This window comes from Camelus ferus, chromosome 5 (genome assembly GCF_009834535.1).
Source record: "Camelus ferus isolate YT-003-E chromosome 5, BCGSAC_Cfer_1.0, whole genome shotgun sequence".
Lineage (NCBI taxonomy): Eukaryota > Metazoa > Chordata > Mammalia > Artiodactyla > Camelidae > Camelus > Camelus ferus.
In genome coordinates, this window is record NC_045700.1 from 56,461,825 (window position 1) to 56,533,913 (window position 72,089).

The following is a 72,089-nucleotide window of genomic DNA, read 5'->3' on the forward strand; positions in this document are numbered from 1 at the left end:
GAAAAGTATAAAAATTCTCTGAAAGATAATCTCTTTCCACAGAAGTACAATATAGGTTAATTTGAAACCTATACATATAAATGGCAAGATTTCTATTATGTTTCAGTAGAGAGAACATAGAAAAAAGAAAAAAAGGAAAAAAATTGCAGAAGACTTTGACAAAAATGAGTTACCTTAAAATAAAAACCTGTAATTTTAACCAGTCTTATTGTGACATTTTGATTTCAAGGAAAAATTTTTTTTCAGCCACAGGAACCCACGGTACATATCAGAATGATAAAAAGCTTGGCTTTAGTGTTCTCAGCATGCCAAGAAAATTGGAAGCATGTCAAAGTTCTGAACATTGGAGAATATCCAATGAGGGAATAAAGCGAATTTTTCCCCAATTGTTTAAAAAAAAATAAAAGGGATTTCTTTATATCCTTGCAATTCAAAATGTTCTGTTTCTGAAATGCTGGTATGAGTCCATAATCTCATGAAGCAGTCAAAACTATAAATTATTACCTGTGAAAATACTGTTTTAAATGGCAATTTGGGTATGTAATGGGGTATTAATATGTGCTATGTAGGAATACTGCTTAACTGCAGACATTATGTTATATATAGACACCTTTATGACTAACGCACCAAGGGGAAAATTCTGGCAGAGTAACGTGTGTTCAAATTCCCTGCTTATAACTCCATTGAAACCTTAGGTTGAATTGTATAAATCATAGTTAATATACCAATATCTAACTTTTTTTTTACTGGCTCTCCTGGTTTACAGAAAATAGCTATAGAATCAGCTCACTTTTCTACCTGCAATATATCTACATTGTGGAATTTCCAGTGATCATTAATTTTTTATTCTAGTGTCTTGAATCATGTTACAGCACAATAATTTAAAGCCATCTAATACAGGAAAATTATTTCAAATCAAAAGGACACCAGATTGAATATTGGAAAGTAAACAAAAAGGGTAAGAAACTAAAATACTGTTTGGATAAGCAAAACTAAGAATTTAACATCTACAGATGTAATTATACCACAATATGGCTCTATAATATATTCCAGAAATGGCATAAATACACGGAATGTCACATGGTCCCCTAAAAACTCCAGTTTCAGATGGTGGACCAGGGTGACCAACTTACACACAGTGAAATGGGAGTGAGACCCATTTGGATTTTTTTCTCTATTAAATTATGCATTTTTACATGTGATGAAGCTTCCTGTTTCATTACAGTTTCATGGCACTGAGAATGACAATTGTATTCAGAAAAGTTATCATATGTTCATGCCTTTTAAATTGTGAAAAATCACACATAGTTCTGTGGCCTGTTTCCAGTGTCAACTCACCAGAGACATTATTCCATCATATACTTTGATGAGTCATTTCATTTTATTCAGTGTTTTGGGATTTTATCAACTGACCCAAATGACAATAATTTAAAATGTTTCCTTGGATATAATAAGGAGTAAAATGTTTATTAAAAAGGGGGGGGGGTCTCAGTTATATTCCCCAAATTTTATTTTACTCTTAAATCTCAAAAACACTATGTAGTCATAAGGAATTAGTTTATAGTATTAAAAAAAAAACTATACACCTCAACTACAGCCATCTATCCTCTATATTTATTACTAGTATTTTAGACATGCAAGTGCCACCTACTGAGTTAACTGTAAAACAACTAGGAGTTCACAGTGAAAGAGCCTTTCTTTGTTGTACTAATATAACCCAATTGTTACCACATTCTACCTCCACAATAAAACTGTTAATCTTTAATATATGTTTATGTTAACTGCATTCATACATGCTTAATTTTTCATACTTTATGTTCCCTACACAAACTGTTTCATAAAATGGGTTGGGAAAAATTTGTTCACACACCACATTTCAGTGACATCAATAAGTAAGCCATTTAGTTGATTACAAACCGTTAATAACAATTTTCTGCTCTGGTTCAAAAGCCTAAATACCAAGAATGTTGCTATATATGGTTAAGAAAGTTTCTGAGAAAACGATTCATATGGACTTACTTGAAAAATAAAACCAAATAAACATTTAATCCCTTACTTTGTACACTTTTGCAACCAACATTTTTAAAAAAAAATTTTTTGTGGCAAGCCAATAATAGAAGATCTCAATTCTCCATCTTCAAAGACCATTGTATGGTGCCATATTCCCCACAGACAGCATACGAGGGTCAGGTAACCAAGGGGTGGAAGTGTCCTAGCTTACCATACCAAAATATGTACTTGGGGCAACCATGCTTTCCATTCTTGATGATGTTGGTCTAGAGTTCCTAGTTCTCAAAGGGATTGTTTATATCACAGGAAACAAGATTCTCATTAAGTGTTGGCTGTGGATAGGTTACTTCAGGCTCCCTGTGCCAAAAGAACAGCAAGCAAGGAAAGAAGTCACCACACTGGCTGGTGAATTAACTTTGATTATCAAGAGGAGATGGGGATGCTATTATATACTGGAGGCAGAAAAGAATACGTTTGTCTCCCTGGAATCCACTGGGGTGTTTCTTAGTACGCTCATTCTGCCTATGCGGGGCAGCAAAACGACAAATGCAGCAGCCCCAGCCTGAAAAGGCCATGATAAACAAGCGCTTGGACCCCTCTGACGTGAAGGTCTGGCTCATCTCATCTTATAAGTCACCTAGACTAGAGGCGATCCTGGCTGAGGGTTAGGGAATTTAGAAGGAGTCACAGAGGAGGGAGATAAGGAGCATCAGCTGTATCATCAAGACAAACTGCAGTTGTTTGGAGCTGAGTCCTTTCCACCAACCCACTTCTTGTAAGCTTCCCCTAAATCCTAGAGAAGGTATTTGTAGAAGAGCTAACTTACTACATGGTGCAAGTGGATCTGAGTGGCACAGAACAGACTGTACTGGATGCTGTGGGGCCCCACGAAAATTGCCCTTCAGGCCTGAGGCATCTTCCCTCAGTACTGCCTGCTGACATCTCACATCTGATTCCCTCTCCAGAAATTGTCCTCAACCACAAATAGCTTCCTCCTCATCATTCTTTCTATATCCACAGATTTGTCCTGCAGGGTACTGAGATCTGGTTTCCTTCCACTGATCCAGGACAACTATGAAAAACATCCAGTTCCAAAGTTCTCCATGTAACTGGCTTCCCATGTAAATTTTTTTTTTTTGCATCAAAGTTTAACATCTTTCCCACCCAGTTCTGCTTCTCTTTCACACACCTATTATTCCCAAGAACAACTCCTAAGATACCTCCTGCATAAAACTTTTTGCCTCAGGGTCTTAGACTGGAATAACTAAATCTAAGGCAATAGTAAAATTGCATGATTATGATGGATATTTTTGAGTGTGTTATTAAAACATGACAAGCAATTGTGGCTGGAAAGAGTAGGAAAATACTAAATAACAATAGGCTTTTTAGAAAAATGAAGTTAAGGATATTTTCTTTCTTCACAACAAAAAATGAAAGCTGCAAAAATATCAAGAATCTGAACAATAATAAAAATATTTATGGAATTCAATAGACACTCTTCAGCCTGTCTAATCAGAAGGAAATGATGAAATTGGAAAATATCTATTTTGTGACTCATAATGAAAAAATAAGGATGTAAGCAATGACCATCAGCACAAAAAGATACAGCCAGACATATGTGCTCCCTGCTGTACATAAACAACATCAGAAGTATTTTACTAAAAGATAAATATATGAACCTGAATTGCACTAGGTCTAATTACAAAACCTATAAGAATTCATTACATGACACTACAGGATAAGAACCAACAGGTTCAAACAACAGGAACCATGGGACAAAAAAAAAACTGTCTAATAAATAGAGAAAGGTGGGCAGAAAGAAAGGGAGTGATGTGTGTAAAATCATGGGGATTTGAACATTGATATTAAAGAATTATGGTGGTAACTATAATTTATATTTACTAATATTATAATTAGTTCAGATTAAGTTTGTGTATTTTTTAGAAATACACGCTGAAATATTTACACGTGAAACTATAGGATTTAACTCAAAGGAAAACCAATGAGGTATAGAGAATGGGTTGGCATTTGGATGAAAGAAGATTGGCCATATGATTATTAAAACTGGGTGAAAGGTAAATAGAGGTTCATTTCACTATTCATTCCACTTCATTATATATTTGAATTTTTCCACGTTTCAAAGTGAAAAAGAATGAACCCATAAAAAATTGAAATAACAAGCCACTCACATGGAGAAAACAGCTGCCATTCTTAACTGACAAGGTATTTAATAATCGGACATTTCATTGACCATATTGCTATTGTTTACTGGGGTCTTTTCTTTAAATGCAGCTTCTAACTGTCTATAGTTTACATGGAATAAAATTGATTCCCAAACAATTATATTATACCCAGCATTTTTCTAAATGCTCTTATTCTCTTGGATATTCCAAACAACATATTTTTATACTCCTGACATAACAGAAGTATATCTATTATTTTGCATTAAGAGTAATTGTGGTTTTTGGATTGGGCCACATGTATATTTTATGATAATAAATAAGTATCTATTTATTCCAATTTCACAAGATGTTGTCAAATATATTGTTAGCACCTATGGAGATGATTTATGATTTCTTAACACTGGGTCATCTGTTCATTACTGTATAAATTTCACTTGTTCAAAGTTTTTTATTCTCTCATGTGCTGCTATTTTTTTTTCTTTTTTGTAGCAACATTCAAAAATTTGGCTTGGTTTCTGGTTTTCTTATTTGGTTTTATCTTTCACACTTTGGTATTCTTCCAAAGAATTTGGAATTTGGAATTGTTTCTTTTTTATATTCTTCCTTTCATGTTGTTGTTGTTTGTTTTTAAATGATTCTTTTAAAATGCCTTCAGTTGCTGTTATTTCAAAATGGCTTTTCTCCTTTTTTCCCTCATTTTTATATGCAAAGTGTTCTGCTTGGATTTTGTATCTCTTTTGGCATGTGCATTTTATATTTTCCTAAAATTCATTCATTCCAACCAGGTTTTTAAATTAATTTACATAACTTTGAGTAAAATGAGCTTGTTATTTATTAAGATAAGCATTTAAGGGTACAAGTTTTCACTCAAGCATTACTTTAACTGTTTGTCAGGTATTTGAATATGAAATACTTATGTTGTTCATTTATTTTAAGTCTTTTGCAATAACATCTTTGATTTCTTCTGTGACCCAAAAGGTTTTTAGAGGTATCTGGGGCCTTTTTAATATATATTTTGTTTCACATTGGTAGAAGTGTTTTCTAGGCAAACTCTATAGGAACAAGAAAAAAGTGAGACTCATAGAGGATGTCACACTTGAGCTGAGACCATAATGATATGTAGACATTTTCCAATGAGAGTAAGGGTCTCCCAAGAAGAGAAAACATAAAAAAGGAATAAAACCCTGGTACTTAGAGGAGTTATTTGTAGATCAAGAACATTATCTCAAATGTAGCATGAGGAGCACTCTATGTATTACACTGTAGAGTTAAACAAAAAGACATAGATGATAGAGGTCCTTATATGCCATGCTATGCAATTTCTACTTTATTCTAAAGAACAATAGGGATGTTAGTCATGGAAGTAACATCATCAAGTTTAAATATTATAATCAATCCAAGGCACACAGAAGAATGGAATGGAGAAGTAAAGACTGGAGATTACTTTAGAGATTTCGGCATTATTCAAGCAAGAAATAAAAAGAACCTAAAATAAGATGGTAGCAATGGCAACATTATCTTTACCAATTTTCTTGGATGTGGTCCCTGTTATGAACTGAATATTTGGGTCACGGCCTCCAAATTCATACGTTGAAGCCCTACCCCCAGTGTAGCTATACTTGAAAATGGGGCCTCTAAGGAAGTAACTAAGGTTAAAGCAGGATGGGGCTATGATCTGAAAGGATTAGTGTCCTTATAAGAAGAGACACCAGAGAGCTCACCTGCTCTCCACAAGAACACAGAAGAGGTCATATGAACCCACTGTGAGATCACGGCTGTGCCTCAAGCCAAGAGAAGAAGCGTCAGCATGAAACCTACCTGCTGACACCTTAATCTGGGGCTTTCCAGCCTCCAGAACTGTGAGAAATAAAATTCTGTTGTTTAAGTCAGCCAGGCTGTGGTAATTTGTAACGGCAGCCCAAGCAGACCTATTCATTCCCTTACTGGATACTGAGATGTGATGGGAAGAAAAGAAAAAAGAGTATTTTCTTGGTAGAATGATTGAACAACAAATGCATTAAAGAAATTTTTAAACATCCAGTTAGAAAATAAACAAGTACTACAAATGTAATGTACAACTTGATAAATGTAATTAATACTGCTGTATGTTATACATGAAAGTTAAGAGTAAATCCTGAGTTCTCATCACAAGAAAAAAAAATTTATTTCTTTAGTTTTGTATCCATATGAGATGATGTATGTTAACTAAACTTATTGTGATAATCATTTCATGATGTTTGTAAATCAAATCATTATGCTGTATACCTTAAACTTAGATGGAGCTATATGTCAATTATATCTCAATAAAACTAGAATAAATAAATAAATACATATTTGACTGCTCTTGAAAGTGTTTCATGTCAATATGAAATACATCTTCATGGAATACATGTATCCATATTATTAAATTGTTTAGAATAAATATTTAGATAATTGATTATATTTATATAATTTGAGTAAAATAGCAACAGGACACATATAATTAATTTCAAAATTCCAGTTTTAACAGTTATAATCTTTTCAAAGTACTTCATTTTATCTCTGAGGTCTGAGACCTCATTTAGTTGATAATGCCTTCATGAAGTCTCTGAACATCATGAGCCTGTGTAACTTCATATTCTAATGCCTCGAATGGAGCTGCTATTGCTTTGAACATGAAAGGACTAAGGTGAGTGGATTCCTCTCTATTCCTACTCTACATATTCCTACCAAATAAATAATAGAAAATAAAATATAATCATAAGTCAAATCCATTTTTACAGGTATTGCAATGTGTGTACCAAAATATACTATGTTAAATTAGTGGTATGAATCATCCAACTACAGGGAAAGATGGTCATTCCCACACCCATTAGAAGGAATCTTTCACAGACATGTTATACAAGACCTTCACAATCATCACACTCACCCCAACACACAGTCCCAATAGGCAATGCCTGTTCTTCCGTACTAACTAACTAACATTATATCAACTAAAGGATGAGGTGAAGGCCCCTACAGTCATATAGACAGACACACAGACACACACAGCCCTCTGGCCAGGTTAGAATTTATCAGTAGAAAGTTTATGTTTTAGATTGTTAAAGAGAGCCTGGAAAGATGTCACACACTTTCAGTCTCATCAGTTCATTAGTTTAAACCCAACAGAAATGGTACCTGAAGTTGGAATTTCAGGAATGAGACTATATTGAAAGATAATTTTGGAATACACCAAAAACAGATTTTCTGATTTAGAAATGCTGCTTTTTGCCAATTCTTTAGGCATTACACATTGTGTTTGTCAGTCTCAGCACCTCGGAGAACCTCTGTACCACAGATAAAATTGCTTTAATGTCACATAAAGCATTGGTGTGGTGTGTCGCAGATTGTACAGTCTTGACAATAGGGAGTCAGTGTGTATACTCAGAGAAATGAGGGACAGATAATGACAGTGTGAAATCAATAATATATATATACACATATATAAAAAATATTACTCAACCATAAAAATTAATGTCATTTGCAGCAACATGGATGAACCTTATCATATTAAGTGAAGTAAGTCAGACAGAGTAAGATAAATATCATATGATGTCATTATATGTGGAATATAAAAAAAAATACAAATTTTATTTACAAACAAGAAATAGACTCACGGACTTAGAAAACAAACTGTGATTACCAGGGTGGAAAGGAGGAGGGAGGGATCGATTAGGAGTTTGGGATTCATAGATACACATTAGTATATATAAAATAGATAAACAGCAAGGACCTACTGTGTATAGCACAGGAAGCTATATTCAATTTCTTGTAATGAACTGTAATGGAAAAATTCTGAAAAAAAATGTATGTATGTATATGTATAACTGAATCACTTTGCTGTACACCTGAAACTAACACTGTAAATCAACTGTACTTCAATAAAAAATAAGAATTTGAAAAAATAATAACAGAAGGGAGCACTGGAAATAGACATAGTGAAATCTAAATCATTACTGTAAATTTGACTACCAAACTGAAAGTAGAAATGTCCATTTAGTTTTCATAGAGGTTTTATAATGTGAAGGTAGTTTGCTAATAATGTGGATCTGTAAATTCAGATTATGTGAACATCTGAAAGATGTAAAGAGGCAGGAACACAGAGGAGATCGTAAATAAGTAATTGTTTTGCCTCAGAAAAAAATTTAAAATAGAAGCTTCTGGTGAGAGTGATATTTTCCATTGCCTTCATTTGTTATCAGTATACTATTGACTCTCCAAATACGTGTCTCTGCTGAGAAAAGTCCCTCGAGTTCTAGACCCACACGCTCCCAGGCCAGATGGGCAGCTCCATTCAGATGGTCCACTCGCACCTCCATCCCAGTGTGTTTAAAACTGAACTCTTCTCCCCAACTTGAACCTGTTCTGTGGTCTTTAATAAGATGTTAGCATCATGATCCAGTTTCCCAGGCCAGAAACCTGAGCCTCCACTTTAAAGTGATCATATAATCTCGGTTTTTGCTAGCATCCCCTTTCACTCTCAAGAGTATATTCATTTGGACAGTAAATAATAGGATTACCCTGATCGTCTTTGTCTCTTTTATTGCTCTTTCAACTTGTATCTGAACAAACACCAGGTCTTTTCCGTCTGTTTCTTATATGAATCTCAATTTTGTCCACCTTTCTTTTTCAATGCCACTACCCTACTTCAGGGGACTACTATCTCTCCCCTGGTGGTAAAAAATTAAATAGAATATTTGAAGCATCTTGTAAATCAAGGACTATATTTAACCTGTTTAATTTTGTATTCTCAATCCAGTGGGGCACCTGTTGTGAACTTATAAACATTTGTTGTTTAAATGAATTATCCAGTGATACTGGAACAGCCACACCTTTATAGTGGACCTTGTAGATTTGTCCATCCAACTCCCTCACCCCTTCCTTGATGGGAGCAGCAATGATTGTAGAATATAGCCTGTGCTAAGATCTGCAACCTGACTCAAACTCAGCAGGTGAACCTTACCCAGAGTAACAGAATCAGAACCAAGGATTCAAGAATCAATCCAGCTACTTTCTCGAAAGGAGAAAATATAAACTTAGCTGAGAAACAGCGGACGCTTGCCTGTAGGGGTAGAGATGAATAAAGCTGACTGCAAAAACAAAAAGGGATCAGAAAGCAGGCTACAAGAGAAGCCCCTGGTGGGGCACCTTTCCATGCTCCCAGGCTCTGGCTCTAGTCCATTTTGGGGCCAAGCCACATCCCTGCTTGGTTCTGGAGCAATTTCTGTATTCTTAAAATAAGTTTCCCTTTTATAAGATAGCTCAAGAGGAGTTTTATTTATAACCTAAAAAATCTTAATTAATTCAGTCTCACTATCATCTGTGAAGATTTTTCAAAATAAAAATGACAGGGCCCACCCCAGGAGATTCAGTCCCAGCTTGAGACTCAGTGGGAAAGGACAGGGATGCTGGCCTCTCTCACGGTATTTTTAACAGCTTCACAGATCATTCTGATGCTCAGTCAGGGTTGAAAACCACTAAACTCTACTATGTGTTGTAGGGAAATATAAAAGAAAAGGAGGACAGTAACCCAATACTCCAGGGATTTTAGATTTCATTAATTATATTGGACATGCATATGTAAAGAAGACTTAAGCACCCTTTCAAAGGAATGTATCAGATGTTTGAACTATGTTTAGAAGCACTGAACCAACAGGAGGGACATGGGACACTGGCATTACAGCAAACTGTTTCTTTAAAAAAAATGCATTTATCTCAATCTCAAAGACACCTTTCAGCGCTATATATTCAAAAATTTTAATTAACCTCTTAATAGGATAAAATGATGGTCATTTAGGTAAAAATAACATAATTTGAGTTTTAAAAAAAGCTCAAAATGCTCAAACCATGCAAATAAATTGTAAATTAGGATTAGCCTCTTCAAATGTTAACACCATAAAGCTGAAATTTTCATTTGATTTATTGCCAGATGAATCCATTCTATGTAAATTCTGTATATCTGCCCTGGGCTATTCTTCTCTGAATTACATGCTATTCATCATCCTGACATTACTAAAACAGCATAAACTTCTATTGATAAAGATAATGCATTTTAAATGTCATTGTTGATATTCTGTTTATATTTCCATGTACATTGGAAGAGGGTCTTGAAAATTAGTAATATGTAAATAACATATTAATGAACAATTTGACCCCAGAGAAAAAAAATGTCTAATCATTTATCTCCATTAAAATAACTTGTTTATCCCTCATAACAACTCTTTTTATGTAAGGGACTATACACAGAGAGATTATAAGGCTAGAACCATACAAGTCGATCAACTCGTAGGCCGCTCCTTTCCACTTACTTAAGCATTCACCTATGTTTTCTACAGTATAAAGCCTGCATATTCTTTCTGGTTGGTAAGAAAAGGAGACATTCTTGCTTTCCCTTAATTTCACTTTATAAACTGAATTTCATCAGCAATTGTTATCCTTTTGAGCCTATGATTTTTGAAGTATTACGATCACTCAAAAAATTTTCCCTTTCAGAAAGATGTTATCACTGTTTGTAAATTTCAATAAATCTATAAAACCTGAATGTACAATTAATTTCTTAATATTGTTTTGGACCCAGAAGGTAGACGTGAATCTTCTAAATGAAGATTTCACTTTCTAGGGTCTAGTTCTGAACCTTACAGGCACAAAGATGAGATGATCATTTGCTGAATGCTTTTTTTTGTTTATCAGTCAGATGCATTAATATTTTTCTGAACTGTCTATCCAATTTTTGTCCATTTTTCTGTTGTATTACTCAGCATTTTATTATTGATCTGTAATAATTCTGTATCATAAATCTTTATCATATGCATTGCCAATATTTTTCCCATTCTTTTTTTGTTTTTCTTTGATTTGGCATTTGCTTCTTAGTTACCAAAAGTTTTAAATATTTGTGTAATTCAAACTGTCGTTTCTTTTTTGTCTTTATTGACTTATCCGGTCTGACCACTATTCAGAATATTTATTATAGGTAATATAGAAGTAAATATTATCAAGAAAATAAACATGGCTAAAGGCGGCTGTATCAATAGAGATCTGGTCTGTCATCTTTCTTGGTTCTTGGCATGATGTATGTAGTTGAGCACTCCTTCTTTCTTAAAATTTTTTCTTTGTTGTCCATGATACTAACATTTCCTGGTTATCATCTTTCCCCTTTTGCCCCTCTTTCTATCTTCTTCACAGGGCCATCCCACTTCACCCAAACAATAAATATTCCAATTCCTTCAGATTTGGTGCTAGGATGTCTTCTGACATCATTTTGCACACTCCTCTTTGGAAACCTCATTGAAACTGATGAGTTTAACTGCCAAATATGGCCCATTGATTACACACATCTTTATAGCTCCAACCTGAATCACTCATCTGAATCCCACGTATATTCAACTGTCTAGTTGACATACCTACTTATAAACCTCAAAGTACCTGAAACTCAGATGTACAAAACTGAGATCTTTATTTTTCTCTCTTCCTCCCCAGTGTAATTCTCTTCCAATATTTAACTATCAACATGGACATGAAATTCAGAAATTTAGGAGCCTCTCTGACATCACATTTTCCTTTATTTCTATACCCCATGTACTGTGAAATGGAGATACAATTATCCCTCTTGGATTCACATGTTACTGTCTATGTTTGTGAGCTTCCATTAGCTCTCAGCTGGATCACTACAATAGCTGAAGTCAGAAGTCAGTAAACTTTTTCTGAAAAAGGCCATATAATAAATATTTTAGGCTTTTGGAGCTTTGTGGCCTCTCTTTGCAACTAAACTCTGAGGTTACAGTGACAATAACAGCCATAGACGGTACATAAATGAACAAGCATGGCTATGTTCCAATACAACTTTATTATGGATGCTTGAATTTGAATTATATATAATTTCCATGTGACATAAACGTTATTCTTCTTTTGATTTTCTTTCAAATATTTAAAAATACAAAAAAAAATTTTAACTCATGGGCTGCAAAAAAAGCAAGTGGCAAGCTGGATCCCCGGTTTGCTAGTCCCTTGTCTAGGTGGTCCTCCAACTTCTACTGCATCCCTTTTACATTTATTTTTAACACTGGAGGCAAAGGGGTCTTGTGGAATTCAGATCTGATTATATCAAACTCCCACTCTATGACTTTCCTCTGAGTTTAAGAAAAACGTGAAACTTTCTGACATTGTTTCAAGGCTCTGTGGGATCCAATGTCTACCTTTCTCTATTCTCATTTTATAATATCTTGATGGACATTTCATCTCAGACACAGTGCATTTCTCTCACCAAGAATTTTTGACCAGTACTTCTTATCGGTATAAGTCAGAGAATCTGATTATTAATTCTGATGTCCTGCCTCACATATATGGCATGATTACCAAGTATAATTTAGAATACTTTAGTTAGAAAAAGTTCTCTTATAAATTGTTTATGGAAAGTGAATTACACATCTTTGTTTCCTTGAATTAAAATTTATAAACAAAATATGTATTTTCTGGTTGTCAGCTCCTATGTGATAATTGTGTGGTATCAATTAGAATCTTCAAGATGGTTTCTAACTCTATTTCATGTATTTCAAAAAACCATGCTAAACATGTAGGAAACATAACTGAATACTTTCAGACCTTGTAGTGGAATTTACATAAATTTACTCATTATGTGTAACATAACAAAAATGCTTATTACTCTGATTTAAATGTTTCTTTCTACATGAACAATCTGTACTGAATGCCATTTTTCTAATCAGTTTACTTAAATGACTTTTGACAGGCTATTAAATAATGTCCATAAGCCAGTAAATCAGAAATATGAAATTGTTATTACATCTGACACTTGACTCTGTTTGGGGCACCCTGCACAATTTAATCAAAAGAAACTCACCTTGTTTCTGTACCTATGCTGACTTTCCACAGTGCCAATTAAATGAGTTATCTATGCTAAATCTTATTAATATAATCAGGACATGAAATGGTAAAGATATTAGTGGATGCATAAATATGAATTTCTACAGTCTGAGTAATAGTAATAATGACTCTCAACTCCTCCTATTAAGAATCATAATCCATTGTTCAAAACATAATCCATTGTTCAATTACAAAAACTGAACCAAGTCTGAATGTTACGAATTCTGATTTCTTACAATGGCCATCCCAACAGACTAAAAAAAGACTATGAGAGTAGGACAATTTAAGATTGAGTTAACTAATATGATTTAAAGGTAGAATTTAGGGCTAAAATAACTAATTAACTGGCTTCAGGCAAGTCCTTAATTTATCTTAGTCTGAAATATGCCACATGGAAAATGGGCTACTTGTAACAACCTCATCATATACATTAGATAATTCTGTGTGTGTGTGTGTGTGTGTGTGTGTGTGTGTGTGTGTAAACATTGTCATACACTTCTAAGGTATTACCATGCTCAGGGTGCATTTGCCTGAAAGATCAGTCAACCTTTTATTGTTGGATAATTCTAAAATATAATGGCACATTGGATACAAGCTGAACAATATCATGTTCAAATTAGGTTTATTCCAATCCTATTTTAAACTGCAACTCAAAGAAAGTTCCCTGTACCCCACACTCATTATCTACCCTGCTCGTTTTATTCCACAGCATTTATCACAGTCTAGCATACAACAGTATATATATATGTATATATAATTTTCCTCTCCTTCTACTATATTCTAAGTTCTGTGACTGAGGAGTGCAAAATAATTTTCCTGTATTGTGCAGAGTCGAGAACAATGTTTGTCACATAGCAACACTTAGAAACTATTCGCTAAGTAAATGAATTAATGAACTACACTTTGACCTTTTCATGCCTTCATTTTCCTACATAGTCCAGGAGAGTCACTTTAAGTCCAAAAATAACCTCCCATTCCAATCCTATACATCCCCATTGATGCAAAAGACATTCCCCTTAGGCCAGTTTACTTCTCTGCACTTCCTCATTTATTCCATATCTAATTTGAGTAGTGTTAATGATTTGGTTATTATAATCATTTCAATCAGCTTTCCAAGAAAGCAAATAGGTGTTTCATCTAATCCTGTGGGAGTGTTTTTGTGAATCAGTGATTGATTTTTTTTCTTGGAACTTTGTTATACCAGGGAAATAGGTTGCCACAGTGTCTGCTGAATTTAACAAGCACAGATCATCCAACAAAAATAATTTACATTAATCTAAATTATGGGATAAAGTGACACGCTGTGTTAATTATGACCACTCTTATTCTAAATTATTAATTCTTAATTACATAATGATTTTATCATTTATTTTTCTTCTCTCATTCTTGGAAACATAAGTATTTTGGTTACTTTGAAATGACCATTTAAGATATGGCTGTTTTAGAAAATTTGAGGTAATAAAAATTGGTATAGAAGAGTCCTTGGAACAAAAATTTTAGGTCGTAATTCACTTTTGTGGGAGGCATTCAGTGATAATGATAACATTAGCATGAGATTCATTCGAGGATTGTCTAAGTCTCTAGGTGTACAACAGATTGACCACTGGACATGATACTTTTGGACTGGTAATAAATGCAAAAGATCAGCCATAACATACCCTAAACCACAAGTCAGTGCCAAGGCTTCAAAATAACTCAGAAGATGGCAAAATTCTCAAACTTCCAAAGATCTTAGTTATCCATGAAAGTAAGCCCAAAAGTGCCCTTATAAAAAGAAATATATGTACCCTCAGAATCTCTCCCCAGGCAGGTAAAAATATTTTTTAAATGAAGAATAATATTTTAACTTTAAAAGACAAGTAATTTAAAAAGAACAATTACCAAATAATAACAATTTAAGCATTTAGTCTATTCTTGTACTAGAAATTCATTCAGGTTACAAAACAATAAAACTTTAAATAAATACCTCAGAATTTGACTCAGTATTATTTATTTAAAAGTTATTGGATTAATAAGTAGAGATGACTATTATAACAACAGAAAAATACATTTTAGATTATATTTGCTTATATCTCTCATAAATTTTTCAGTGTAAATGTATCTATTATGATGGTTTGGGCAGCAAGTAGCCAGAATTCTAACTCAAATTACTAACAACGAGTAAGATGGTAAAATGTAATACCCCTCATAACAAAATATCCAACATCCGCAATTCAAATTTCATTAACTTAACATATCAAGTATTCATGTCTTATCATCCCCTCAGACATTTTCAGAGTGTTTTCTCTGCTAGTTTCCTTTATGGACACAGAATGGCTTCCACAGGCTCAAATGTCCCATGCAGAGAGAACGTGTAGAAAATATGACAGATGCCAATCCTATGTTTCTTACTATAAGTTAGGAAGTGATTCTTAGAAGCCACTCTACACATACCACTCCACATCTTACTGTCCAGAGAAAAGTCACATGCCTATTCAAAAGAGCATCATTGGCAAAGGGATTGGGGTTATAATGACTGGTTACATGAAGCAGAGGACCCTGAGAGAGAGAGAGCATTAGCTGAACAAAATGAGGATTCTATGTGAAAGGAGTGGGGGCTGAGGGGAACCCACTAAACGTTATGTGACCATTCAACAATGTCTCCTACACTGGCTATTTAATTTCATTTATCTATTAAGTAAATGTTTACTGAATGTCTGCCCTGGTGCAGGCACTGTGTATTAGACATCAGAAATAAAACCAAAAACAGGAAAAGCGAGATCTCTTCCCTCACAGCATCTGCTTGTTAATGAAAAAGAAAATTTCAGTATGAGAATTGAATATAGTGAATATTATTAAAGAAAAATATGTGGATATAAACCGTATTTTAAAGAGGTATAGGCTGATGGACAGAATGCAAGTGGTGAGAACCAGGCAGAAATCTGCACGGACAAGTAAATTCACTGAGATAGTAAAACATGTTTGAAGACCAGTTCTGTGGAAGAAATGTGGGGATATCTAGGGTCCTATTTGGGCCATGTAGCTCTGACGTAGACATGAGACATCAAAGTGAAAATCCTGGATACCTGACCCTGGAGATCTAAGGAGAACCCCAATTGAAAGATTACATATTCCACAGAATTACCTCATGTTCTCTGGATAGTCCATACTTTCACATAATTAAAAATAGAGTTTATGGTGGGAATGCAAAATGGTATAGCAATCTTGAAAGACAGTTTGGCAGTTTCTAAGAAAACTAAACATACTCTTACCATAGAGTTTGGCAACTGCACTCTTTAGTATTTATCCAAAGGAGCTGAAAACTTATACCCACACAAACATTACGTGTGAATGTTTATAGAAGCTTTATTCTTAATTGCTAAAACTTGGAAACATCCAAGATGTACTTCAATAGGTAAGTGAATAAACAAACTGTGGTATATCCAGACAGTAGAATATTATTCAGCATGAAAAAAAAATGAGCAATTTAGCTGTGAAAAGCCAGGAGGAACCATACTTGCATGTTACTAAGTGAAAGAAGCCAATACAAAAAGCCATATATTATATGATTCCAACTATAGGACATTCAGGAAAAGGTAAAACTATGGAGACAATAAAAAGATCAGTGGTTGCCAGGGCTTTACTGGTGAAGCACAGAGGATGTGAGCACAGTAAAACTATCCTGTATGACACTAAAATAGTATATACATGTCACCATACATTTGCCAAAACCCATAGTATATATGACACCAAGAGTAAACCCTAACGTAAATCATAGACCGTCTGATAATGAAGTGTGATGTAGCTTCACTGACTGAAACAAATTCAGCAATCTGTCATGGCTTGATGGACAGTAGGGGAGGGTGTGTATGCGTGCGGGCAGAGGCTAAATGGGAACTGTGCACTTTCCGTTTAATTTTTTTGTGAACCTAAAATTATTCTGAAGAAAAAAATTAAATCAAGTTGCAGAAACATATTTTTTAAAATAGACTTTACAGGTAGAGATTTAATAATTTCAGATTGTGAAGAGGAAGTTCTTTCATCTTAATACTTTGCTGAAGTAAACAAAAACCATCACTGAGGATTGATTACAGAAAGTGAGAATATGAAAAACAGGTTTAAAAAATTATTTTCCAAATTGAGTTATCAGTAGATGAATTCCCTTTTTTAAAAATTACAGGCACAAGTTCATCAACCCCGTCTCCAGCAGATTTGATCTTTCTTTTTCTCTTGTTTCCTAAGAGCCTTGAGGTCTTTATATAAATTGCTTTTGCAAAATTTAGAAAGCTAATTACTTTTTTATTGACATTCAATGAGCCTGCTATTGAAATCTGCACGCTTTTTGAAGAGAATGTGCCCTTTTCCTTGCAATGATGCTTAACACTTGTTAATTATTTCACTATATCAGATTTCTTTTATAACATAAAGAGACAATTCCATGAACAATGATATATGCTTGTACCAAATAACTCAAGATTAAAAAATTAAATAAGAAAAATGACTAAGATCTTAATTCCAGGAAGCTAAATACAAGTGATATATTCAGTTAGCAAGGTATTTATCTGACACCTTGATGGTCAGGGCACTATACTAGATGTCTTCTGAAGATATAGGATGATGAAAAGATAGAAGCAGTATGAAGACAATACATATAAAGAAGAAGCAATATTTAGAAATTTACTAACATTAGCTGTTCTTTGGACACTTAGAATCAGAAAAAAAGGGGGAAGGGAAGGCTCTATATTTTTCACCACAATTTCTGACAACACGGTAACAAGAATTTATTTTTGTCAGCAAATCTGTACTAAATAGAACCAAAAGGGGAAGGGGAACAATTACAAGATAATTATAAAGAACAGAATGAGTAATTATTTATATAATTTTGGTAGATAGAGGTTTGTGTATTTAGATTACTATTTGTAATCCCATGGTGAAAACTATTTGGATGTAAATATATACATCAAAGTTAGTCATTAAATCCATGGCAAATGCTCCATGGTAGTTGTGATTTTTTATTACCTGGAACTAGAGAAAACTGATAATATTCATAACCAACATGTGAAGCTGATTTGAAATTTCTGTGAAAATTGGTATTGAATAAACTGTAGCCATGCATCAAAATCATAAACTAACCTTTAATCAAATCTGAGACTTAAGCCAGCTTAATTTTCTTTATAGTATTAAAACACTCTCTAGACTTTTGTAAGATTTCTCAGAGAAAATGTTTTATTGCTATATATTTCATCATATCTCATCAAATTATTTTGCCTGCGGTGCTAGTTGTCATTTTTCTTTGACATATCCTTTCCCATCATTCTTGCTAAGAGAATTTGTTTCTCCTCAAGAGCTCAGCAGAAAAACAATTTTTTTCAAATTTTTATTCTAATGTATGAAAATACTTCTTTGTTATAGTTATAATTCTCGGTTTTGCACTTAAAAAGTTATATATCTGAATATTTAAGTACACATCTATACAACATTTTAAAATCTTTGACATTTAGTTGAAAACAACCCGTGAAACATTTATACAAATGAAATTCTTCAACTAATACACAAATACCAATGTAAATTTGTAAATATTCAATTAAATTCAGATATAGAATTATCTCTACCTAATAACAGAGTAATATGAAGTTATTTTCATGAGGTTTATTATTTGATTCTGAAGAAATAAACTTTTGCCACAACATATAATATAGTTATAATGGAATATAAAATATATTACATATACCCAAACACCATAACCATGTATAATCACTTCAAAACAAAAAAAGCTTTAGGTAGGAGGACTGAAAAGGAATTTAATTATGGTGATTTACTATAATATTTATTTATTACTGTATACTCATAGTTTTATAACGGTATGACTAGGATTAATTATGCTAATCACAACTTTGAGCATTAAGATGTTTAATACTATCAATTTATTAATATTGTTTTAAATATAAATACATATAAAGGAACAGAAAAATGTTCTGTAAACCTCTGAAATGAATACTGTACATCATTATAAAGTAAACTGAATGTCTTTCTAACTTTTGTACGGCTTTTCTTATTGCTCTAGAATATGTCCCTGTATAGCTACTTAGGAAATGTAAAACCACATCTTCAACCAATACTGTGATATTTTCTCCTGTCTTTTCCTACTGTCATTCACAATTTATTTTTGCCATTAAATATTTTATGTTTAAGAGATTCACCTCAGCAATTCTGCAGAAGACCTGAGTAGACATTCCTCCAAAGAAGACACACAGATGGTCAGCAGACACATGAAAAGAAGCTCATCCTCGCTAATCATCAGCAGTGATACAACCCCCTACACATACACACACACATACACAATGGAATACTATTCAACCATAAAAGTAATAAAATCCTAAATTTGCAACAATATGGATGGACCTGAAGTATATTATGCTTACTGAAATAAATCAGAGAAAGACAAATACTCTGTCACTACTTACATGTGAAATCTAAAAAATTTTAAAAAATGAATAAATATAAGATATCAGAGACAAACTCACATAATTGGAGAACAAACTAGTGGTTACCAGTGGGGATGGTGGAGGTGAGGGGCAAGATAGGGGTAGGAAATTAAAAGGTACAAACTAGTAGGTATAAAATAAATAACTCAAGGATATAATTTACAGCCCAGGGGATATGGCCAATAATTTACAATAACTTATATGGAGTATAAACTTTAAAAATTTTGAATCACTATGTTGTATACCTAAAATGAATATAATATTGCAAATCAAACAAATACCTTAATAAAAAAGAAAAGAAAACAATCCCATTTTCAGTTGCATCAAAAAGAATAAAATACCTTGGAATAAATCTAACCAAGGAGGTAAAAGACCCGTACTCTGAAAACTATGAGACATTGATAAAATAATGTGAAAACAAGACAAATAAGTGGAAAAATACACTGTGCTCATGGATTGGAAGAACTGATAGTGTTAAAAATGTCCATACTACCTAGAGCAATCTACAGACTCAATGTAATCCTTATTAAAATACCAATGACATTTTTTCACAGAATGAGAACAAACAATCCTAAAATTTGTATGGAAACACAGAGGAGCCTGAATAGCCAATGCAATGTTGACAAAGAAGAACAAAGCTGGAGGCATCACTCTTCCTGATTTCAAACTATATTACAAACCTATAGTAATCAAAACACTACAGTATTGGCACAAAAACAGACATATAGATCAATGCAACAGAATAGAGAGCCCAGAAATAAACCCATGTATATATGGTCAATTAATAAATAAACCCATGTATATATGGTCAATTAATCTATAACAAAGGATGTAATAATATAAAATGGGAAAAGAAGTTTCTGCAATAAATGATTTTGGGAAAACTGGACAGATACACGCAAAAGAATTAAACTGGACCAGTGCCATATATACAAAAATAAACTCAAAATGTATTAAAGACTTAAATGTAAGACCTGTAACCATAAAACTCCTAGAAGAGAACACAGGTAGCAAACTTTTAACATCGGCCTTAGCAATATCTTTCTGGATCTGTCTCAGGCAAGGAAAAAAGAAAAAAAAAAAGCAAAAATAAACAAATGGGACTGCATCAAACTAAAAACCTGTTGCACAGTGAAGGAAACCATCAACAAAACAAAAAGGCACACGACTCCTGTGACTAGATGCCTAGGGTGTCACCGGTCTCATAGCTAACTTCAGTCTCCATGCCATTTGGAGTTGCATTGATCTGGGTTCTAATACAAGTTAAGCCACTTATTTATTATGACCTTGGGCAAGTACCTTAACTTTTATGAGTTTAAATGTCTTACGTCAAAAAACATGGAAATATCATTACATATCTCACAGGTGAGGCTTTTTTGGTGAGATTTAATTAAGATGATGCACATAAATCAGACAGCTTAGTCCTGAAACATGAAATGTGTTAGTAAATATCACTAATTATTTATTCTGACACTGATATCACGTGCCCCGCCCCAATAAAATTTCCTCCAGTGATTTCTTACCTCCTCCAAAACAGTTTTATATATTAGGTACAATACTGTTTTTTGTTTGTTTTTTGCATTCCAGATACTACGTAGTATCTAATTCTAAGCATATTAAACTTCAGCTGAGACTGAGCAGAGTGTTCAATTCCTTAAAAGCCAATCATTTGGTGGTATGTTATTTCCAGCCCCATTTAGGAAGAAAAACCTATGCAATTGAGCATAATATTATAGATATACTTTTGTGGCTTCCAGCAAGGTCTCAAAGTTGTCAATCACAGTCCAGTAGATCAGCAAGATGGCTCTCCAGAGACATTACACAAGGCAAATCTTTTAATATTTTATCAGCTGTTGCTGATAGGAGGCACTTCAGCTTAGTGAGTCTTTTTATTACTTCCTTTCATTTATTCTTGAGAAGCTTTTATCTCTGTTTATTGATTGCTACTTTTTAAACTTTTATTTAACACCGGTAAGCAGAGAGATATGATTAATAAATCTGATTAAATTTTTCAGTGGAAAATTACTTTAAATGTGCTTTCACAAATCTAATTCAGTAATCTTCTCAGAGGTATTTTTGTATGTATTTGTATTCACTCCTTTGTTGGTTCTCTGAAGACTGATACTCAAGTGAGGGAAATAAAGCAGAATTGTAACCAAAAAAACGGTTCACGTAACTCTTGGAAAACTCGTTTCAGGTTATTTCAGAAGAGCAATGCACAAGAGGCCACATGCCAAGGATCAATCAAAAACCTCAAAAAGAAAGAAAATAACAGCTACAAATATATATACAGAGAATATTTACTCACAAAAATGACTGAAATTTGCACGTGCTTCTTCCTCCAAGTATGAAACCCCAAATAACATCCAATTGTCACAAGAGAAATTTGCTAAGTAGGCGGAAAAAAATTATTCAAAAGCCTCTTTTAGCTTACAGAAACTTGCTGATTTCAATCTTTCCCATTTTTAGCAGCTGCAAAAGTGAACAAAGTGAGAAACAGCAGAGCTAACAAAAGTCCATTAGACTCAACATATACCCTCATGAAACTTATTATGAAGATGTCACTGCTGAGGACGGCAGAGGACGGCAGGGCATCTTTCAAAAGACTGCTGGGTTAGCAAGCTTTACCACAGTGCTCTCCCAAGCCCCATTAATCTTACGCTGGCCAGTTGTGTTTCTTAGACTAGGTGGGGGTGGGGCTGATAGATCTGCTTTTTGTTGTTATTACTGTTTGTTTGCTTTAATAAAACTAACCAGGCAATTCTGCCAAATACAGGAAATTGGGGAATTTTGGACTGATCCTGACCGCAAGGATGATTGCTCACCAACCCTAGAAGAAAGGAAGAGAAAATACGGTAAAGATCAGCTCTGCTTTAAGCCTTCAGTAAGAATTCTTACAAAGCTGGTTTTTCCACATCTCTCAAGGTGAGGGTAGTGATACGAAAAGGCCAAGGCGAGTCTAGGAGAAAGGAGTCCAAAGAGGCCCCTTGTTTCCAGGCTCCCCTGCATTCAGCTGGGGCAAAAAGAAACATCAAGCTGATAAATGTTTTAATCAAGCGAGCTAGTATAAAATAATTCATTTTCTAGAAATGTTTCTGTACTTAACACTCCTTGGAAACTTTCTGAATCGGAAGCTATCTAGTTGAGTCAGGGACTAAGGGTTCTAGCTGAACCTTCCTCACATCAGGACATGTACAAAATGGTGGAGTGTGACTGGAAATGTATACAGAGATTAGATTAGTCTACAACACTGGTTCTCAACCTGTCAACCTTGGCTGCACCTTAAAAGCACTGGGGAAATTTCAAAAAAACACTATGATGTCCGGGCTACATCCCTGGCCATTAGATCAGAATCCTGGGGGTAGGGGGCAGGCTCAGACAGTAGCTTTTCATAAGCTCCCCCAGGTGAATAAAATGAGCCACCAAAGATGAGAACAATTGCTTGAATATACATGCTTGCCTTCTAGCAATATTGATCTATATTTTGTCCTTGGGAGGTTATAAATACATGCATACAAATGCACATTAATTCCTTAGTGTTGTCAGCTACTTATGACTGTGCAGCTAAAAATGATTTGCATACAACACATACACATGCTATACACACACATACACGTGCTCATTGGCCCATTTACATTTAGTCCACTAGGAAACTTGGGTGGGCTTAGATTTATTAAACTTTCTGAATAGACATAAACTAAATCTCTTCCATTTATATTTTTTCAGGTTACCTTAGTCTCTTTTAAGCAAATGATAAGTCTTTAGCACTTCATTCACCACCAAACCCTTCCCCCAAGATGACACCTAGGGATATATGTAAGGAGATGTTTATAGGTCTTCTGGACTATTGAGAGAGAAAAAAAACTCACTTCTGGGAGTTCTTTTCTGGGTATCTCAGAATTATCTAACGGCGGTTGCTGAATAGCTTTCATTCCGGGCTCTCTGACCTTACTTTGTGCTTCTTATGCGGCAGTAGATGGTTTTACCTGATTCTACTGGGTGCTTTTGTCCCTTGCTGAAATCTAGAGTGTGGGCCACAAAGTCAAGACCTTACATATCTACCAGAAGTTCTCCATCTTCTGGCTCTTGAGTTACTCTTAAATTTTTTCATGATTAGTGAAATCTCAGCTGCATCCTATGAACCATCTCTGATTCAGTGAGATCCCGATGAGGAGGAGTCAGTAAATGAAGATTTGGAGAAATTATGTACTAGACAGCAAAACCAAACACCTGGGTGGGAAAAACTTGGCCTGATGAAAAACAAGAAGGCAACATAGATCTTAGTAAGTCAGAGGGGAAACTGGCAAAGGATGGCATGGCAGAGATAAACTGGAGTCAGACCACAGAGGGAGCACTGTAGACAAGGACAAGAGATTGCATTTCACCGTAAGTGCAATGGAAAAAAGAGGATTTCTGTTGAGAGACAAGAAGGTCTGATTTAATATTGAAAAGAGAGCCCTACTTTCTTTAGAGGAATAAACTATAGATTACAGGAGAACAATTATAGATTATAGAAGTAGGGACAAATAGTTAGGGGGCTATTACAATAGGCCACATGAGATATAAGTGAGGCCTGGGCTATGGTGGCAGCAATGGAGATCGATGGAAATCAACAGATAAGGAAAATGTTTAAAGAAAACATTAGTTGAATTTGCTAATATACTGCATGTGTATGGGTCAAGAAAATAGATAAATCAAGAACTATGCCTGTACTCTGGCTTACACAACAATAGTGGTGTCGTTTATTGGAGGAAGAAAAGTAGGACAAGAAGAATCAAGAGTTCTCATTTGTCCATCTTATATTTGAATGAATGAATAAGATCCAAGCATTGTCAAGTAGGTAGTTATATGTATCAGCTTTGAACTCAGCAGACACGGACTTGGCAGTTATTGATACAGAGAAGACACTTAAAACCAGGAGACTGATTGACATCATGAAGGTAGCAAGGAATAAGCTCTAGGGAACTTGAACATTTAGAGAGCAGGTGGGAAAAGAAAAAACATGTAAATAAAACAAAGATAGAAGAAATCCAGGAAGAGGGATGTGTGTGTGATATCAGAGGAAAACAGGTAATAACAAGGGCCAGGGGAGCCACTCGGGCACACTGCAGAATGCCAGAGACCAACTTGTATGAGACAATGTCCCTGTGGAGGAGAGCCAGTGACCTCACCTGGGCTACTGAAGCACGAGAAGTTAATGAAGCATCCTGGCAGAGGGGCGACGTGGTGCCACGTATCTGAGCCGGAACAGAATGAGGAAGGCATCTCTGCAGGTGGGGGGCGGGGGAGGGCAGTGGTGGCAACAGGAGGTTAGTTACACACAGAAGGATTGGCCAAATGGAGCCTCTGTATTAAAGCTAGTAGGAGTCAGGTTTCTCACACTCAGACAAGGGCATGTGGAAAAGGAAAGAACAAGGACAAATCCTCAGCGTCACAGCAGAACTGAAGGTATTGCTGTTAACTCAGGTAATTTAACGTATACAGAGAAAGAGACAAAGACAGAGAGAGACAAAGAAAAAAAATATGGATGCAAAGGTGTGTGTGTATAGAAATAAATACAGAATTAATATCGAGGTAAATGTATGTAGGTATGCATGTATGTACATACTCATATTCCTTAGATCTGTCGTACTGAGCGGGACTGAGAGGGGTGGCACCCCAATATGAGTAAGTGCACCTTATTAATAAGTGCTACCAGATCTTGGTTTCTAAATATCATTCTTCACTAAAAAGGACTGAAGATCTTTGGTGAAATAGCTGACTGGATCAGGGAAAGTAGAAAACGGGCCTGGAAAACCTTACTGTGCTGGAAAGAAATAAAGTGCTTAAAGAACAGTTTGGACGTGTCAAAAGGACCCAGAAGTCCTACTGAAAGGTCTCTCTTTGGCTAAATGTGGAACAATTTGGGAATCAAAATAAGTAAATGTGCTAATCCAAACAAATAAATGAATGAATGAAAAGTTTACTAAAAATGGAACAGTCTTGAAGTAACTCTCCACAAAATTTCTATTCATTACAAATGTAAAATGAGTGGTTTTACAGTGGAGAAGTAGTCTGGCAGACATGATTTTAAATATGTAATCAAAGTTAACATTACAAATAATGAGACAAATCAAAATCATTTGCCTCCTGATAGGAATACAACCTCATTTCTGTGATATTTCTTCTAAATGTGGGTAACTAGAATCTAATCAATACGAAATATCAGAGAAACTCAGATTCAGGGACAGTCCACAAAATAACAGACGCGTTATTTTCTGAAGTGTCAAAGTTGAGAAAGTCAAGGAAATTAACAGTACTCAGAGCTTTCCAGAGAATTGATCCAGTATGAGATAATGAATTTTACACTCTCTACAAAATGCTGTAGATCAGAAAATTGTATCTAAAATCAAAGCATTTAAGCAACTTTTAGTTATTTTAGGATAATGCCCATTTTTCATATTTGTCAATTAGAATTTTTAGCTTATAATCAACTACTTTTTACTAATAAATTACATCACCACAACATATCGATAATCAAATCTAAAGTGAATAGCTTGTTTTAGAAAAACAGGCAATGTTTATTTTCTCTTCTTATTTTATCTGTAAAGGTAGAATATTATAATTATTTTTACCACTACTAATAATAACAATTCAGATACTGTTTTCACATAGCTAAAATAACCCAAGTTTAAAATACAATAAAATATTCCATTCCATTAACATCTAAACCACAGCCATATAGCCATCTTTGCATCTTTGACTATAGCTAATTTAATTTTTGAAAGAGTATTTCTATCAAAATTGATTTTTTGCCCAGTTATGATTAGCAAGTTGAATTTATGTCACCTGAGCATAAGCCAGTAGCTGCTTATAACAGCAGTGCTTTGAATTTGTACCTCATTTGAATTATTTTTGTAGTTCCATGGCTTTTTAGCCAAAAAGGATTTATAGCTTTTGTCGTTTCTGTTACATTGTTCTTATATTATATGATTAAAACGTGAGAACTGTTTTCAAAATGATAAATGATATAAGAGCATGACCAGTTACTTGTCATCACACAAGATAAGCTACTAGTGTTCCATGTCTTCACTTGGACTCTACTGGACCATATATAACCTCTTTGGGCTGTCGGATAGAGCACCTAAAAGCATTTTAGCCTGCTGGTTCAGGCAACCTGTATGTCAAGCAGAAAAATAAAACCACCGTTCTCAGGTCCATGTTTCCCTGGAGGAAGAAAACAGTTTGATGCAATCTGTCAAAGGCTGGAGTGGTACTTTAATGGACAATTTACTTTAAATGGCTGCAGTTATTGCAGAACAAAGGCCCACAGCCCAAGATAAAAAATCCTTTCCAATTGGTTTTACTCAGATTTAATTCCCTAAGATTAACTAAGGATATCTAACCTTTCATAGTCCTCATCTATCTAAAAGCAATAAAAGTAATAGTAAAAACTTCTCAGCTTCTGGAGTTTCTTCATTTTTAATATGTGAAATGCAATCAATCCCCTAAATCTGGCATCGTGTTCAGACGCCTGAGACAAGAAGCGAATCAACAAAAATGACAACCACTCCAAAAAAACCAAACTTCCCAACTCCAAAGAATTGTTCAGTTCTTGGGTAAAAGTTCCGAATAACTTTAACATTTTTATTAATGTATTTATACGTAAATGTATCTATATGTGTATATTAATGTAATTTTCAAATAAAAGATAAATTGAAAGTTTTGACATATAAACATTTAAGAATGTTTCTATTTTATCTTACAAGCAAATTTATAAACTACTCTAACAGATTTCATAATAGTTATGACAGGGATTTTAAGAAATATATACTCAAATTTCAAATTTGTTCCTTTCTATCTTCCTGGCACTATTAATTCTATGATAATACTTGCAATATTTGAGATTTTACTGAAAAGAAGTACCATTGTGATTCTGTATATGTTTAGCTCCCTGCTCCAGACTCCTTGGTTCAAAGATTAATCCCGAGTGGCAGGAGGCAGAAAGTGCTGAATGTGGCCGTGTGTTTGCCTGAAGCTGACCAGAGTCACACATGCTCCCTCTCTGCAGTGTGAACTGATGCTGGAAAAGCGCCAGCTGCCCCAGAGAGAGTGAGAACCAGAAAAACGAAAGTGGTTCAAAACAGGAGTCTGACATAACACGTGAGAACAATTTTACATTTCTGTCCATCTTTCTATGTATGTCTCTCCATGTATAATTAACCTTTTATGAAGGATTGCACAAGAAGAAAATTCCAAGAGACACAAATCAGCACTAATGTTTTCAGTCCCAGTCCCCACATTAACCCCCCTTTGCCTGTAAGTATCTGCTATGAGCATGAGCATGAGCATGAGCGTGAATAGACTTGATAGGCTCATGTTAGTTCATATGATTACTCTGTATGTTATTTTCAAATAAAATGAATGCACACCTTAATACTTACATACAAAATAATCAAAAGTCAGCTTGTGAAGTACCAGAAAGGCAAAATTTCATATTCATCACCCACTTCCATAGACTACATAAAAACACATTAGAACTTACACTACATGATTTTATTTTTCCATAAATCTGGCAGAGAAATATCTGGATAGTATCAACCTCAAAAGGTAAACTTTCTCTTCATTAAATGGAATTCTGTTCCATTTAGGAATAAACAGACTATTTTCACACACAACATGGATGAATCTCAAAATAATTTTGCTGAGTGAAAGAAGTCGGATAAAAAGAGTACATACTGTATGATTCCATTTATATAAATTTCCAGAAAATGCAAACTAACCTACTATGACAAATCAGATCCATGGCTGCATGGGAAATGGGAGGGGGCAGGGAGGGAGAAGCAGGAGGGAACACGAAGAGCACTAGGAAACATCTGAGGTTTTCACTGGTGTGTACATATGTCAAGCCTATGTATGCAGTGTGTTTTGTATAGCTGTTATCCTTCAATAAATTTGTTATATTAAAAACATAAAACTTTTCTGAAAAAAATTTTTAGTCCTTTACATTAATAATAAGGTGTCAATACTGGTTCATCAATTTTAACAAACTGATTTATAAATTGTTACAAATTGTAACTAACATAAGATAATAATAAAGGAAACTGGACTGGGGAAGTGAAGAGAGGATACATGGGAACTCGCTGTACTTACTGCTCAATGTCTCTGTCAATCTAAAACTACTCCATAAAACAAAGTCTATTAATTTTTAAATGCATAGCGAAAGCTTGCGAGTGAAGGTTTATGATATGTATGTAGAATTTTAGAGTTGTGATTGAGGGATTTCGTGTAACAAGGGTAGAAATATACAACAGACTTCAATAATCACATATCACATCTCTCATTTTCTATAAAAACAAATGTGAAAATTTTTGTACCGGAACCCTTGTGAGGATGTATTTATTTATCAGTGTATTCCAGTGTACTTTTTTCTTGCCTCACGTTATTCTTCGGATATAAAGAAATAATGAATTTTTAACAAAGGCACTATTTTATGTTCTGAATCTGGTTGAGCTGAATGTAGAAGATGATGGGTAAGGTGTGAAAAACATCAAATTGATCCTGGCCTCTGAATCTCATGGTTTCCATTCACTCTCCGAAGGTAAGACATTGTGATTCTCCTTCTTTATAAAAACGCATTTATATATCTGATTATTCATTATAATATTTTTATAAAAATCTGAATATATAGATAAGAGACACCTCATTCTAGCAAGGTGCCACAGTGAGGCTCATACGATAACAAAGACGAATACATTGAGTTCCTCTAAAAAGATGATGATGTTGAAGTAAATTGTTTCATGTACTGAAATTCTGCCTTCACCTGACCTTACAAGGATCATAAATGACCACAATGGTGACTTAAAGTTTAATGTCACTCTACATGTACTGAACTTATCCTGTAATAAATTTATCCTATAATAAATTTACAGGCTGAACAAGAGCCAGGAGAGTAAAAAGTGCTCAGCTATATTCTTTAACATCACATTGTACCTAACAATATCTGGGTCAATCGCATCCAGGTATTTTCTCCTACAGCTATCCTTACTTCTTTTTTTTTTTTTTTTGAGCTTTATTGATGCCTAATTAAAAAGTAAAAATTGTATATATTTAAGGTGTGTACAACGGGACGGTCTGATACAGGTATATACTGTAAAATGACTACTACAACCAAATAAACTCACACATCTATCATCTTACATAGTTACCATTTGTGTGTGTGTGTGTGCATATGTTAAGAACAATTAAGATACACTCTCTTAGAAAAATTTCAGCATACAGTACAGTATTATGCCTTCTCAAAACTCTACCAGGTGCAGCACATTGGCCATAAAGAAACTTAGTGACCTAGCCCTCATTCAACTTTGCTTTCAGTGACTTCTTTCAAATGACCCTTGATTCAAGATCAAAGTAAATTTATACGGTAGTAAATTTAGTTATATTGTATCTAATCACCAGAATGATACAATATATTTTTCAAACAGCACTTCTGACATCTTCCCATTCTGCCCACTAGACATACGCACATACTCACATTTCCGAGGGAGAAAATTAAACCAAATCCAGAAGTGTGGAGTAGTCCACTTTGCAAAACTATTTTGTAACCCAGCCGTTATGCAAAAGCTTTCAATTTGTGGCTTCCTATTATTTTTTCAGCCACAGACTTCACTTTTGGCGTGTAGTTTATCAACACTCAGCAAATAAGTATACATTGCCAACTTCCAGGCACTGTGCTGTTCTGGGACAGAGCAGTGAGTAAAAGAAGAAACACTTACATGGAACTTAAAATATATGGAAGGAAATATAAGATTAAAAAGACCGTAATACTAAAACCAAATAATTTTGAGAGTATACATTTAGGGTGTTATGAGAGCATATGGTAGGAAAGAGCAGGAGGTTGGAATATGTAGTATCTGTGACCTATCACCTTGCTACCCCAAGTGTGTACGTACACACACACACACACACACACACACACACATATTATGGTCAAACAGCTTTGACATCACCAGGCAGTTTTTAGAAGTTCAGAATTTCAGACGCTACCTTGGACCTACTGACCCAGAACCTAGATTTTTGTAACATCTCCAGGTGATTCATACGTAAATTAAGTTTGAGAAGCATTGCACTAAAGGCAACTTAAATATACCCACCCCCAACCAAAAAAAGCTAACAGGAATCAAATTTATTAACTTCAAAATAACATGTGGCAATTCCTTGCTTACCATTTCTAAATAAGAAAACACTTTGTTTTCTTGGTATATCAGATTATTTTTATCTGTCAATCAGCTAATTCAGCAAGGCAAAAAAGTCGAGATTCTTAGACAATCATCAGTGTAATCAATCTCCTGAAATAATTGGCAGGTTTTTTTCCCCATTATTATATATTATATATCAGGAATTTTTCATATGGAACCATAATCTCATTTAATCTTCAGTTCAGATGAGAAAAGTAATGGTTCATGCAAAACTTGGTTTCAAAATCAAGCTTGCCTGGCTTATAGTTAAGGCTGACAGAATGTTCTTCAACATCCCTCATTTTCAAATAGAATGAAAAACAAACATTTGTTTGTAGAGAAGTTTATTATTTCTGTCTGTTTCATCCCTATGTAGGCTGAAATAACACTTTTAATAGAAAATAATGCTTGGAAAAATCCTAACACTCAGATTCACCAAATGTATGTTTCAGAAAGTATTTAATATTAATTTAGTTATACAGTTGTCTATGTCACAATGGCTAAATCTTTTAATATTCAAATATTAGTTTAGATTTTCTGTGCTTAGAATGGTGCACTTTATTTTCAATTATGTATTAGATAATTGAATAAGTATCTCAAAGAAAATACAAAAAAATAGCAGAAAAAAATCAGAAAATTATCTTGCAAATTCAGCTCCACTTTATCATTCTTTGGACAATGATTATCCCACAATATAAAAGCATATTAAAATCATATGTAACAGAATCTAGGATGGGACACAAACATTCATTCTGTTTTACTGGTATATTTTCTAAAGCCATTTTAATTATGATCACCTGTACAACAACTCATTTTCAAATAAGACATTTCTAAATCATTTTTATTGACATTGATTAAGTCAAGAACAGCTGCCACAAAATCTCTACAAATTATCTGAAACACTGGTTTAGTCCTGCTTTCCAGCCAAATAAAAGACAAAGTGGGATTCCTACTCAAGAACACCACAATATTGTAAGAAACAAAACTGCTCTTAAAACTGAAGCTAAAAGGCCTTTAACAAAAAAATTGGGGTCAGGCCCTTTAGCATGTACCAAATATACCCAGAATCAGTTTAATATGTTCTGCGGTCTGAGAGTAAAAAACAATTGATATCTGATCAATGATAGTGTTGCGAGCACAAAGGTTTTCAGACATTCACAGCAGCAAATCAATATATAATAAAGTTTTTAACTTATCGGGCATAACAAATGACAACAAACATAATGAAAACCATATGGTAGCGGTTAAAGAATTGGAGTAGAACATGAAATTTATAATAAAGAAATCAAATGGTACATTTAATGTCAGCATTAACTCTATTTCTCCACAGATAATGGCTATGAATTTGTGCAGCACGGTTGAGTGACTCACTTAATTCTATCAAGTGATTTTCTATGTAGTAACAAGGCATTTTTCTCAACAGCTTAATTTCTGAAATTGTCAGATTATCTGTGACACGCAGGTCTTAAGTCAGTACTTACAAGATTAAAAAACCATCGACAGTTACACTGCAACTATATCATAGGTACTTAAAATACATGAGCAATTTGGCCTTATAATAAGTATATATGAGTCTTTTGCAATAACTTGCATGTCTGTTTGACATAAAAAAGAATGAAATAATGCCATCTGCATCAACACGGATGGACCTAGAGATTATCATACTAAGTGAAGTAAGCCAGACAGAGAAAGACAAATATCATGTGCTATCACTTATAAGTGGAATCTAAAAAGATGATATGAATGAACTTATTTACAAAACAGAAATAGACTCACAGACATAGAAAACAAATTTATGGTTACCAAAGGGGGAAGGGGGAGGAAGTGATAAATTGAGAATTTGGGATTAACATATACACACTACTATATATAAAATAGATAAACAATAAAGACCTACTGTATAACACAGGAAACTTTATTCATTATGTTGTAATAACCTATAATGGAAAAGAACCTGAAAAGAATGTGTGCGTGTGTGCATGTGTGTGTGTGTGTGTGAGTGAGTATAACTGAATCACTCTGCTGTACACTTGAAACATTGTAAATCAACTATACTTCAATTTTTAAAAAACTAAAAAAAATACATTGTGTTCATTGTATTACATCAGATGTTGCCACTTTTTAAAATATGAAATTTATTGTATATAATTTTAGATTATAAAAATAATGTGTCTAAAAATTTTGAGAAAAATAATAAAATTCTTAAAAAGCTTACCAGTAGTTTTTTGTTATTTCCCCTTTTCTTCTGTGCATTAAGTATCTCTTTTCTAAAGCAGTCTTTTCAGTTAGAGTTAAAAATTCAAGTCATAGAGAATAGTTTAAAATAAATAAATATAACCACTTTTCAGTTTCGCTTTTTCATTTCCTCTACCAGACTTTTTCTTTAAAAAGAGTAATTTATAATTTTCCTAATAAAACTTCTCTTTTTCCCACCTAGCTCATGATATATATTCATCATAATTTGTAATTCTAATTCTTACATTTATCATAGAAAATAATGTATTTAAACCTCTGTTTCTTGCTCCATCACCTTCAAGCTGATCTATTGGCTGATCTAGAAAACTATAGATATCTTTTACTTCTCTTAGTGTTTCAGATTTCTGTCAGTTACACTATGAATTTTGGTTCTCTAACTATAAGGTTTCTATATATTGTCAACGGAAAAATCTCCATAATTTTAAAGATGATAAAACAGCCGTTATATTACGCACTGTTGGTGGGAATGTAAATTGGTGCAGCCACTATGGAAAACAATATGAAAGTTACTCAAAAAATTTAAAAAGGACCTAACATATGATCCAGCAATCTCACTTTGGGGCATTTATTCAAAGAAAATGAAAACACTAATTTGAAAGGCTATATGCACCCTCATCTTCACTGCAGCATAATTTACAATAGCCAAGATATGGAATTAACCTAAGTGTCCATTGACAAATGAATGGATGAAGAAGATGTGATATATTTATAGATCATATACATATATACATATATATATATATACACACACACATACATACCAATGGAATATTACTCAGCCACAAAAAAGAATGAAATCTTGCCATTTGCAACAACATGGCTGGACCTTGAGGGCCTTTTGCTAAGTGAAATAAGTCAGACTGAGAAAAACAAATAGCATACGATTTCACTTATATGTGTAATCTAAAAACAAAAACAAGATGTGGTATATTTATACAATGGAATACTATTCAGCCACAAAAATGACAACATAACGCCATTGGCAGCAACATGGATGTCCCTGAAGAATGTCATTCTAAATGAAGTAAGCCAGAAAGAGAAAGAAAAATACCATATGAGATGGCGCATATGTGGAAATTAAAAAAAAAAAAAAGAACATAAATACAAAACAGAAACAAACTCATAGACATAGAATACAAACTTGTGGTGGCCAAGGGGGCAGGGGTGGGAAGGGACAGACTGGGAGTTCAAAATTTGTACATATTGACAGGCATATGCAGAACAGATAAACAAGATTATACTGTATAGCACAGGGAAATATATACAAGATCTTGTGGTAGCTCACAGTTGAAAAAGAATGCAATAATGAATATATGTATGTTCATGTATAACTGAAAAATTGTGCTCTTCACTGGAATTTGACACAACATTGTAAAATGACTATAACTCAATAAAAAATGTAATAAAATAAAATAAAATAAAATAAAACAAAAACTAAGAAAGCAAACAAATAAAAACCAAGTTCATGGATACAGAGGACAGATTGTAGGTTGCCAGAGGTGGGAATGTGGGGTATGGGCAAAATAGGTTAAGGAGGTCAAAAGATACAGATTTCTAGTTGTAAAATAAATTATCATGGAGATGTAACAGCATGGTCATTATGGCTAATAAAAGGTACTGAATATTTGAAAGTGGCTAAGAGAGTAGATCTTAAAATCCTCATCACAAGAAAAAATTTAACTATGTATGGGGATGGATTTTAACTAGACTTACTGTGGTGATCATTTTGCAATATATACAAATATTATATCACTATACTGTACACCTGAAACTAATATATTATATGTTATATATCAACTATGCCTCAATTTAAAAAAAAAGAATGTTGTATAAATGGAATCAAATATTATGTAATCTTTCAATATTAGCCGTTTTCACTCAGAATAATTCCCTTGAGAGCCATCCAAGTCATTATGTGTTAACAGTGTGTTCCTTTTTATTGCTGAGTAGTATTACAGTTTAACCAGTCATTTATTGAAGGATATCTAGTTTATTTTTAGCATTTGTTATTACAGATAAATCTGTTGTGAGCATTGGTGTACCAAGAAATAGCCATTATAAGACTGTGATTATTATGTACCATGGAAACAAATTCAGCTGTATTTCACCTAACCCTAAACTCTTCCTGCTCAAAGGCAAGTGCTTCAAGAATCTAAATTCGGTGGATTTATTTCGAATTACTGTTGACTCTCTTTACTCCTTTCAGAGCATACTTAGCTGCTCTTCATTGTTGTATCCTATTTTCTGCTCTTTTTGGCTATGAACAGAATTACAGATCCAAATTCAACTTCCCTTACAACTTTTCACTTTCTGATCCTGTGCTGTTAAGTCATCTGAAGTTACTCTCAGTTGAATTCACTGGTTGTATATTTTTTTCCTGGATAAGCTTAAATCACCTACTTTTAAACCTAGAGTTCTAAAATTTCAGCAGATGTGTTTCGATATGAAGTGTTTTTATAATCATCTTTTGGCAGTCAAAAGGTCTTTTCCACCCAAAGAATTGAGTATTTCTTAATTTCCTTCCCAATTATCTTTTTTTCATAACTCCAAAGGATTCAGAGAAGTCTTCATTATCTATGTTTGTCTGATTAGCAATATGACCATAGCACCCCATACTTCTACTATTGAATTTATCACATCATTTCAAACTTGTCCTTTAGGCCTCAGCAACTTGACTATGGACTCTGTTGAAAAAAAGACTGGATGCCTTACTCATTTTTGTATTCTCAAAGAGCCTAAAATATAGCACGTAGTCAACAATCATTTGTTCAACTAAACTGAAGTTAATATATGGTATGAAGGTTTAAGTTTGAAAGGGAAGAAATTGAACTATCAATTAAAAATGATGCCTTATATTTAAATTAAAGAACATATTTTTTCCTTAGGTAGTACAAATGATAGTGTTCTAACTGACCTCTACAAACTCTAGATTCCCAAGTGACAGCTGATAACCATGGCATCCTGCACACTTCTGACTGGTAGGGTTGCTCCCAGGGGCTCCAAAGTGTGTTTGTTACCTCCAGTTGAGAACACTTCCACAAAATTGCTAATATAGTTACAAAACAGTCTCTTGACAAGATTATTCTCTTTCAGTCAATATTTAGCTTGGTTAAGGCCACTGATTGAGGCCACTGATTGAGGGATTTTGTGATTATTTCAGGCTTTATTGAACAAGTGGATGGTGGAATGTTGAGACTTACTGCCAGGCACTGTCAGGGAAAAGCAGACAGGAATCTTTGCATACCATCCATCCAAAAGGTGAAAGGAAACTACTGTAAGATTTTCAGTTGAAAAGTGAAGTAACATATATGTTTTGGAAGCATCTTTCAAGTAGCCTGTGGGCTGGTGACTGCTGGAAAATGAATCTGGAGGCTGGGAGACAGAAGGCTATTTTTAAAAGCCTATCAAAAGATGATGAAGGAAACAGGCATAAAGTTTCAGCTAAGCGAGATGAATAAACCATAGAGATCTGCTGCACAATATTACACCTATGGTCGACAATTATGTATTTTACACTTAAATGTTTGCTAAAAGGGTAGATCTCATGTTAAGTGCTCTTACCACAATAAAATAAAAATTGTAAAGATGATGGGAGGTGGGAGTGGCGTGTTAGAGGTTAAGGAAAATGAAGCATCTGTGACATCTCCCAGATTTCCACCAATCTACCTTCAATCAGGTTCTTGTTGGGTAAAGTATCTGCTGGTGGTGCTGAGAGAGAAGTAGTTTAGGGAGAAGTACAAGTTCATATCACCCTATTATGCAGTTCCTAAAATTACAATTAGCAGAAATCGAAAGCATTAAAAAATATTTTTATATTTCAGACATTCATCACACAGACAGTATATTCTTAACACGCTTTCTAGAAAAAAAAAACCATTCTTGAGAGCCTGAGAAAACCAAAAAGGAAACTGGTTCTCTCCATTTAATTTTGATCCACAAAAAGAAATGGTTAATAAAGAAAAAATGATGGGAAGCTGCATTCAGAAAACGTAATCAAGTGATGTGAAAGCATTTATAATAACCAAGGTTAAAACCAACAACCTGATCAGAGCAAGATATCAAAACAAGCAAAAATAAACAAACAACGCACTTTTTTAAGTGCAGACATACTTCTTTCACTACCTTCCCCAAGCTAATTCCTACTCATGATTTAGATCTCTAAATCCCTAAAACTGTTTCATGCCCCCTCTGAGTGCATCTACAGTACCTTGTACCCTACCATCATCATAGTACTTATCTCAATGTATCACACGTACTTTCTCCATAGACGCTGTGACTATCTTATTCACAATCGTGCGATCAGCATATATGAAAGACAACTAGTAGGCACTCAATAAATAAATGTTGATTTAATCGGTAAAGATAGAAATGATTCTATGGTCTATGTCTCTGAAAAGAAAGATAACTAATAGGTTAGACATCATGAAAAAAAAATTCTGGCATAAAAATATTCAGTAATTCTGTTAAGGTAGTTATCTGATTAGCAGATTAATAAAGAACTAATAAAGAATAAAGACTCATAAAGAAAGAGGAAAAATATACAAAACCAAGAATTATTATAGGAAATTAACAAGGAACCCCCTAGAAAGCCTAAAATTTATAATGAACTTAATTTGCTAAGATTGCTAAGAGCAATAACAAAGACTCTTGTTCGGTGCAGCGTGAAAAACAGTGCAAGAACCAGTCATTGAGTGTCTGTTATGTGCAAGGCACTGAAGTAGGTTCTGGGTACTCTCTTACCTTCAGATTATAATCAAACTGGGAAGAATGTGTCCTTTAGGGAAGGAATGTATAATATAAAAATTGTACTTGTGAAATCATTCTATAGACAATATACACCACAAAAATACAAAGAAGAGAAATACTTCTTCCAGCTGGATGAACTGAGAAGACTCCTGGGAGATGAACTAATGATGGAGAGATGAGTGATTTAACAAATACTCTGTTAAAACGAAAGAAGACAATTCTGCCTGCCATCAAAGCATTGAAAATGAAGGAAAACACATTTGAATGTATTTTTCTCATGTATATGTGTTTTTCTTAATTACAGCAAGAAAGAGAAACAAAAAGGAGACAGAACACAAATGAACTAAAGTTCCCTTTCAAGTTTGAATGTTCAAACACTGCTCAATAAAACGTTTTCCCATAGGGAACACCTTCATATAGGTCCAAATTTAAAGTGACAACTTTTAACACCTTAAAATTAATAAAAGCATACACAGCCCTAAAATACTAGATGAAGGAGATAGACCAAAAATACACGATGAAATAAATTTTTTAACCTCAATAGCTCCAGCAAGGCTCTCTGTAGCATTCTCTCTGCCTCTGAGATTTTAGCTTTTGCCCTTGGATATGTGGACACCTTTTTACTCCAAAGATGAGAACCTCGGACTCTGTCAGGGTTGTCAGGGCTTTTATTTTCCCTCAACTTCAGGTAAGAAGTTTATTCTTGGCAATGAATGTCTCTATTTTCATTCCCTTTCAAGAGCCAATGCAAGGTCAAGATGCAAGAAGTCAATGGTTAAATATAATTTCACCTTGCTTTGTATAGAAAGTATAAAACATTTTTAAAATGGTATTCAACTTTTTTCGTATATATAGTGATATCTATATACAGACCACAGAGGGAGAAAAAAAACTAAACAATTGTGCAGCTCCTGTCTTTTTAGATATTTTCATGTTGAAAATAATGATAAATTTTTTAAATGGTCATTCTTTAAAACTTTCTTGCATAAGTCAAAAATATGCCAGTTAAATGATTTTTTTTACCTTTTTACAAAGTCATTAGAAACAGAAATGAAAATGAAGATTTCAATTCTCAGGTACACTTTATATTAAGAAACAGAACACTTAAAGTATTTTAAGTGATTTAAGAAACAATTATTATAAATATATACTACTTATAGCATATTAATAAAGCCATATGGCCATTTTTATTATAGTTTAATCACAAAGAGCACTATGGCAAAATGATAAAGAACATTTTAATTTAAAACAAAAGGAAATATTCCTCTTCTCACCCAGGGCCCTTGCACCTGGAGTTTTCTGTCCCTGGAATTTTTTTTTTCCTGTTCCCTCTTTTTCCCCTGCAGAGCAAGCTTCTTCTCATCCTTCCTTTTTAATGTTAAATTCTCAGAAAGCTTCCTGATTATCCCATCTTCCATCCTCTATTATTTCCTACCTCTGACTCTCTGGCAAATACCACAAATTAAAATTGTTTCATTTTTTGTTCATTTTTCCATTTCCCTCATTAGGTCAGGTACCTTGTCTCTCTTGTTTGTCACTAAAACCTCAGCACTCAGGACAATTGTGAGAATGTTTTAAAAACAATTACTGAAATCATACCAAGTATTTTTTCCAACCAGAATGATACAAAGTTAGGAATCATTAACAGGAAGAAAGCTGGAAAACTCACAAATATGTAGATAAAACAACACACTACTGAACAACCAAAGAGTCAAAGAAGAAATCAAAAGGAAAATTAGAAAGTATCTTAAGACAAAAGTAAAGGAAAATACAAAATACTAAAATGGATGGGATGCAGCAAAAGCAATTCTAAGAGGGAAGTTTATTGCAATAAATGTTAAATTAAGAAAAAAGAAATCTAAAATAAGCAAACTAACCTTGCATCTCAAAAAATTAGAAAAAGAGAACAAAATAAGCTAAAGTTAGAAGAGAGAAGGAAAAAATAAAAGTTAGATCAGAAATAAATAATTCTAGACACATAATAGAACAAAAATCAATGAAATTAAGAGTTGGGTTTTTTTGACAAATCTTTAACTGGACTAAGAATAAAGAGAAAAAACTAAAATAAAATTTAAAATGAAAGAGGAAGCATATAGTTATTACTACAGAAATACAAATGATATGAGGTTACTGTGAACAATTGTAAGCTAATAAACTGTACAATTTAGAAGAAATGGATAAATTCTGAGAAACCTACAATCTACCAAGACTGAATTATGAAGAATTAAAAAATCTGAAGAAACCAATAATGAGTGAGTAAATTGAAGCAATAATCAAAACCTGCCAACAAAGAAAAACTCAAGACCAGATGACTTTATTGGTGAATTTCAGCAAACATTTAAAGAAGAATTATGCCAATCCTCCTCACCCTCTTGCAGAGACAGAGGTGGAAACACTCCCAAACTTATTTTAGGAGGCTAGTATTACCAGGATGCCAAAGATAGATAACAATACTACAAGAAATGAAAACTGTAGGCCAAATTACCTGATTTAATCTATAGATGCAAAAATTCTCAATTCTAAAAGTGGGCTCCTCTACCTTTTACCAGAATTCCTGTTTTCAATGTGTTTGCTGTAACATTTTTCATCGGCACAGATTAAAAAATGTTTTTATATCACGTATTTCTACCAAAAGTGATAAAGAGAAAATGTTGGCCTTTATTTAAGTCTACCCTCCAGCTCTCCAAGTGCTTTTGATAAGCCTAACTCCTCTGTACTGACTCTGACACCCTCTCAGCAAGATTTATGGCAGGCCCCCAAATCACCTTGCAGACATAGCACCTAATCTATAAGTTAAATTTAGGAGCCCACAGAGACCTATATTTAAGGAAAGATCCTCTCCAGAAATGCCTGTTCTAATGCCACCCCTCCACTGCATGTAGCTCTCCTTCATATAAGACCACCATTCCTCCACCACCTTGAAGGACTATATTCCTTTAAACACCTTGAACCTTGCCTTCTGACAACTGTCTGAAACATCAATTCCAAGAAAAAGATAATCACAGTTGATTAACTGCCTAATCAGTTATCTCGTTTACTTCAGCTACTAACACCGGTGCAAATCTCCCCTGATTCTGTGCACGTGTCTTACTCTACATCTCACCAGACGCAGACACAACTGATTATGCCATTCTTGAAACGTCTTTCCTTTTGCTTTGCAGACATCACCTTTTCCAGATCTTCATATCTCACTGATGACTGTTAATGTTCATGGCTGCCTTCTACTTATTTCTATATTATTAATATACAGATGAATATCAAATTTACATGTCCTGAAATTCAGTCTTAGTTCAAGACTTGTGTGTCTACCTCTCTAGACAACATTACCTCTTGGATGTCTGAGAGTAAGCCAAGACTAACACATTGAAAAAAAAAAAAGTCTTGCATTTTCCTCAATCTCATTCATCTCAGTAAATGGTACCACCGTTCTTTCCATTGTTTAAGCCGATAAAACAACATCATTTTTTTTTATTTCTCTTGCTCTCCCACCTCATATCTTATTCATTACCAAGTCAGATCAGCTCTATCTTTAAAATATTGACTGAATCCAACCAGTACTTACCCATTTCCACAACCACAATCCTAATTCAAGCCACCTTGCAACATCTCTTGCAGGATAACTGAAATAGTTTCCTAACTGGCCTCTCTTGTTCCACTCCCCCCACACCACCTTCTATCTCTCCCTGTGGATCCTCCCAACACTCACATATCTACACTTTGACTTACCTGTTGCCCCCTGTACCCAGCTTTGAAAAGTGAACAAACTTTTAAAATATTTTAAATGGAGGAAACAAATCTTCCTTAACTTTACCTACTAGCTAACATTCCATTGCCTTGCCTCTTTTCATTAAAAAAAAATGTGTTTAATGGAAAATTAACCTTCTAGAAAATGGTTTAACATTCATTCTTCACTGATTTCTAAAGGGCCATCAATGACCTTTTAGTTACAAAATATAACACCCTTTTCTCAGTTTTCATGCTCCCTCTCCTCTATAATACTACTCTAAATATGGTAGTGTTTTAAGTTTTCTTTTCCTCTTTTTCTTGCTCTCCTCTCTAATTTTGATAATAATCATGTGGGTTCTCAGTCTACTTCACTGACCACTCTTTTCCTCACTGATTACTTTTCCTCTTCTCAAAAAGGTTTTTAATAATCTCCTCAACATCCTTAACACACCACATTTAATTCACACCTATGAATTAAATGTTTGTTTGTGTATTTATTTATTTATCTGTCTCTATTCATCTATTTTTTATAGAGGTATAGTTGATTTACAATATTATACTACTTTCAGATGTACAATATAGTGATGCAATATTTTTATGGATTATACTCTGATTAAAGTTACATAGTTTTCTGAGTATAGGTCTTTTACCTCCTTAGGTAGGTTTATTCCTAGGTATTTTATTATTTTTGATGAGATGGTAAATGGGATTTTCTCAATTTCACTTTCTGATAGTTCATTGCTAGTATATAGAAATGCAACAGATGTCTAAATATTGATTTCATATCCTGCAGTTTTCCCGAATTCATTGATGAGCTCCAGTAGTTTTCTAGTGGCATCTTCAGGATTTTCTACATATAGCATCATGTCATCTGCAAACAGTGACAGTTTTACTTCCTCCTTTCCAACGTGGATGCTTTTATTTATTTTTCTTCACTAATTGCTGTAAGTAGGGCTTCCAAAACTACGTTGAATAAAAGTGGTGAGTAGACATCATTGTCTTGTTCCTGATCTCACAGGAAATGCTTTCAGCTTTTTACCATTGTGTACATATGATGTTAGCTGTGGTTTGTCATACATGGCTTCTATTATGTTAAGATATTTCCCTCTATGCCCACTTTCTGGAGAGTTCTTATCATAAATGGATGTTGAATTTTATCAAAAAGCTTTTTCTGCTTCTATTGAGATGATCATATAGTTTATATTCTTCAGTTTGTTCGTGTGGTGTATCACATTGATTGATTTGCAGATACTGGAAGATCCTTGCATCCCTGAGATAAATCCCACTTGATCATGGTATATGATACTACTAATGTTCTGTTGGATTCAGTTTGTTAGTATTTTCTTGAGGATTTTTGCATCCATGTTCATCAGTGATATTGGCCTGTAATTTTCTTTTTTTGTATGATTTCTTTGTCTGGCTTTAGTATCAGGGTGATGCTGGCCTCATAGAATGAGTTTGGAAGTGTCCATTCCTCTGTAATTTTTTGGAATACCTTGAGAAATATATGTGTTAACTGTTTTCTAAATATTTGGTAGAATTCACCTGTGAAGCCATCTGGTCCTGGATTTTTGTTTGTTGGGAGTTTTTAAATTACTGATTCAATTTCATTACTGGCAATTGGTCTGTTCATATTTTCTGTTTCTTCCTGGTTCAGTCCAGGGAGATTGTACCTTTCTAAGAATTTGTACACTTCTGTGAGGTAAAAGATCTGTGCTCAGAAAACTAAAAGACACTGATGAAAGAAATTGAAGAAGATACAAACTGATGTAAGGATACACCATGCTCATGGATTAGAAGAATTAATATTTTTAAAGTATCCATACTACCCAAAGCAATCTTCAGATTTAAAACACTCCATATCAAAGTACTCATAACATTTTTCACATAACTACAACAAATAATTCTAAAATTTATATAGAACCACAAAATACCCCAAGTAGACACAGCAATCCTGAGAAGAAAGAACAAAGCTGGAAGCATAACCCTTCCAGACTTCAGACTATACTACAAAGTTACAGCAATCAAAACAGGATGATACTGATGTAAAAACAGACACATCGATCAGTGGAACAGAATAAAGAGCCCAAAATAAACCCACACACTTATGGTCAATTAATCTATGACAAAGGAGGCAAGAATATTCAATGGAGAAAAGACAGTCTCTTCAATAAGTGCTGCTGGGAAAGCTGGACGGCTACTTGTAAAAGAATGAAAGTAGAACATTTTCTAACACCATATATGAAAATAAACTCAAATTAGATTAAAGATCTAAATGTAAGATCAGATACTCTAAAACTCCTAATGTACATAAATAACAGCAATATTTTTTGATCTATCTCATAAGCAAAGGAAACAAAAGAAAAAATAAACAAATAGAACCTAATTAAACTTAGGCATTTAGCAAAAAATGCATTTGCACAGCAAAGGAAACCATCAACAAAATGTAAGGACAACCTGATGAATGGGAGAAGATATTTGCAAATAATATGACTGATAAGGGGTTAATATCCAACATACATAAATAGTTCATATAACTCAACTCAAAAAACAAACAACCTGATTAAAATATGAGCAGAAGAACTGAATAGACTTTTTTCCAAAGAGGAAATGCATATGACCAACAGGCACATGAAAATATGCTCAACATCGTTAATCATCAGGGAAATGGAAATCAACACCACAATGAGATATCACCTGACACCTGAAAGGATATCATCAAAAAACACAAATAATAAATGTTGGCAAGGATGTAGAGAAAAGGGAACCATTGTACACTGCTGGTAGGAATGTAAATTGGTGCAGCCACTATAGAAAATAATACGGAAATTTATCAAAAAAACTAAAAATAGAACTACCATATGACCCAACGATTCCACTCCTGGGAATATATCCAAGAAAACCAGAAACACTAATTCGAAAAGACACATGCAACCCAACATTCATAGCAGAATTATTTACAATTGCCAAGATATGAAAGCAACCTAAGTGTTCATCAATAGATAAATGGATATGATTGCCAATGTGACAGTTACACATCTTTTTGTGTGTCTGCTGGCCATTCTGATGCCCTCTTCAGAGAAATGTCTAGTTAGTCCTTCTGTTCTATTTTTTAACTGGATTGTTTGGGGTTTTTTGTTTGAGTTGATTGTGTTCTCCATATATTTTGGATATTAACTCCTTGATCAATATTCAGTTTACAATAATTTTCTTCCATGCTGTATGTTGTCTATTCATTTTATTAATTATTTCTTTTAATGTGCAGAAGATTTTGAGTTTGATATAGTCTCATTTTTAAATTTTTGTTTGTTTGTTTATTTTCATGCTTTTGGCATCATGCCCCGAGATTTACTGCCAATACCAATATCAGTAAGTTTCTTTCCAACATTTTCTTCTAGGAGTTTTATCAGGTCAAGTCTTATGTTTAATCCATTTAACCTTTAATCCATTTCAAGTTAATTTTTGTTTATAGTGTGAGATAGGGGTCCAGTTTCATTGTTTTGAATATGTTTCTCCAGTTTTCCTAGCACCATTCGTTGAAAAGACAATCTTTTCCCTATTGAGTATTCTTAGCTCTCGTGTTAAAACATTAGTTGACTGTACATGTTGGGGTTGAATTCTGGGCTCTCTCTTCAGTTCCATTGGTCAATGCATCTGTTTTTGTGCCAGGGATCATACTGTCTTCAATACTATGGCTTTGTAGAATAGTTTGAAATTAGGAAATGTGATTATCTCTGGCATTGTTATTTTTCTCACAATTGATTTGGCTTTTTGGGGAATTTTGTTAAAGGTTCAACACAAATTTTAGGATTATATCTTCTATTTCTGTGAAAAATGACTGTGGTATTTTGGGGGGATTGCATTGAATCTGTAGATGGCTTTTAGTAGTATGGCCATTTTAACAATATTAATTCTAAGAAAAAACATCCTTCCATTTGTTCATGTCTTCCTTGATTTCTTTCAGTATAGTTTTCAAGTTTTCAGTGTACAAATCTTTCACTTCCTTAATTAAATTTATTCTCACTTTTTTGTTTTGTTTTGTTTTTGATGGTTTTCTTTATTTCTTTATGATGCTCCATCATTAGCATAAAAGAATGCAACTGTTTTCCGTACGTTGATTTTGTATCCTGCCACTTTACTGAAATTGTCAGTTAATTCCAACAAGTTTTTGTTACTGATTCTATGGGACTTTTGATATATGGGATCACATCATCAGCAAATAATGACAATTTTACTTTTTCCTTTCCAATTTTGATGCATTTTCTTTCTTTGTCTTGTCTAATTGCTCTATCTAGAACTTCCAGTATATATTGAATAGAAGTGGTGAGAGCGGACATCCTTACCTTGTTCCTGATCTGAGAGGAAACACTTTCAATTCCTCTCCATTTAGTATAATGTTAGTATATAGTAGGTTTGTCACATATGTCCTTTACTATGTTGAGGTATATTCCCTCTATACCCAGTCTGCTGAGAGGTTTTTATCATAAAAGGACGTCAATGCTTTTTCTTCATCTATTGAAATGATCATGTGATTCTTCTCTTTCACTTCATTGATGTGATTTATTACAGTTATTGATTTGCATAGGTTGAACTATTCTTGCATCCCAGGTATAAGTCCCACTTCGTCATGGTGTACAGTCCTTTTAATGTGTTCTTGAATTCTTGAATTTGCTAAGATTTTTGTTCGGAATTTTTGCATCTGTATTTATCAGGATACAGGGATATTGGTTTATAGTCTTCTTGTGGTATCCTTATCTGGTTTTGGTATCAAAGTGATGCTGGCCTCATAGAAAAATTTAGAAGTATCCCTTCCTCTTCAATATTTTGGGAGAATTTGAGGAGAACTGATGTTAATTCTTCTTCAAATGTTCGTAGAATACTCCAGTGAATCTGTCTTCTACTGGAGATTTATGTGTTGGGAGTCTTTTGACTACTGACTTAATCACTTTACTCACTACTTGTCTGTTCAGATTTTCTATTTCTTCCTGATCCAATCTTGGTAGGTTGTGTGTTCCTAGAAATGTGTCCATTTCTTCTAGGTTATGTAATTTTTTGGCATATAATTGTTCATTGCAGTTTCCTATGAGTCTATGTATTTCTTTAGTATGAGTTGTAATTGCTATTTGAAATCTTCCTAATTTCATAATATATGCATTTATTGTCATAAAATTTCCTCTCTGAACTGCTTTGGTACACCCCACAGTATTTGATATGTCATGTTTTCATTTTCATTTGTTTCTAGAAAATTATATTTCCCTTTTGATCTCTTTGACCCAATGTTTAGTAGTGTTTTAATTTCCACATATTTGTAGATCTTCTCACTTTCCTCTTATTGTTAATTTCTAGTTTCATACTATAGTGGTCATACTACGGTATTTATTTATTTTAATGGAGGTTCTGGGGATTGAACCCTGGACCTTGTGCATGCTAAGCATGTACTTTACCACTGTGCTATACCCTCCCCACCACAAATTACGTCTTTTTATGCTATGGTTTCACTATCAACTTGTAGTAGTCATAGTTATTTTTAATGTTCTTTTCCTTTAAAGTTTAAGCTATAGTTTCTAACAAATATTTACAGTATTCTATTCTGACTGACTACCACTTTAATCAGAGTTTTACGTACTTTCATCTTTTTGTTTCAGAGCTCCTTTCAACATTTTTTGTATGGCAGTTCCAGTGTTGGTGAACTCTCTCAGCCTTCGTTTATCTAGCGAAGCTTTAATTTCTCCTTCATATTTGAATGAATTTTGCCAGACAGGATATTCTTCAGTGGCAGTTTTTACCTTTCAATATTTTGAATATGTCATTCCACTCTCTCCTGCCTTACAGAGTTTCTGCTGAGAAACCCATTGATACCCTAATGGGGATATCTTCGTAGGTTACTGTGTTTTTTCCCCGTCTGCCTTTGAAGTTCTTTATTATTGACTTTTGATATTTTTAAGATAATATGTCTGGGTGAAGACCTTTTTGCATTGAGATAATAAGGTGTTCTACTAGCTTCATGCACTTGTATATCCAGTTCCTTCTAGGTATGGGAAGTTCTCAGCTACTATTTATTTAAATACAATCTCTGTTTCCTTCTCCCTCTCCTCTCTTCCGGAGAAATCCATTACTCTTATGTTGGTGTTTCTACTGGAGTCAGATAGTTTCTTCACTTTTTAAGAATCGTAGAGAGAACTCTCCTCTTCCACCCAAATTATTTCTGTTATTTCTTTCCTTGAGCTTGGTATCTCTCCCTTCTATATGTTCTGCTCTATTTCCAGTGCAATCTAAGGTACTTTTAGCTCATTTACTGAGTACTTCAGTTCCAGAATTTCTGTTTGGTTCTTTTCAGAATTTCAGTATCTCCAGTAAAGTACTCCTGTTAATTTTTATTTCTTAGATCATTGTATTGCCTTTCTGAATCTTCCTTAGCTTGTTGGATTTCTTCATAGCAGCTATTTTAAATTCTTTATCATATAGATCACAATATTCCATGTCTTTGGGTTCAGTTGCTGGAAATTTGTCATTACCTTTTTGTGATACCACATTACTGTGATTTTTCATGGTGTGAGATGAGAAGGGCCTCTGTCACTGCATTTGGCCTAGTGAACACCCTTCTTGCTCAGGCAAGGCTTTCTTCACTTTGATGATAACAGTTCAACAGATTGATAGACAGGAACCTTTCTTTTGTTTTCCAGAACAAGGTGCTGTAGCATAAGTTTTTGGTTTTTCTTATTGGAGCTAATTCCTGCTAAGGTTGGGAGCTCACACATTAAAAAAAAAAAAAAAAGCAAATGGTGGTGGCAGAGCAGAGTGAGGTATGTACTTAGTGTTAGCACTTTAGCACTTGGGACATTGGGTGTGCCCACAGCTTGGTACAGAGATCCTCGAGTGCAGGGTCCCAGAGCTCTGTGGGCAGTCCTCTCGCCTCCCAAGGCAGACAGCAGGAGGCATTTTCCTTCTGTTCTCTCTATTTCCCTTTCCTTTCCCTCCCCTCAGTCACTGCAGTCTCTTCTCAGAGAGAGCAGCTGCTCTCTCCCGCCGTGCACATGTAGCCAAGCAGACCCCCATTCACTGCTTTCACCCTCCCCCTCCTCTGCCAGAAAAGCTGTGCTGGCTCACTGCTGGTCCAGCCACTGTCGTCTCTGCCACCACCGGCTTTGCAGCCACTTCCCTTACTCTGCCATCTCCTCCGTCCAAGCCTCCCACTTTTGGGCACATAAATAAATGGATCTCTCAGGTGTTCCGGTATGCTTTGCAGAGGCACTTTTCTTTTGGTTATGGTTGTCTGACTAGTTATAAATCAAAGAGAGAGAAAAAAAAAGATTCACACCACCATGACGCTGATTCCATGCAACTATCCCTTTTATATGATTAAGAAGGACTGGAATATAAGAAAGACCTCAGGATTAGGGGTACACATATATATCCCAATTGTCCATCTTTAAATATATTAGCATCATTTTTGTGTAACCATATTTTTTCAAATACATTACAAAAACATATATAAATTATTTTTCACAACCAGACACCTATTCTAATCATTCTACTGCTTTCTATCTCTGGAGCCACTGCTATTAACTCAGGCTCCAGTCATCTTTAAAGATTACCTTTCTCTCATGTCCCATATCCAATCAGTGATTTTTCTCCATGTCAATGCCTCTTACAACTTCCCATTTCTTTCCATTTCTGTTCAGGCCCTTATCACTTCTCACCTGGGTTACTACAATAGAATTATAATTGGTCTCTAGGTTTCAGACACTTCTCTTCACTCTCCATCTTGCTTACTATTGATAGATTAATCCTCCTAAAAGGCCTGCGACACACTTTCCATCATGTCATTTCACTGTTCAAAATTCTTCAGTGAGAGAGAACAAAGAAAAATGAAAATAGATCATTTGCTTGGGAAGGGATGCACGGACAAGTTATTTTCTTTTGATTTTCCTTCTAAATCCTACATTAGTTTTATATTGTTGCTTTGTGTAATTAGTGTAATAAAATTACCTAGAAGTTAAAATTCTAGTGACCTCTAAAATGTGCTTCCAACATTCTTTCTGCACTTTTTATTCCACCGCTCCATTAAATAAAGCTTCTGTTCTCTCCATACTCCCTTCACTTTCAAACCATGAGAATTACATCCTTGAATTACTTTTAACTTAAATCCCCATACTGTGTAAATTTCTTGCTTATACTGGCCAGAAATAATTTCACACAAACCTAATTTCTTATCAGAACCAAGCATTTGACCCTCATCATTTAAAGCTTTTCATTAGTATTTGTTTCCATTTTAATTTTTCTTTCCTCCTTTAATTGAAAAAAGTGCATTCTTTAGAACACGCACTGTCTTCTCTGAAGCAGAAGCTACAGTGACTGGAAAACACACGGTAGGCATTTAATAAATATATATTGTTTTGTTAGGTAAATAATCAAATGCTTCAAAGGCAATAGGGTATTTTCTCATTGTTTTTTTAAATTTTTGTTTTAAAATTAGAACCAGGAGCAGAGAAGCAGAAGCCTTCCAAAACTCTTCCAAAGGAGCCAACGTTACAGTAATTGCTCAATCTAGTATCAAAAGATTGAGTATAAATGTGACACCACACCCACTACAGCAATTCATTTATTGAGTATAAATGAGACGCTCTTCTCTCATCCAACTAAATTAGAAGGTGCCACTGGGCACCTGGCTCTCTAACTTGACCTCAAGCTGTAGGGAATACTCGCAGCACTCTAACTGTCCTTTTGTTTGGCTTTGTTTTCATGTGCATCACTCAGAGATCAACACTAACTTGAATTGCTATCATTGTGGAGCCTGGATGGGAGAAATTTACTGGAGCTATCATTAATGCTTTTTTAATGACATATCAAATTGCCGTGGCACAGAGTGTATGGAGTGAGACAACTTAACGGTGCCTAAGGGAGGGGGAGACTTGTAAACATATAAATAATTAGGACATCATTTCCCTTCTCCCTTCTTTTCCAGTGAAACCACTAAGCTGGATCAAAGAAAGCAAATGAATATATCTAGCTTCTTGGACAGATTAACTGATATTTTTACTGCACATTTAATCCATGTTTCACTGCAGTAAGCAATACAGGCGAAGATCTGATTACTCTATTTATCATTCGATACTCTTTACAAAAGCTGAAAATTACACTTATTCTAAATCTTATGTTAGCTGGCAGTAAACATAGCTCAGAGCTGGCCAAGCGGCTGCCTATGAGAAGCTGATAAATTGCCAGAGCTCTTCCGGTCTCTGCTGTCCAACCCAGTTGTCAGCAAAAAAGAGGTGGCAATACAACCACCATCTCAGCCACCAGTTTCTGCTTGAAGTTTCAACCCTAGAGGAATTTGAACTGGAAAAATAATTTGTTGACCAGATTTCCTATGTGCAAGGCACATATTAAACCTGGAGAAGTAGAGCTTTCATCCCACTGGTGGTGACTACAGTGACCCTGAATTCTCTTAAAAACTATTTCAAAGAAAGGTGGATCAAATCATGTAAGAAAGTATTTTTTTTCCTTAAACTCAAACCTAATGAATAATGAATATATGAAATAAAGAAAATTTCTATTTAATTCTCTCTGTTCATGCTGACCTTGGAGTAGATTACAAAGTCCCAAGGGAAAGCTTTTCTTAACTCTGTTTCCTACCACTGCCACTCTAAAGTGTATAAAAGAAACTCAATACAGTTTAAAATTCTACCATTATCTTTTGATTCCAAATAAAATGTTGCTGCCAGTCATAGCTATTTGATGCCGTTTGTTGGATGAACAAATGACATTTGTGTCTCAGAGCAATCATATTACTTCTTTATACTGTCAATCTCTATTTATTACCTTCACCCAAATAGATCCATAACCAGGATTATTTCTTCACACACTGCATAAAAGGAGCGTCTTGCTTTGTGGCACCAACTGACACCTGCAGAGTCTGAGGATGTTTGGGATGATGACTGGCTGATTTTCTGCTTCTGTTTCCCAGTGCTTCTATTTGCTTCAATTCAAACTCTCCCTCAAGATGTCCTTCAATTGTGTCACCTTCCACCCCTCTAATAGTTTTTGCCACTGTCATCTATCTACATTGACAGACTGTGCTTTAAACTGATTTTATTCAATGATAGGAACAATATTCTTCTGGGACCTGGAATAAGGCTGATCTTAATAAAGTAGGGTTCTTTGAAATAAACACTGAGGAAGCCATTCTACAGTGTTAGGCTCAGGTCCTATTATCCACTGAAAAGACTAATATGTTACCAGCGCCTTGAAAATCTTTAACTGGATTTACAAACACAACCATGATTGTGACTTGTCACTGGTTTTCTTGTTATCTGTTTCTTTAATGTCTTGTCTCTTTCTAAAATTAGATCCTATAAATGAAGTAGGATAACAACAAAAACACATATTCATTTCCCATTGGACTGCTAGATGTTAGCCTCAGATTTATTACTGATATTCTTGGCAGCCAATGCAGAAAGGGAAATGAAATTTGTAGTCTTTATAAGCCAAAATATGTGTATCTTTTCTTAAGAGAAGCAAAATTTCCCTGTCAGTGTTCTAAGCATATTTCTCCCATGGACCCCTATAAATGGATACTTCAGAAAACACTGGTTGAACCCTGCAAATGTAAATTATGAACCAATGTGCTTCCCAAAGTTCATTAAGTCTCAAATTTCAGTTCCATTATTTGTATTGGCATTTCGGGCTTTGTATTCTCGCCTTCATCAATTATGACACTGTTTGGCAAGGTGTGTCTGTTCTCCATTTCAGTCCAAACAAGGGCATAGACTTCTGTTGTTTCACTGCCACATCCCAGGCACCAAATCAGTACCTGACACGTAGTTAGCTCATTAACATTTGTCAAAAGAACAAATGAAATTTGCAACTTGGAGGAATCATGTAACTTCTTTATATAGTCTATCTTCATTTGTTACCTTAATTCAAATATACCTAAATCCCAGGATTATTTTAGAAATAATTATTTGCAGAAATCTTTCAGTCTTTCTAGTTTTCATATAACTAGAAATAGTGGTATCTTCCAGATTTCTGCTATTCATAACAAGTAAATAATTTACAGCATTTTACTTTGTTTCATATTTACCTATCTTTCAACACGCTGCAAAATAGCAGTTCCTTGCATTGTCAGATTTTAGGCCTCAGGGTCCCAGGGACAAAAGAATGTATAGGTAAATAATTCAAACAAATTCAGTCTATGTAGTCAGAAAAAAATACGTAATATCTATGCTATGTTTACAACAATTTGTTACAAAACACATTTAAACAATTTTAAAACAATAAATACAATGCAGATTCTAAAGAGGAAGATGGTATTTATTAACAACCTCAGTCTTGCTGAGAATATCAGTACAAGTTCAGCAATGCAGAAGTTGCTATACATATAACCTCAGAAATTTAGAGACTGCAAATTCCCAGATGTTAGAATTACATTGAGATTTAACCCTGAGTCCAGCCAACTAACAGTTGCAATACTTAATTTGCCTTTTCTCCCTTTAGGAAAGCTGTATGATTCTACTCTGTTCAAGTAAGGTTTTCCCACCCAAATTTTAGAGGGAAAAAAAAATCTCTAAATTTCAAGTGCAAATATAGAAATGGGCCTGCAATTGATGAATTGATGAGTTTATCCCGTTTATTTATCCATAATGCTTCTTAACTCCTTCAACAATCCCATTTTAAACTCTAATCACTTTAGAACTGTACTGTAGCAAAAATCTGTCTAAATCTGACCCTTCTTCTTCTTTCTCTCCTACTCCAATAGACTGAGCTCAGTTCAAGTCTGCTGAGGAGTATCAGTTATTAAGAGCTGGTAGGTTGGGAATTTACCAGAGTGGATCTCACTGGACACAGCGCTGCTTCCACAGTGACCCTGCCTAAACATTCTTTAGTGTTCCTGTCTCAAAAAAACTCATTTCTGGTAAAGGCTGAAAAGAAATAATTCTCATATTCCAGCTCCAGATCTCCTATCTGGATAGATTTATTGAATGTACTTAATATATTTAAAAAACAAAAACAAAACAGTAACAATAACCAACCCCTGGTTGCCAGCTGGCAGCCATAAATTTCAAATAGCAGCTCAAATGACCACAATTAAATCTATTTTATGATCCATCACTCAATTGTCCTTACTCATCATACTGTATTTTATAAAATTCTGTGTATGCTTCCTAGACATGTATTAGAGTGAATTATAAATGAATTAAACATTATTAATCCAAGACTGTAACTGGCTATTATCTGATGCTGCTTAGTGACTTAATTATGTTAGACAGACTAAATTGTTTCCAATGAACCTTCACAAAGGTCCTTAATAAAATAAAACAGTGATTTTATTTTGTGTTATCTACTTTCTGCCAGAAGGTTCTCTAGGGGCTTCTGCAGTTTTCTTTTCTTTCTTATTAGTTAGAAACCACAGCCTAGTAAGCCTGTGAACCTTGCAGGAGCTTACGCTGAAAATATTTCTCACTTCTTGACAAGCACTGTGGTAAGAGTTGGAGCTGCTGTGTAAGCAGCAAGATTTAGTGGTTTTCTCTTAAGGGAGCCAGTTCCTGAAGTGACTTAGAATGCCTTAGGAAAGGAAGAAAGGAAGAACTTTCATACTGATGGTGTGTGGAGGGGATAACTTTATATAAAATTTTGAGTAGAGTAGATATTCGAAATAGAGAGGAAATTTCAAAGGAAAAGTTTAAAATGTCAACAGATTCATAGAGGAACTGCCTCAGACAGCAGGCTGTCAAAGATTACATTTTAAAATAAAGGGTAACATTGTCTCTCCAGTTTGATTTGCGCAACACCAGAAGTTCACGAATGAGGGTAGGCAATTCGTCTATTACGTCCAAGACAGAGCATATCAGCCGCGACTTCACTCAGAAGGAGGCCCCTCACCCATGCGAGGTGAGATGAGAGGCTGAATGTGCACAGTGTATTTCTCACACCCGCAGCAGTCTTGACAGGCAGGTCAAATACGTGGAACAGGATAATGGGATAATAAAGTGACTACACTTCTGAGCAAGATGTGCGGGGGAGCAGTCAAGGCGTTGTGGGTCTTTGTGGGAAAGTAGCAGACAATAGTGGTTCTCTGCGGGGAAGAACTGCTGGGGACGGTGGAAGCTTTCTAGACTAGGTGTTGCTATTCTTAGTCTTTCCTTGGTGTGAATCCTATGCTCAGCAGAGCCAGGCCGCTGTATGGAATTATTTATTTCCCCTTTTCCTGCACAGCCCAACAAGAAAACACTACACGCATGCCAACAATGTAGAACTCTCCTATTTAGAAATTCTTCTATTTTTGACATTCTTACTTATCGAATACCAAATCACACTGGGATTTTCCAGATGTTTTAGTCCTTTTGTTTCCGAGTATCATCGCCCTTGTGTAAAGCACAAAGAGGCTGACTGCAAAAAACTGGAAATCAGAGTAAGAATTCCATTTATTGTCATTGAAATTTTCTGTCATTTTGATGCACACCTTAGCTTCTAGCAAGGAGGTCTCTATCAAGAATGTATCCCCAGTTCTACTTTGAGCTTTACATATTTTAATTAGTCAATATGGACAAATACAAAGGCCATATTAAATCTGAAAGCATTTAAATATTGGCCAAATAAGTAGCTTCGGTGAAAGCCCCAAATCTCATATGTTTTACTAGAGAAAAGGAGAAACGTAAATACAGTTTATGCCACACAGGTGAAGAAGAAAGACACAAATGAGGAAGTAAACAGCTTCTTTCCAGCCAATTGGGAAAAGCATCAACAAAGCCGCTCACCAAATTTTAAACAGTATTAGTGCCCAGAAGGAGCCTGGCAGGCATTCATAATTAGACTCTTGGGGAAACACAAGAAAGAAATATAAAGCTGAGACAGTATAAAGGAAAGTCAGTTTTCAGAAAGTATATTGTCAGAAAGCAACAAGAACGAGTTTGGTTTTAAAATATGAACTCCCCAGGAGTCAACCCTGATGCAGAATCTTTGAATAGCCCAACGTAAAATACAGTGGACCTTGAGAAAAACAAAAAACTCTCACCACCTCAAAAACTAGGACTGACAGTCAATTCACAGCACTAATCTGAAAGGAATTTACACCAAGATATGATGAATTGGACTGGGAAGCAATCATTACTTTTGCCAGAATCTAATAAGCAAAGTTGCTAGCCGGAATCAATGGCAGAAGTGTATTTTCTCAAGTACTCCAATTTCCCCTGGGCAGATAAATGCAAAATCTGTAAACAATAAAACTGGTCATCTCTTTCATTTCTTTCAAGCAACTTGAGAATTGGCCACCCACCTCCTCTGTAATTACTTTTGTCTTCTATTTCTACATCCATTCTGAGATGGATGCTCCCAGAAAAGAGTGGTAAGAAAATACACGGGAGGAGGGGGCTGCAGGCAGCAGAGACCATTCTGTTAAAGTGTAGATTCCAAGCATAAAACTTTCAAATGAAATGACAAAGGAACGAGAGCTAGGAAGCTCAGTGCCATCAGTGCAGTTTACAGAATACAGTTTTTCATGTAACTTTCCTCATGTAAGTATCATAAAACCAGTCAAAAGAGATAGATTTTTATCATACAAGAGTCCGGGATGAATGCGTTCTTAGGTTGGACTAAGAGCAATGCACAGTCATGTGTGTTCCTGATATTTTTCTACCAAAGAAGTGGATTCAGTTTTTCCCCAGGTGAACTGAAAACAGGATCAAGCATTCTGACTGTTGGCAAAACCTTAGTCTGGAGAAACTTTTCTTTCTTTGACAGTAAATTAACAGAAAATAGCAATATCAGTAAAAATGGTAATAATACAACACTCCTGAATCAACACTGAAAAAGAAGGTACATTTTAGTTCCTTCAAAGTTCTGTTTGTGATTATCAACATGTGTAGATTCGTGATGCAAAACAAAGCAAGAGTGTGGGTATGGGAAGTTCCTCACATAGAATATTGCTGACCTTCCTTCCACTGGAAAAGACAAGCAAAAGCAACACAAACATGTTGGTGTCAGAAAGTGTCTATTTAGACCTAAAATGTCTCATGAAGCAAAGATATCGTTGCACACGTCAATATCAACCAGCCAGAAGATTCTGGTTTATCAAATATCTATTCCTAAAGATTTTTAAAAAGTTGAGCCAGTTGTAAGTACAACTCCACTGACTCTAAAGAAAAAATCATAATAAACCAAAGAATATTAGATCATCTTACCCTACTACCTGCACCCTGTATTCCCCAATACACACACACACACACACACACACACACACACACGGTCCTCACACACTCCCCACACAGACACATACACACTTCCCAAAACAGCTATAGTGAAGAAAGAACCAGGGAAGGTCTAATCACACCTTAGTGTAAAAGTACTAGGGAGGTGGAGTGGGGGTAGGGGGTCAAATTATAAAATGCCATAAGCCTAATTACACCTTCTATCTTCTAGGGTTGCCTTATATTCATTTTACTTAGATGATTCGCTGAGAAAATCACATTCTACTGATTACATAAAAATTAAGAGAATGAGAAACTAAGACACAAAGACACACTGCTAATAAGTGGCAGAGTTAGCATATCCATGTGGTAAAGGATAAAAGTAAATCCCTACCTCACACAAAAGAAAAATAAACTTTACATGGATTAAACATCTAAAAATCAAGAGCACTATCATACATGTTAGAAGAAAATATTTTGTTTAACAAAGGATATTTTAACAAAGAAAAGGCACCGATTATAAAGAAAAAGACAGATACACTTGATGTCATGATATATAAAAGCTTCTAACCAAAATCAAAATAAATGCACCAAACACACCATTAAAAAGTAAAAAGGCAACCAGATCTGGCGAAAACATTTATAATCAAGGCTGATCTTTAACCAGTATACACTGGGAAAGTCATGTCTTCTTTAAAGTAATTCAGTATCAGCTATGATTAACAGCAGCTGCTATGAGCCCCGCTAAGACCCCTTCTTCTGGCCTCTCCTGCCCTTGCAGGAGCTCCCAGACATCCGCACGGTCCAGCTGAGGGCCTCGAGTCACTCTGAGCAACCTGACGTTAATTATTTTGATTGTCACCCTTGCTTGTGACTCATGTGATCAATAAAGGGGAAGAAAATATATAGAGGGTCACGGTATCGATGACATCACCTCCAAGACTGAAAAATATTGGTATGAAGCCAAAGTCAAAACATTAACAAGCTGGGTATGTAGATGTTTACTCTGTTAGTTTTGTATGTTTGAAATATTTTTAATTAAAAAGAAAGATTTGACAATGAATGAGAATTACATGTTATATACCAACAATGGATATTTCTAGTTTTTGATCCAGTCATCATCTCTTTACCAAGAGTCAACCTCTCAGAAGTAACAAGCCACAGTCATTTAATACATGAATTTTCCTACAAGCTAAAGCCCTACTGTTCCAGAAAAATACTCCTCTCCTATTTCATCCATTGCCTCTAAGGGTAGCGCCAACTATTCCCTGCACGAACCCTTTCACTCTTTGATCTGAGAGTGCATTTACACACCCTGGGTTTTGTGCCTGGCGCACGTTCTTTGTCAACCCCTACACACTGCTGTTTGGGACTGTGCCCTGCTTCCTGAGACTACCTCACCAGCTTGTATCTGCAGCTGTCAGCCAGCACCAGGCCAACGCCTCTGTGCAGTGTAGACATTAATCCTGAGGTCCTCCCTTCCATTAACTTTGGCCTCAAGAGTGAGGTTAGGCAATTGTTTGGGTCAGTTTTCTATTGCCACCTTCAAACTGTAGGGGCATAAACAACAAGCATTTTATTTATCTGTAACTGTGGGTTACCATTGGTTCTGTGCTTATCTAGGTGGTGTTTCTACTGTCTGCAGCAGAGTCACTCATGCAGCTGCACCAATCTGATGGATCGACTGTGCCTGGATGGTCTAAAACGCCCTCACCCACGTGTCTGGAGACTCTTGCCAGCTGTTGGCTGGGCCACGTGTCTCCAGCAGCCTAGCCTCGACGTCTGCACAGAGAGGCAGCTTTTCAAGACAGCAAGCCCGACATGCAAGCATTTTTCAAGCTCCAACTTGCATCACATTTACTGATGTTCCATTTACCAAGTAAGTTGCCTGGCCAAACTCAGAGTCCCACATGAAGGGGAAACTAAGCAAGGACATTAACACAGAAAGATACGTCACTAAAGGTAATTACTTTAATGTCTCTTACAATTATATTACCTATACCAATCAGAAAATTAAGCCTAAACACAATGATGTGACAATTAAGTAAATTATTAAACATTCATTTTATAAAGTATTATATAGCCTTTAACAATATAGTTACAAATCTATGGAGCCACAGAAAAAAACTGCTGAGTTTAAGAGTTTAAATGAAATAATAATTCAAATCCATTAGCATAATCATGAAAATCCACTTATGAAAATAAGAATGAAAGAGAAAATGATAATTGCTATTTTAATATAATTTATTTTTAAATTCCAAATATTCTGTGGTAATGTTATATAATTTTGTTATGAAAGTAAATTTTAAATATGTGATAGTAGACCTTGGCATAGTATCCTGTTGAATTCCAGATTACAGAATTTATTTTTGTTTGTAGGCTTGTTTTTCGTCAAGTCAGTTAGGGACATTTTAAATTTGCATGTGTGATTCAGATGCATTAATCTTTTAAAAGACAGTGGATTATGGTTTTGTATAAATTCACTGCTTTTTCTGCTTTATTGTGCTAGTTGGTAACATGAAGAATAAAGATAAAAGTGGCTAAATGGGTAAATATAATTAAATCTTTGAGTTCCGCATATATCATCTTTCCATTTTTTATGGGAAGTTTCCAATTGAGATCTCTTCAAATTTGAATAGATCACCAAAGTAATCAACCAGAGATTTCAGATCTTTCAAAATCCTCACTCGTTTGCAGAAATATCTGAATTAACCTAAATGTCAATATATCTCAATACCTGAAATATAATCATATTTTCATCTGCAATTTAGATTGATGTTCTATTTTAATTTCATCCTTATGTAATGAGTAAGATGATTAAGTTAAGCATTAAAAACCTTAAACTACAAAAAATAGTTTCCATTTGTCCCTTCTCTCGTGTTTTTGAACTAAGTATGTCAGATTTTTGTTTGTTTGTTTCAAATTATCTTGGTACCCTAAATTTTAACCGTTTCATTTAATGTTAGAAAACTAACAACTGGCTTTTGGGCATCATGTGTTAAATGGCTAGAGATCTGACAGTCATACATAAACTGTAAAGTATTACACCATTCTTCATTATCAATAATTCTTTTTATGGACTCTTAACTTTTGATGTCTAACTTGGTTTCTAAAATTTAAATTTATATTACTCCTGTGAGGTTTTGTCCCTAACTTTACCAAATGCTACTTTGGTAACAGACCATAAAATACAGCTTTCAATTCCACTGAAATCAATATGCACATTCACCTGGAGCAGTAATTGTTTTTTGGGGTGTTGGGTTCTTTACATTTCTTTTTTAAATAACAGTGCCCTTAACTATTGAGCATTCAGTTTTGTGACATCTGCACAGCTCTGTACTTCACCTAACACAAAAAGCAAGCCAGTGTGTTAAAATCAGACTGCTTGGGACTTTGAAGGAACACAAGCAGGTTACTTCTTTCTAGACAAAAAGGAATCAGCAGAATAGCCTAACATCGCTTGCTGGATGCATGCTGACCTACGAGTTATTCACTTGTGAGGAACCAATTGGCCCTAAGAACTAGAGATGGACACATATTGACTGATGAGTTAAACATCATGTGTCCTGAGAGCTTTGTTACCAGTTACAGCACTTCTTTTAAAACTGGTGATGCTGGAGGACATTATTTCCTACACAAATTGGACATTTAGAAAAGACAATTTAAACACTGTAGGAAAAAAAAGAGTTGTGTTATAACTGTGATAGCTGACTTTCATGTACATGTTCCAATGGAAAAATTAAGGAATGCGTTTGCAGATGTTTTAAAATATCAATTTAAATAACAATCATATTTAACTTTGACGTTTGTGTCAAATGTCTGTGTGTATTAAATGGACATCCATATCCACTGTGAAGGCTAATGAAAGCATAATTTTATATTCTGAAAACACATATCCAATGACAGAGGGTAAGGTGGTCCAGACACCATCTGTTCCTTGGCAGGAAGCTGGCAACTTGCATCTAAAATTTGCTACAGAGATAATTGAAAGTTAACCCTAAGTGTGGGATTTATTACCTTAAATGTAGGTATGTGGAAATACGAATCCAAACTATTTTAAATGGTAGCCAAATACACACACACACACACACACATACATATACATACATCACCTTATTTGTTATGGTGGCCTACAGTAAATTAGGTAGACATGTCAAAACTGCCTTACAGAGTATTGGTGAAGGGAGCAGAGAGGTGGGCATGCTAGAATAAATTCATATATATCACCAGAAAGCCCACCAGTTGACAATATTTTCTTTGAAATCCCAGAGGGTGCTTTAATAAACAATAGGAAATAGTGAGTTTGGCACTGGCGCAGGTGAGCAGCTCAGTTGTGGCTGTCCTTTGGAGACCATGGTAGACAGTAGGTGGACAGTAGGCAACTATCATGATGGAACTGAACTACTCAACATGATTGCTATTGATAGGATTCTGGAAAAGCAAGGGTCTTTGGGAGGTAGGCTGTCAGAGGCAAGTGGACATAATCACCACAAAGGAAGCAAATTCAGAATGATACTCAGTGAGCTGCGTCTCACATGAATTCTTGGCCATGGCTAATAGACACTTGCATTCCCACAGTTCCCTGACTATGTATTAGGGAGGGTCACTGTTACAAAAGAGGGGACAGGAATGAGGATTCCTGGATCCAAGGAGACTGACTGGGGTGATCGGTGGTTGTTTTTACATCTATTGTTAACTCTAAACAGACATTTGCAGCCCCTGCAACTTGAGAAGCATGGTAACCAGGAGCTTAGACAGCCACTCATGAGGGTCATGTTAACCCAACCAAGGAAGTAAACGTAGAACAGCAGAAGCAGTTCCCAAGGGGGAGAGGAGTCAAGGTCACAAGGGAAAGAAAGAGCAGGCACGGTAATCTTCATACCAATTACATCAGGATGACTGTAGCTTTTACCCCCACTAATCTCCTGGTTTTCAGGTTATCTTATTTTTTTATGAAGTGTAATCAGACATCACCTGGACAAAGCAGTCATGAGATGCAGTGAACCTAAAGTAAAACATGAGTCTTGAGTGGCATGAGGAGTGGGCTGCAGGAGACGTTCTCAGGACACCACTTAGCTTAGACCTGACCATAATCAGTGTGCGTGAGACAAGTTCCAGGTTAATGTGTCTGCATCTCTGTGATTAAAGCCTGTTTCTGAATGTGCTGGGAGGCTGCTTCACCCATTTGCAAAGGCTAGAGATGCCAGGAAATTCACCACCAAAAGCAGCCTTCAGCAAATGAATATTGGGAATTGGTTATAAACGTCTGATCACCCTCACCACTCAGAAGGGATAAAAAGGCTTTACTAAAATGCAATTCACATAATTATTTAATATAGAGGGGTATAATTTACCTATTTAAAGCATACAATTTCAAATGTACAATTCCAGGATTTTCTTGTAAGGTATGTCTACCAGTAACAATTCCTCTCAGTTTGTATTTCCAAATGCCTTTATTTTGTCTTCATTTTTGAAAAATAGCTTTGCTGAATATAGGATTTCTTTGTTGACAGTATTTTTTTCTCCCCCCCTGTGCTCTTTGAGTATGTTATCCCACTGCCTGCAGGCCTCCATTGTTTCTGAGGGGACATTAGCTAGTCATCTAATCTAAAGGGTTATTCCTGCATATGACAAGTTTGGCCTATATATCTGATGAATCTACCAATCTCCTCCAAATTGTCTCTCACAACTACCACCACTACAGCTACTCTACAACAATACGACTACCATTTTTGTGAGCACACTAAGCCTTGAATTTTTCCATCAAGGGTCATAAATAAAGTCAGTTCCTTTGGGAAGAGGTTAGGAGCTACCCTCCAAGAAAACTGTGAGTCACGACTCTGGAGCGAGGCACATGAACAATGGTACACTTCTCTCTGAGTGACACTCTCCACTTGAGGAATTGTGTGTCAAGTTGGTGTGGACCAGGGTGGGGTGAGAGGGTGCGGGCAGTAGCCCCACATCGTCTCAGGTTGCCTCTCCCAACATGGAAATTTCTGAGCAAGGGCAACTGAGGCCCCAGTATTCTCAGTGGTTCCACACTCAAGGTACAATCTCTGTACTATGAGTGGGGGTTGGACAGAAGAAGGGAGCCCTTACCTCTCAGCTGTACTAATTCAGAACTTAGATGCAACAAAAGGTAACTGAGGACAGGATGACATCCTTCCTTTCTTGGGAGCCCAGAGGAAGAGAGAGCACTGTATTCTTGATGGCAACAGAGCAGGGTATCTGCCTCAATGAGTTGGGAAAGGAGAGAGAGAAAGCAGGTTTCAGTTCAAATACCACTTACTCTCCCTGTTCTCACTGAAATTTAGTAGATTTTCTACGTTTCTTCAGTTTTTGCATCCCCTTGGGACCATGTCCAGAGACTTAAAATGGTTGGATTTTTTTAAATCATTTTCACCAGTTTCACTGCAGCGTGAGACCACAAAACTGCTCACATTATCATGCTGCAAGTATCTCCTCTAGGTGGGATAGTCACTTTTTTTTAAAATTTTCATTAAAAGGTAGAATCATTCTGAGGCATGCGTTTTACACCATTTCCTGATGAAGGACCGGGTGCCCACAGGAGTAGCAGATATAAATGCCACCCTTTGTTGGCTGTTTTCCCCACCCTGTATCACTTCTCTGTTCTTCCCCTGGTGTTCCCTGAAACTATTTGATAAATTCCTTGCGACTGAATCCTTATCTTACAGTCTGCCTTTGGATGATGCTAAACTGAAATCTCAAGGATAATGTTTCTTTTTCTGACTTCCGTAATTGAACACAAAGATATGGAGATTGCGGAATAATGGATGGGATACAATGTGTAAGAATATAGAAAGTGGATGGGATTCAGGGCGTAGGTGCAAAGATACAAGTTAGCTAAGAGAAGACACACTTCCTCTATTAAAGCAGGACCAGGAGAAAGAAGGAAAGAATGGATACAAATGTATGCACATGTTCGCACGTGGTAGCAAGAATCACACCACTGAGATGATTTTCCAGTAGAGAGTTTATACTACTTAAAGTTCTTTACTTCACAGAATGCTTAAACACCTTAGAAATATGCCCACTTGCTAAAATACACAAATGCTAAGCCTAAGGCTTCTTCCTCAAACTTCCTTTAGATGCCATTGCCAACGTTTGCCTGAGATTTCTCTTAATGACTACATCCAAGTCTGATTTAACATTGTTGTTTCGTTCATTTGTTCAATATCTTAACAGGCTTAATCAGATTATGAACAAGTCTTCTAGGACTCGGAACTATTTCTCCTCCTCTGGGAGCCCTTCTAGCTCTGCACTGAATCTTTAGCATTGATTTCAAAGTTTAACTCTAAGGGCTGATTTACTTATAATTCTTGTGTGCAGTTTCTCACTGTAGATGCTATGTATTCACGAAAGTCATGATGAAAAAGGTCCTAGACACAAGGTCCTAGGAAGTTTTAGAAAAGGGAGAGCACATTCGGTTAGAGATGGATCAAAAAAGACTACCCAGAAGATAGATTTGTATTTCAAAATAGATCTTGAATGATGGTCCAAAAAAAAAAAAAAAATTAAAGGGGCGTTTTATGTAAAAAGATACGAAGAAAGCAAGAAGCACAAAATATGTTTGAAGAATTACAAAAAGTTTAAGGAGATAGATGTAATAAAGTTTAAAAAGAGAAGTCAGAGGTGGTTTGGAGCACATTATGGAAGGCCTTGGAAGAGGATGTACTTAATCTGATAGACAATGAACGATTACAAAAAGGTAATTTGTCTGATCTGAGCTATGAGTGAACAAATGCTGTCCAAAACCATGTAGTTCCGTCTCTATTCTTAGCGATGCCTAGTACATCACTGCGGCTTCCAGCTGCCAAGGCAAGCATGGAGTCTTTCATTACACTCATCTTGGAATCTGTGTATCCTTTTTGCTTCGTAATACCCCAAAACTAATTATGATACTGGACAGTACGTTTCCAGAGACTATCATCTTTCCTGTATTGTTCCCACATAGTGCTTATTCAAGTCCTGAGAGCATGCTTGCCTACCTTATACAAGGAGCTTTTCTTCCTTTTGCTATTCAGCTGCCAGTTTGGACCTCTGGTATTATCTTTCTGCTTGGATGAGAATCCTTGTGCTGCTGCTTTAAAAAAAAAAAAAAAACAAAAACATGCTGATACCTAATGGAGACAAGACATTCTCAAACTTCATTATCAAAGATATTACCATCAAACCTGACTTAAAATCTAGGATGCAAGTGTCCACAAATGGGACTTTCCAAGTTATAATAAAAATTTCACTTTTAACTAGCCACCGCCTCTTTGTGAGAAATGCATTTATGCAATTTTTATACAGTTCATCCTCATAGTAATTTGATAAAATAGGCAGACCAATATATGCACTAAGGATAAGGTATAACCCTTCTCATGTACTGTAATTTTGGATGTAAAGTCTGGGATACATATCCATGTGAAATTGTAGAAAATACTGTGCGTTTAGTCTTCTTAGCATTTATCATAACTTGTAATTCCAGACTTATTTTGTTGTTGCTCCAAGGCACATGTCTCCATGATGATACAACTAAATGAAATTTGTGACCCAGAACCATTACTGAATTTTGAGAATAGTACTATTGACACACAGCAAAATTTGTAAAAAGAAATCTGCTTGCTGCAACTGTCTCCCTAAAGAGTCACTCAACAATGCCACTGCTCTAATCACTTGTTTCACTCTTCTCTGCCTCAAACAGCCCAAATTCTACCCCCAACTAACCAGCTATTCTTCTCATATCTTAATTGATTATCCTGCTACCTCTTTATTCTACATAGAAATTTAGTCTCTTCTGGCAACACAAATAAAACGTCGTCTAGGAAGGACAGATTCCCCAGAAAGTGGGGAAAGTTATAAACTGCAGTAATTTTTTGCTTATAGCCTTTCTTACTTACTCAGCCTCATCTTTCTTACATCGTCTTTAAATAGTGAAGGAATGAATGAGTGTTTGACAAAGGGAACTGGGAGTGACTTCTTGGTTCACTGAGAATATGCCAAGAAAGAAGAATGAGAATAGTTACAATGAAATATTTGTGCTACTTTATGGTTTTGAAATTCTGTCCTTTATCTTTTAGAGGTGTAAGGAATTACAATTCCAGCATCTTCATTTAATTTTTCTTTAGTAGAGAGCTAAGAAGAGCATAATTGTGACATGTTATTTAATGACTTTTTGATTTGATGTGCCATTTTAATTAATTGGGGGATAAATTATTTTACTATAAGATACAATGGTAAGGGTTCATATTACCTCTTTAGTTTTCCCATTACTCTGAGCAGGACATGGGAAAGTACTAAGGCTTTTAATGCCAAAGTTTACAAGTTGATGAAGATTTAAATTTAGCACAGACTTTGCACTATTCGGGTAAGACAACAATAGCTAAAGAATGCTCAGGCATCAAATATACTTACAGACTTTCTCAGAGATTTTTATCTTCACAAAATAATACTGTTTCTTAGGAAGCCACTGCAAGACCACTTTTTCATGGTTATTTTTAAAAAGCCATCAGTACTTATCCTTTACTGAAATACTCTTTATTTAAATAAGCAGAGGCTCTCTGACTCAATATTAAAATCAAAACCGTTTACATCAAGGTTATCAAGTGGCTAAACTTTTATATTTGCTCACTACCATTTGTTAACACTTTCTTCTGCCCCAGCCAAACGCCCAGTCACTGGTTCAGATCACTTAGTCCACAAATCCTCAGGATCTGGCCCCACAGACCACCTCCCGCTGGGTTTCCTTGGCCTTTTCTTCTCTCGGAATTGTTTGAGAGCACCTCCCCTTTTATAAAAGGAGTTGCTGCTCTTTATGCCTAAATCCCCAGGAAGGCATTCATGGCTTCTTCTCTCCAAAATAATTTTTTATGAATTCCATTCTCCAAGAGAAAATGAAGAAAATTCAGCTTACATTCATCCTCATTTTATAAGACACATTTACTTTACCATGGATCCATAGCTTAGATAACTAACTATTCTAAACCAGGGGTTAGCAGATTTTTTTCTCAAAGAGCCAGCTAGTATATTGTTTGGTATTGTGAGCCACATGGTCTCTGTCATAATTACTCAACTCTGCTCTACTTAACTCTGCCATTGTAACAAAAATAGCCATAGACAATCCATAAATGAATGCGTGTGGCTGCATACAACGATGAATCTTTATTTTAAAAACTGGTGGTGTGTCAGCTTTGACCCATGGACCACAGTTTGCTAATCCCTGTTCTAAACTATCTAGTAAGAGAAAGGAAGGCAGACTGGCATAGGAAAAAGAGCATGGTTATTGAAATCAAGCCAACATGTGTTCAAGTCCTGGCCCTGGCAATTTATACAATTTGGGGTTAGTCATAATACTTCTTTGAATCTGCTTCATCATCTGTTAAAAGGGGTTATATCTCCCACCTTGTGCATGTTCTGTGACTATTAAATAATAAGATAAAGAACGTATGTAAAAGTTTAAACAGAAATTTTTGTAATAATATAAATAAAAATTATAAAAATAACATTTCTATTTTTGTGAGTACTAACCACTGTTACTTCTACTTCTATTAAACTTGTCTCAGACTCTGCTCCATACTTGACCTAGAATGGTTTGTACCTATATAACTACATACTTTTAAGCTATGCTAGTGAGAAAAACACAATGAACACAAGACTTTTAACTGTTTGAGCAGTAATCAGCAATAAGTAACTTGAACATAATAGAGAAAATTCATTGAGTAACCCATTATAGCCTTTATTCTGCAAACCCAGACTTGTGGGTTATTACAGCTTTCATCTTGAAAACTCATTCTAATTAGCAAGTTAGATGATATCCAATATTATTTTGCAATATTTCTATGATATAATTATTCACTGAGATAATCTCCATACTGGAAATACTTAAATTATCTGTAAATAATTTATTTTCATATATTTACGATAATTTTTAAACCTGCACTTGGTCACCTTGACTAAATATGAATATCACAGTCTTAACCATGTTATCATTTCCAGATTTTCACTAGAACAGTAACAGAAGCTACTGTTAATGAAACCCATCCTGTATCTTAGCACCTAAGCCAAACAGAATCATTAGCAAAGGTTGTTTATGGTATGTTTCATATAATTTACATCACTTTCACCAAATGTTTTTTAGATAAAGTATAACAATTCCATATTGAAGAAACTGTATACACGTGTAGAATATAGATATAAGAATACAGAGAAACATTTATTAGAGTTATGTGAACCAAAACTGTTTTACTGTCTATTATGCTCAGGATGTGGAGAGATAATTCATGGTATTTCTACATTTCAAATATGAGCTTTTGCTCCAGACTATGTTTTCAAGGATATTTGTAGAGCAAACAGCCTTGGAAGATACAGTGTCTCCCTCCAGGGAGGAGGGCAGATTTATTTCTTGACCATTACGATAAAGACAATGTCTCTCTCTGGGACAGAGATTGGGCAGGTGTGCTAACAGTGCCTTTTAAAGTTGGGAGTTTCCTAAGCCCTTGGTGTTCCTCAGCTATGACACAAATCCCTGGTGTGCACATCACCCACTTGGATCCACTACTTCTGCAATTCTCAGTTCCTGGGGACTTGCAGGGTGGGCGGGAGTCGGGGGGGGCAATAATGTGAATGTAAAGCTCATTGCAGGCTGCTGTGGGATGAGTAATGAAGTCCCGTATCTCTGATCTGGGAATATTGTGTCTTCTACTAACAGACAGAATTGCAGCAGGCTAACTTGTTAGTTTGAAAGCAGAGTAAAACCCAAGACCCTTTAATGTTCTTGATACTAGGCACATCACAATCTTTCTTTTCCGCATTGTTGTTTCCTTCATCGAGTCCTATGTACTGTATTACATTGTTCGGTGCTATGTTTTGATATTTCTTTAAAAGCTTTGTATTTGTTTAGCTGTCCAGTTAAGTACTTAAAATCTGTTGTATCTGGCTATCTTTTGAGTATTTTTCAGTTGGTTCTAGAGCAGCTTTTAGCCTAGTGCTAATTTATCCCCCCAAGCCCACCCTGACCACCACCACTGACTCTACCCAATACACATTACAAGATCTTTTCTAGCTGGTAGCAGCTTTACCTCCAGTCCTACGTGAACTCTGGCGATTGTTCAAACTACTGCTTTACCTTTTTTTTTTTTTTCACCTGGACTCAGTGGTTTCCTCTAAAGCATGTAAAGATTATACTCAGAAAAAAGACTAAAACGGACCCCTCTGCATATCTCCACAATCCTTCTGTTCAGATACCATCTTTCCTGCCCTCTGCCCACAAAGTTAGCCACTTGCACAACCCCAAATTCCATTCTGTCTCTTCAGCTCCGGGAGACCACCAGGCTGTGACTGTTCCCTGCTCTGTGACCTGGAAACTGCTTCCAGGTAACACAAAATTGAGACAATAGTAAGGCTCACTCCTGTTTTCTTTCTCCCAGGGATCACGGTCCTGTGCTGCTCGTTGTCCAATGTTTAAAAATCATTTTTTGGTATATTTTGTCGAGGTTTCTACTTGTGTATTTACAGTGGGAGAGGATATTGAGTCCCTGTTACACCATCACTGCTTACAGTGGAAGTACATTTGCATTTCTAATGTTTGCAAAATGATTAAGTTGCTATGGAAATAGCTTTAGAGATTAAAAATTGAATTTATGCAAAAATGGTAAATACCTAAAGACATCATGAGGAAAAAAAGACCATTCTATGAGTTTTTTCTAAATGCTAAGTGCCATTAAAATGGTACATGCTTTCTCTATGATAGAGTTAATGATAGTATCAATATTATAAATAATAGTAACAAAGCTACATTCTTTTACCACTAATTTTCTTAAATTTTCTCAGCTCATAATCTCCTAATAATTTTTGAATAACTATTATGAGCAAGACTTTTATTATACGTAGTGTGGCATCCAAAGTTCTGTTCATTACATTCAGGAACTTCAAATCCAGTCACGAAAGTAAGAAAACTAAGATAACTTCTGTGTGCTGTTCATTACCTGTGTGTGTTTGTGACAAACCACTTTATCCAAGCTCAAATTTCTTCGTTTTTATAAGTGAAAAGTTTAACTAGATGATATTTAAAGTCATTCTCCCCTCAGAAAAGTTACGGCTCACTTGGAAAGTACTTCAAAAGCTTTACCTGTGTGCTCACTTTTACGATGGGTCAGGAAGAATTAGAAAAACCGTGTTAAATATTTACTTCTAAAATGCTCCAAAAATAATACATTTTTATGTCAATGAGAGTATCAACAGCAAAACTGTGAAGTACTGAAATATGCCTTGCTAATAATCAGTGCAGCAGTATTAACTGGTATGAGTTGGGATTCCCATTATTATGGCTTCCCAGGTAATGGGAAGACAGAGCTAAGGGAATACAAGCTTTCTTACTATACTCGAGTCAGAGGCTTAATTTGGGAGTGACAAAAGGGAGAAATTCCTCTCCCTGAGCATATTCTCAAAAAGTAACACACTTTGTAACATTTTTAAACGCAATAGCTTGAGACTAGTATTTTAAACACAATCCTTTGAGATGAGAAGATATTAAAAGAGCAAATTCCAGTCAAGATGGCAGGGAATTTCTGCTTTAAAGCACTTACTTCCCTACTATAAGAGCAAATGACAGGTAAAGCATAAAGCAGAAAATTAAAGTGTCCTGACTGGGCTCAAATACAAGACAAATATTTTTGAGAGCCAGAAAGAAAATAATGCTTAACTGGCTAATGGGACCAAAGCAGCAGGTGTGCTGCACTGTGGATCCAGAGATAGGCAATGTCTCATGTTTGGTGTGGGAATCAACATCAAATACTTGCTCCAAGAGGAACACGGACTGGAGTCAGGCTCATGACCTGATGCCAGGAGGTGGGAAGGCTGAGAGGTGGGCCAGCATGCTCCATAAAGACGGCTCATCCAAACTGCTTCCATCCATTGAACATGACTGTGACAGACAGGGAACTATAGGCAAAAAGACAAAACTAAATCACACAACAGGAACAGGCCTAAGAACACTCCCTGCTCTTAGAGCAACCACAAAACTCATTAATTCAAACAAACCAACCAAAAAAAAAAGCTCAACACCAAGAAAGGCATCAATCAAACATCAACATCAAAATAGATGTCCACTCCAGAAGAAATGTAACTTCATGGAACAATTTGACAAGCCTCAACATAAATATTTTAAGTACTCAGAGATAAATGGAAGCTTATTAACTATGAAATCAAAAAGAAACAAGAAATTATGAAATAAAGTAGGAAGAAATGAAGCAAAGAACTATGAAAAAAGGGAAGAAGTGTTACAGTTGAAAAATATTATCACTGAAGTGAAAAGCCCAAATTAAAAATAAAATGCAGACAGGACAATCAAAGAATCTTCGAATTAAAACCAGAATTGAAGAAATCACTCAAAATACAGCACAGAGAGACAAAGACATAAATCTCATAAAAGTGAGAAATAAATAGATATCTAATAGGTGTTACAGAAAAAAATGTTACAAAAGGAAAGATGGACAATAGTTGAGAATTTTGCATAAAAGTGTATGTGATTAGCAGATAAAAAAATATATTCTCAGTATTAAGCAGAATAAATTAAAAAACACAAATCCATAACTAGTCACATTGTAGTGAAACTGCAGATCATTAGACTATAGAACAAATCTTAAAAAAGGCCAGAGGGAAAAGGCAGATTATTCTAAAAAACAATTAGCAATCAATATGATAGAAACCTTTTGATCTGTTATTAGAAACCATAAATCTATGAAGTAATATCTTTAAATTGCCAAGAGAAAACTGTGTTAGTGTCAAATTTTATACCCAGATAATGTCTTTTAAAAGTACAAGCAAAATAATAACACCAATAGACTTTCATGAAAAGTATGATTAAACACGTGATTCTGCTGTAAGACGAGAGACCACAGAAAATATACTGGAATAAAGTTGTTGTATTCAATAGCAACAAAACCTCCTTAAAGTCCTTGCTTAGTGTCATCTACTCAAAGTGGCATCATTTGATAAACACCAAATTGAGACCAGGGGTTATTTATAGAGATGGAAGGAAAAGGTATTGGAAAAGGTTCATAGGGGGTTTCAACCATGTCTATAATGTTCTATTTCTTTTTTTTTAAAGTTTAAGAAGACAAAAACAAGAAAAAAACCGTTTAACCAAACAAGAGGTCAGCAATGAAAACATTATTAGGTTCTGAGAGAGCTGGGTGGTAAACACATGGAGGTTTATTATTCTCTCTCATTTCTTGCATGCTTTTAAAAATATCTTACTCTACAAGAAAAAATGATAGTAGAAAAACTGTAAAATCGAGAGTTGTTATTTTTCAACACATTGCTGAAATATTACTAGTTAATATAGGAGATCTATAAAGAAGGTCACCAGGGTGGTAAATGTTTTATGTTCTAACTTCCCCGTCA